At 50.5% G+C, this 71,622-nt stretch overlaps 2 protein-coding genes across 3 annotated transcripts; both read right to left on the bottom strand.

Annotated features, from left to right (window-relative positions):
* Window positions 1-28,390: 28,390 nt before the first annotated feature.
* On the bottom strand, window positions 28,391-30,320 carry LOC144612322 (putative G-protein coupled receptor 139). The gene is made up of 3 exons (XM_078431897.1): window positions 30,228-30,320; window positions 29,793-29,808; window positions 28,391-29,295 (listed from the first exon to the last, which is right to left on the bottom strand). The coding sequence occupies exons 1-3, from the start codon at window positions 30,318-30,320 to the stop codon at window positions 28,391-28,393; spliced, it is 1,014 nt and encodes a 337-aa protein (XP_078288023.1).
* An 11,431-nt stretch (window positions 30,321-41,751) lies between these two features.
* LOC144612292 (interferon-induced protein with tetratricopeptide repeats 5-like) lies at window positions 41,752-60,428 on the bottom strand. 2 transcript variants are annotated; one of them, XM_078431863.1, is made up of 2 exons: window positions 60,344-60,428; window positions 41,752-44,309 (listed from the first exon to the last, which is right to left on the bottom strand). In XM_078431863.1, exons 1-2 carry the CDS (start codon window positions 60,355-60,357, stop codon window positions 42,842-42,844), a joined length of 1,482 nt encoding a protein of 493 aa, XP_078287989.1. In that variant the 5' UTR covers window positions 60,358-60,428; the 3' UTR covers window positions 41,752-42,841. The 2 variants fall into 2 exon arrangements, with proteins under 2 accessions (XP_078287989.1, XP_078287990.1); XM_078431864.1 differs by lacking the exon at window positions 60,344-60,428 and adding an exon at window positions 54,289-54,403.
* Window positions 60,429-71,622: the final 11,194 nt, after the last annotated feature.

The raw sequence follows: 71,622 nt of genomic DNA, 5'->3' as shown, positions 1-71,622 counted from the left end.
CATATTTTTTAAGTTACAGAGGTTTAAAAGTGCTGCCCCCCCTGATTTATCGAAGTTTTGACAGAAGGGGGGCGCTGCGGTGCGGCAGTGCTCAGTACGCATGCGCGGAATCTCATCACTCTGTACTCAGCACGCATGCGCGGCATCTCCTCACTCGCACCAAAACAATGGACGCCGTTAGCGGCGCCAGCCCGCGATCACCGGCTCACCTCTCCTCTCTCCCCTTGCTTCTCTCCTCTCTCCCACACCCGGGAGAACATCTCCCCGCTATCCCACCCCCCCCCCCCGGGCCTTTGAATGATGCGATCTCCCGAAGCCACCACCCCCAACGGACTTTTCAAAGATCCGATCACCCGCACACCCCCCCCCCCGGGCCTTTAACTGATGCTAAGAGTGTGTCTGGGAGATAGAAAATGGGGGGGGGCTGAGAATGGGGAATGGGACAACAGGGGTAGTGCGGAGGGGACTTGGTGGTGGGGGAAAGAGGGGTAATGGGAAAAGGGGAGGTCCATATCCCTCCCCTCTCCCCCCCCTCCCTCCCCCATCTCTCCCCCCCCTCCCTCCCTCCACAAATACCACCCCATCTCTCATCACCATCCCTCCAACCTCCATCCTCAAAACATCCCTCCCTCCACCACTCTCTCAATTCACTCAACACCTCACTCCCCCAAACCTCACTCTCCAACACTCCCCCCTAAACTCCCTCACCCCCTCCCGGATACAATGGACGGGCCAAAGGGGAGAGTGTGGGGAGAGTAAGAGTGGGGATGGGGGACGAGAGAATGGGAGAGTGGGGAGTGGGCCCAACGGGCCCACTTGGTCTAGTATACTATTAAAACTCAGATCTTGTATGTATATATATATATTCCACTGATGTCGGATGAATACGGCAATTCCGGCAAAACGATGAACCGTAGCGCCACGATTTTTGTACCGCCTTAATCAGCACGCGGTTCGCTGCTGGAAAATGATATTTCCATTTAATTCGGACGCATATTTTTTAAGTTACAGAGGTTTAAAAGTGCTGCCCCCCCTCATTTATCGAAGTTGTGACAGAAGGGGGCGCTGCGGTGCGGCAGTGCTCAGTACGCATGCGCGGAATCTCCTCACTCTGTACTCAGCACGCATGCGCGGCATCTCCTCACTCGCACCAAAACAATGGACGCCGTTAGCGGCGCCAGCCTGCGATCACCGGCTCCCCTCTCCTCTCTCCCCTTGCTTCTCTCCTCTCTCCCATACCCGGGAGAACATCTCCCCGCTATCCCCCCCCCCCCCCCGGACCTTTGAATGATGAGATCTCCCGAAGCCCACACCCCACCGGACTTTTCACTGATCCGATCCCCCGCACCCCCCCCCCCCCGGGCCTTTAACTGATGCTAAGAGTGTGTCTGGGGGAGAGAAAATGGGGGGGGGGGGGCTGAGAATGGGGAATGGGACAACAGGGGTAGTGCGGAGGGGAATTGGTGGTGGGGGAAAGAGGGGTACTGGGAAAAGGGGAGGTCCATATCCCTCCCCTCTCCCCCATCCCTCCCTCCCCCCCCTCCCTCCCTCCACAAATACCACCCCATCTCTCATCACCCTCCCTCCACCCTCCATCCTCAACACATCCCTCCCTCCACCACTCCCTCCCCCTCGATCACTCCACACCTCCCTCCCCCAAACCTCCCTCTCCCTCCCTCCCCCCTTCACTCCCTCACCCCCTCCCGGATACAATGGACGGGCCAAAGGGGAGAGTGTGGGGAGAGTAAGAGTGGGGATGGGGGACGAGAGAATGGGGGAGTGGGGAATGGGCCCAACGGGCCCACTTTGTCTAGTATACTACTAAAACTCAGATCTTGTGTTATATATATATATATATATATATATGCGCGTAACAGCGGTTTCTCTGATTTCGTCAAAACGGTGAACCGTAGCGCCACGATTTTTGCACCGCCTTAATCACCACGCGGTGATCTGTTGCAAAATTGTTTTTTATTTAATTCGGTCGCATGTTTTTTAAGTTACAGAGGTTTTAAAGCGCTCCCCCCCCCCCTAAATTATAGGGGGCGCTGTGGTGCGGATTTATTGAAGGTCTTCAGATTATGATGTCACAATGCCCCTGTGAGATGGGGGATACATTGTTGCGAATACAGGCGCTGTGGTGCGGATTTATTGAAGGTCTTCAGCTTATGATGTCACAATGCCCCTGTGAGATGGGTGATACATTGTTGCGAATACAGATCGCCGTGAGAAGCACTTGGTCAAGTCAAGTCAAGTCAATTTTATTTGTATAGCACATTTAAAAACAACCCACGTTGACCAAAGTGCTGTACATCTGATTAGGTACTAAGGAAAAAAAAGAAAAGAAACATACAATGGCACGCAAACAGTTCACAGCACCTCCTCAATGAGCCTCAAACGCTAGGGAATAGAAATAGGTTTTGAGCCTGGTCTTAAAGGAGTGGATGGAGGGGGCAATTCTGATGGGGAGAGGGATGCTGTTCCACAGTCTAGGAGCTGCAACCGCAAAAGCTCGGTCACCCCTGAGCTTAAGACCGGAAACGATAGGGAATAGAAATAGGTTTTGAGCCTGGACTTAAAGGAGTGGATGGAGGGGGCAATTCTGATGGGGAGAGGGATGCTGTTCCACAGTCTAGGAGATGCAACCGCAAAAGCTCGGTCACCCCTGAGCTTAAGACCGGAAGCTTAGTGACCGGAAAGTGTGTCTGGGGGAGAGAGATCGTTGCGGAGGGGGCTTGGTGGTGGGGGAAAGAGGGGTAATGGGAAAAGGGGAGGTCCCCCTTCCCCCCTCAACCCCTTCCTGCCCCCTCCTTCCCACCTCCATCCCCACTCCCTCCTAAAACTCCTCCCCCTCCCTCCCCAACTCCCTCACCCCTAACTCCCCCCGTCCCCTCCATCCCTCCCTCTCCCATACCCCTCTCCCTCCCTTCCCTCTCCTCCCCCTCCACACCTCCCACCCTCCCCTTACCCCCCCCCCCCCCCCCACTCCCCTCCCGGTTACAATGGAAACCCTACGAAGACGGGCCCAACGGGGAAAGAGGGCTACTGGGAAAAGGGGAGGTCCCCTTCCCCTCTCCCTCCTTCCCCCCCTCCCCTCTTCCCCCCTCCCCTCCCTCCACCCCCCCTCCACCTCCCCTCCTCCCTCCACACCTCCCTCCCTCCCCTCCTCCCGGTTACAATGGAAACCCTACGAGGATGGGCCCAACGGGGAAAGAGGGGTACTGGAAAAGGGGAGGTCCCCCTCCCTCCTTCCCCCCTACCACCTCCCCCCTTCACTCCCCCTTCCCCCCTCCACTCCCCCCCTCCCTCCCCCTCCCCTCCTCCCTCCACACCTCCCTCCTCCCTCCATCCCCCCCTCCCGGTTACAATGGAAACCCTACGAGGACGGGCCCAACGGGGAAAGAGGTGTACTGGGAAAAGGGGAGGTCCCCCTTCCCCCCTCAACCCCTTCATCCCCCCTCCTTCCCACCTCCATCCCCACTCCCTCCCCCCCTCCTCCCCCTCCCACCCCAACTCCCTCCCCACTAACTCCCCCCCTCCCTCCTTCCCTCCATCCCTCCCGCCCCCAATCCCTCCCCTCCACCCTTCCATCCCTCTCCCCTCCCCCCTCCTTCCACCCTCCCTCCCCCCCTCCCCGTTACAATTGAAACCCTACGAGGACGGGCCCAACGGGGAAAGAGGGGTACTGGGAAAAGGGGAGGTCCCCCTCCCTCCCCCCTTCCCCCTCCCCTCCCCTCCCCCCTCCCCTCCCTCCCCCTCCCCCCTACCCCCCTCCCTCCCCTTCCCCCTCCTTCCCCTCCCCTCCTCCCTCCACACCTCTCTCCTCCCTCCCTCCCACTTCCCTCCCTCCCCTCCTCCCGGTTACAATGGAAACCCTACGAGGACGGGCCCAACGGGGAAATAGGGGTACTGGGAAAAGGGGAGGTCCCCCTCCCTCCTCCTCTCCCTCCTCCCTTCCCCCCTACCCACCTCCCTCCCCTCTCCCTCCCCCCTTCCCTCCTCCCTTCCCCCCTCCCCTCCCCCTTCCCCTCCCCTCCACACCTCCCTCCTCCCTCCCCCTTCCCTCCCCCCCACTCCCCTCCCGGTTACAATGGAAACCCTACGAGGACGGGCCCAACGGGCACACTTGTGCTAGTATACTACTAAAACTCAGATCTTGTATGTATATATATTTCACTGATGTCGGCTGAATACGGCAATTGCGGCAAAACGGTGAAATGTAGCGACACGGTTTTTGTACCGCCTTAATCACCATGCGGTTTGCTGCTGGAAAATGATGTTTTTGTTTAATTCGGTCGCATGTTTTTTAAGTTACAGAGGTTTAAAAGCGCTGCCCCCCTCATTTATCGAAGTTTTGACAGAAGGGGGGCGCTGCGGTGCGCCTGCGGTCAGTACGCATGCGCGGAATCTCCTCACTCCTCACTCGCACCAAAACAATGGACGCCGTTAGCGGCGCCGGCCCGCGATCACCGGCTCACCTCTCCTCTCTCCCCTTGCTTCTCTCCTCTCTCCCACACCCGGGAGAACATCTCCCCGCTATCCCCCCCTCCCCCGGGCCTTTGAATGATGCGATCTCCCGCACCCCCCCCCCGGACCTTTCACTGAAAGCCGTTTCTTCAATTGCCTTCAGCGTGTGACGTCAAAAAACTCGCACAAACCCCCTCCTACTGATTTATTGAAGGCTTTCAGCGTGGCACCTCTCCTCTCTCCCCTTGCTTCTCTCCACTCTCCCAAAATGATGCTAAGAGTGTGTCTGGGGGAGAGAAAATGGGGGGGGACTGAGAATGGGGACCGGGGAGTGGGACTCCGCCCAAGGGGAGAGTGTGGGGAGAGTAAGAGTGGGGCTGGGGGAGGAGAAAATGGGGGGTGTGGCGACGGGCCCAACGGGCCCGCTTTGAATGGGCACACTTGTTCTAGTATATTACTAAAACTCAGATCTTGTATGTATTTTTTTTTGGGGTTTGACCTGAATTATTTGATATATTTATTTGTTCGTATCAGCGATTGCGGCAAAACGGTGAAAAGTAGCGCGACGGTTTTCGAACCGACTTAATCGCCAACCTCCCAAACGACCGGCCGTGATATTTTCATTTGATTTAGTCGCATGTTTTTTAAGTTACAGAGGTTTTAAAGCGCTGCCCCCCCCCCCCCCCTTTTCCGGGGGGCGCTGCGGTGCGGATTTAGTCTTCAGCTTGTGATGTCACAATGCCCCTGTGAGATGAGCTCGAGCTGCCCCCCCTCCCCCCCCCCTTCAGCGTATGATGTCACAATGGACAAGCAGCTGCTATTGGGTGTCTACTCTTTACAAATTTACATCTTTTTATTTTTAACCTTTTTTTCCAAGGTCTGCAGCTTGTGACGTCACAATGCTTGTGTGAGATGGGTTCTACATTGTTGCGAAAAGCAGCTGATTGATTTTAAAGTTGTGTTTTTTATTGCAAGTCACTTAACATACACAGATCAGCATGGGGCCCCTGTGCTCGTGGGCCACCGGGGCAAGTGTTTCGAAAAAAGAAAGGGGAGGACCCCCTTCCCCCCTCAACCCCTTCCTCCCCACTCCTTCCCACCTCCATCCCCACTCCCTCCCCCCCTCCACCCCAACTCCTTCCCCATCCCTCCCCACCTCCCCCACCTCTCGGGGACGGGCCCAAAGGGGAAAGAGGGTTACTGGGAAAAGGGGAGGTCCCCTCCCTACCCCCTCCCTCCACTTCCCCCCTTCTCCCCTCCCCCCTTCCCCCCTCCCCTCCCACCCCTTCCCCCCTCCCCTCCCCCCTCCATCCCCTCCCCTCCTCCCTCCCTCCCCCCCTTCCTCCCCGCCTCCCGGTTAAAATGGAAACCCTACGAGGACGGGCCCAATGGTGAAAGAGGGGTACTGGGAAAAGGGGAGGTCCCCCTCCCTCCCCCCTTCCCCCCTCCCCCCCTTCCCTCCCCTCCACCCCCTTCACTCCCCTCCTCCCTCCACACCTCCCTCCTCCCTCACTCCCCCCTCCCTCCCCGCCTCACGGTTACAATGGAAACCCTACGAGGACGGGCCCAACGGGGAAAGAGGGGTACTGGGAAAACGGGTGGTCCCCCTCCCTCCCCCCTTCCCCCTCCCTCCCCCTCCCCCTACCCCCTCCCTCCCCTCTCCCTCCCCCATCCACACCTCCCTCCTCCCTTCCCTCCCCCCCACTCCCCTCCCGGTTACAATGGAAACCCTACAAGGACGGGCCCAACGGGGAAAGAGGGGTACTGGGAAAAGGGGAGGTCCCCCTCCTTCCCCCCTCCCCCTCCCTCCCCCTACCCCTTCCCTCCCCCCACTCCCCTCCCGGTTACAATGGAAACCCTACAAGGACGGGCCCAACGGGGAAAGAGGGGTACTGGGAAAAGGGGAGGTCCCCCTCCCTCCCCCTTCCCCCATCCCCTCCCCCTCCCTCCCCACTACACCCTCCCTCCCCCCTCTCCCCTCCCCCTCCCCTCCTCCCTCCTCCCTCCCACCCACTTCCCTCCCTCCCCTCCTCCCGGTTACAATGGAAACCCTACGAGGACGGGCCCAACGGGGAAAGAGGGGTACTGGGAAAAGGGGAGGTCCCCCTCCCTCCCCCTTCCCTCTCCCCTCCCTCCCCCTCCCCCCCTCCCTCCCCTCTGCCTCCCCTTCCCCCCTCCCCTCCCCCTCCCTCCCCCTCCCCCCTACCCCGCTCCCTCCCCTCTCCCCCTTCCCCCCTCCCCTCCCCTCCCCCTCCCTTCCCCCCCTCCCCTCCCCCCTCCACACCTCCCTCCCTTCCCTCCCCCCCACTCCCCTCCCGGTTACAATGGAAACCCTACGAGGACGGGCCTAACGGGCACACTTGTGCTAGTATACTATTAAAACTCAGATCTTGTGAATATATCAATATGTTTGTTACATGTTTATTTGTATCAGTGATTTCGGCAAAACGGTAAACAGTCGCGCCACGGTTTTTGCACCGACTTGATCACCAACCTCCCAGCTGACCGGCCGCGATATTGTCATTTAATTTGGTCGCATGTTTTTTAAGTTACAGAGGTTTTAAAGCGCTGCCCCCCTGATTTATCGAAATTTTTACACAAGGGGGGCGCTGCGGTGCGGATTAATCTTCATTGTGATGTCACAATGCCCCTGTGAGATGAACTCGAGCTGACCCCCCTTCCCCCACCCCGCGGTATTCAGCGTGTGATGTCACAATGGACAAGCAGCTGCTATTGGGTGTCTGCTCTTTACAAATTTACATTTTTTAATTTTTAACCTTTTTTTTCAAGGTCTTCAGCTTGTGACGTCACAATGCTTGTGTGAGATGGTTGCTACATTGTTGCGAAAGGCAACTGATTGTTTTTTAAAGTTGCGTTTTTTATTGCAAGTCACTTAACATACACAGATCAGCATGGGGCCCCGATGCTCGTGGGCCACCGGGTCAAGTGTTTCCCACCCCTTCCCCCCTCCCCTCCCCTGCCCCCCTCCATCCCCCTCCCCCCACTCCCTCCCCGCCTCCCAGTTACAATGGAAACCCTACGGGGACGGGCCCAATGGGGAAAGAGGGGTACTGGGAAAAGGGGAGGTCCCCCTCCCTCCCCCTTCCCCCATCCCCTCCCCTCCCTCCCCACTACACCCTCCCTCCCCCCTCTCCCCTCCCCCTCCCCTCCTCCCTCCTCCCTCCCTCCCACTTCCCTCCCTCCCCTCCTCCCGGTTACAATGGAAACCCTACGAGGACGGGCCCAACGGGGAAAGAGGGGTACTGGGAAAAGGGGAGGTCCCCCTCCCTCCCCCCTTCCCTCTCCCCTCCCTCCCCCTCCCTCCCCCTCCCTCCCCTCTGCCTCCCCTTCCTCCCTCCCCTCCCCCTCCCTCCCCCTCCCCCCTACCCCGCTCCCTCCCCTCTCCCCCTTCCCCCCTCCCCTCCCCCTCCCTTCCCCCCCTCCCCTCCCCCCTCCACACCTCCCTCCCTTCCCTCCCCCCCACTCCCCTCCCGGTTACAATGGAAACCCTACGAGGACGGGCCCAACGGGCACACTTGTGCTAGTATACTATTAAAACTCAGATCTTGTGAATATATCAATATGTTTGTTACATGTTTATTTGTATCAGTGATTTCGGCAAAACGGTAAACAGTCGCGCCACGGTTTTTGCACCGACTTGATCACCAACCTCCCAGCTGACCGGCCGCGATATTGTCATTTAATTTGGTCGCATGTTTTTTAAGTTACAGAGGTTTTAAAGCGCTGCCCCCCCTGATTTATCGAAGTTTTTACAGAAGGGGGGCGCTGCGGTGCGGATTAATCTTCATTGTGATGTCACAATGCCCCTGTGAGATGAACTCGAGCTGACCCCCCTTCCCCCACCCCGCGGTATTCAGCGTGTGATGTCACAATGGACAAGCAGCTGCTATTGGGTGTCTGCTCTTTACAAATTTACATTTTTTAATTTTTAACCTTTTTTTTCAAGGTCTTCAGCTTGTGACGTCACAATGCTTGTGTGAGATGGTTGCTACATTGTTGCGAAAGGCAACTGATTGTTTTTTAAAGTTGCGTTTTTTATTGCAAGTCACTTAACATACACAGATCAGCATGGGGCCCCTATGCTCGTGGGCCACCGGGTCAAGTGTTTCCCACCCCTTCCCCCCTCCCCTCCCCTCCCCCCCTCCATCCCCCTCCCCCCCCTCCCTCCCCGCCTCCCAGTTACAATGGAAACCCTACGGGGACGGGCCCAATGGGGAAAGAGGGGTACTGGGAAAAGGGGAGGTCCCCCTCCCTCCCTCCCCTCCCTCCCCTCCCCCTCCCTCCCCTCCCCCCTCCCCCCTCCCCCCTTCCCCCTCCCCCTTCCCCCCTCCCCCCCTTCCCCCCTCCCCTCCCCTCCTCCCTCCCCCTCCCCTCCCCCCTCCACACCTCACTCCTCCCTTCCCTCCCCCCCACTCCCCTCCCGGTTACAATGGAAACCCTACGAGGACGGGCCCAACGGGGAAAGAGGGCTACTGGGAAAAGGGGAGGTCCCCCTCCCTCCCCCTTCCCCCTCCCCTCTCCCCTCCCCCCTACCCCCCTCCCTCCCCTCTCCCTCCCCCTTCCCCCTCCCCCCCTCCCCTCCCCCTCCCCCTCCCCTCCTCCCTCCACACCTCCCTCCTCCCTCCCTCCCCCTTCCCTCCCTCCCCTCCTCCCGGTTACAATGGAAACCCTACGAGGACGGGCCCAACGGGGAAAGAGGGGTACTGGGAAAAGGGGAGGTCCCCCTCCCTCCCCCTTCCCCCTCCCTCCCCCCTCCTTCCCCCCTCCCTCCCCCTTCCTCACCTCTCCCTCCCCTTCCCCCCTCCCCTCCCCTCCCTCCCCTACCCCTCTCCCTCCCCCCTCCCCCCCTTCCCCCCTCCCCTCCCCCCCTCCCTCCCCCCTCCACACCTCCCTCCTCCCTCCCTCCCCTTCCCTCACCCCCACTGCCCTCCCGGTTACAATGGAAACCCTACGAGGACGGGCCCAACGGGGAAAGAGGGGTACTGGGAAAAGGGGAGGTCCCCCTCCCTCCCCCTTCCCCCTCCCTCCCCCCTACCCCCCTCCCTCCCCTCTCCCTCCCCCCTCCCCCCTCCCCTCCCCCTCCCCTCCTCCCTCCACATCTCCCTCCTCCCTCCCTCCCCCTTCCCTCCCTCCCCTCCTCCCGGTTACAATGGAAACCCTACGAGGACGGGCCCAACGGGGAAAGAGGGGTACTGGGAAAAGGGGAGGTCCCCCTCCCTCCCCCTTCCCCTCCCCCTCCCTTCCCCCTCCCCTCCCCCTCCCTCCCCATCCCTCCCCCTCCCCCCTCCCTCCCCTCTCCCTCCCCTTCCCCTCTCCCCTCCCCCCTCCCTCCCCCTCCCCCCTCCTTCCCCCTCCCTCCCCCTCCCTCCCCCCTCCCCCCCTTCCCCCTCCCCTCGCCCCTCCCTCCCCCTCCCCCTACCCCCTCCCTCCCCCCTCCCTCCCCCCCTTCCCCCCCTTCCCCCCTCCCTCCCCCCTCCACACCTCCCTCCTCCCTCCCTCCCCATTCCCTCCCCCCACTCCCCTCCCGGTTACAATGGAAACCCTACGAGGACGGGCCCAACGGGCACACTTGTGCTAGTCTATCTATATTTATCGAAGTTTTGACAGAAGGGGGGCGCTGCGGTGCGCCTGCGGTCAGTGCTCCTCACTCTGTGCTCAGCACGCATGCGCGGCATCTCCTCACTCGCACCAAAACAATGGACGCCGTTAGCGGCGCCAGCCCGCGATCACCGGCTCACCTCTCCTCTCTCCCCTTGCTTCTCTCCTCACTCCCACACCCGGGAGAACATCTCCCCGCTATCCCCCCCTCCCCCGGGCCTTTGAATGATGCGATCTCCCGCACCCCCCCCCCCCCCCGGACCTTTCACTGAAAGCCGTTTCTTCAATTGCCTTCAGCGTGTGACGTCAAAAAACTCGCACAAACCCCCTCCTACTGATTTATTGAAGGCTTTCAGCGTGGCACCTCTCCTCTCTCCCCTTGCTTCTCTCCTCTCTCCCAAAATGATGCTAAGAGTGTGTCTGGGGGAGAGAAAATGGGGGGGACTGAGAATGGGGACCGGGGAGTGGGACTCCGCCCAAGGGGAGAGTGTGGGGAGAGTAAGAGTGGGGCTGGGGGAGGAGAAAATGGGGGGTGTGGGGACGGGCCCAACGGGCCCGCTTTGAACGGGCACACTTGTTCTAGTATATTACTAAAACTCAGATCTTGTATATATATTTTTTTTGGGTTTGACCTGAATTATTTGATATATTTATTTGTTCGTATCAGCGATTGCGGCAAAACGGTGAAAAGTAGCGCGACGGTTTTCGCACCGACTTAATCGCCAACCTCCCAAACGACCGGCCGTGATATTTTCATTTGATTTAGTCGCATGTTTTTTAAGTTACAGAGGTTTTAAAGCGCTGCCCCACCCCCTTTTCAGGGGGGCGCTGCGGTGCGGATTTAGTCTTCAGCTTGTGATGTCACAATGCCCCTGTGAGATGAGCTCGAGCTGCCCCCCTCCCCCCCCCCCTTCAGCGTGTGATGTCACAATGGACAAGCAGCTGCTATTGGGTGTCTACTCTTTACAAATTTACATCTTTTTATTTTTAACCTTTTTTTCCAAGGTCTGCAGCTTGTGACGTCACAATGCTTGTGTGAGATGGGTTCTACATTGTTGCGAAAAGCAGCTGATTGTTTTTTAAAGTTGTGTTTTTTATTGCAAGTCACTTAACATACACACGGTACGGTAGCGCAGCGGTAGAGTTGCTGCTTTACAGCGAATGCAGCGCCGGAGACTCAGGTTCGATCCTGACTACGGGTGCTGCACTGTAAGGAGTTTGTACGTTCTCCCCGTGACCTGCGTGGGTTTTCTCCGAGATCTTCGGTTTCCTCCTACACTCCAAAGACGTACAGGTATGTAGGTTAATTGGCTGGGTAAAGGTAAAAATTGTCCCTAGTGGGTGTAGGATAGTGTTAATGTGCGGGGATCGCTGGGCGGCACGGACTTGGTGGGCCGAAAAGGCCTGTTTCCGGCTGTATATATATGATATGATATGATATGACAGATCAGCATGGGGCCCCTATGCTCGTGGGCCACCGGGGTAAGTGTTTCGAAAAAAGAAAGGGGAGGTCCCCCTTCCCCCCTCAACCCCTTCCTCCCCACTCCTTCCCACCTCCATCCCCACTCCCCCCCCCCTCCACCCCAACTCCTTTCCCATCCCTCCCCACCTCCCTCACCTCTCGGGGACGGGCCCAACGGGGAAAGAGGGGTACTGGGAAAAGGGGAGGTCCCCTCCCTCCCCCCTCCCTCCACCTCCCCCCCATCCCCCCTCCCCCCCTCCCCCCCTTCCCCCCTCCCCTCCCACCCCTTCCCCCTCCCCTCCCCCTCCATCCCCCTCCCCTCCTCCCTCCCTCCCCCCCTTCCTCCCCGCCTCCCGGTTAAAATGGAAACCCAATGGTGAAAGAGGGGTACTGGGAAAAGGGGAGGTCCCCCTCCCTCCCCCCTTCCCCCCTCCCCCCCTTCCCTCCCCTCCACCCCCTTCACTCCCCTCCTCCCTCCACACCTCCCTCCTCCCTCCCTCCCCCCTCCCTCCCCGCCTCCCGGTTACAATGGAAACCCTACGAGGACGGGCCCAACGGGGAAAGAGGGGTACTGGGAAAACGGGTGGTCCCCCTCCCTCCCCCCTTCCCCCTCCCTCCCCCCTTCCCCCTCCCTCCCCCTCCCCCTCCCCTCTCCCTCCCCACTTCCCCCCTCCCCCCTCCCCCCTCCCCCCCTCCGTCCCCTCCCCCATCCACACCTCCCTCCTCCCTTCCCTCCCCCCACTCCCCTCCCGGTTACAATGGAAACCCTACAAGGACGGGCCCAACGGGGAAAGAGGGGTACTGGGAAAAGGGGAGGTCCCCCTCCTTCCCCCCTCCCTCCCCCTCCCTCCCCCTACCCCCTCCCTCCCCCAACTCCCCTCCCGGTTACAATGGAAACCCTACAAGGACGGGCCCAACGGGGAAAGAGGGGTACTGGGAAAAGGGGAGGTCCCCCTCCCTCCCCCTTCGCCCCTCCCCTCCCCCCTCCCTCCCCACTACCCCCTCCCTCCCCCCTCTCCCCTCCCCCTCCCCTCCTCCCTCCTCCCTCCCTCCCACTTCCCTCCCTCCCCTCCTCCCGGTTACAATGGAAACCCTACGAGGACGGGCCCAACGGGGAAAGAGGGGTACTGGGAAAAGGGGAGGTCCCCCTCCCTCCCTCCTTCCCTCTCCCCTCCCTCCCCCTCCCCCCTCCCTCCCCTCTGCCTCCCCTTCCTCCCTCCCCTACCCCTCCCTCCCCCTCCCCCCTACCCCGCTCCCTCCCCTCTCCCCCCTTCCCCCCTCCCCTCCCCCCTCCCGTCCCCCCCTCCCCTCCCCCCTCCACACCTCCCTCCTCCCTCCCTTCCCTCCCCCCCACTCCCCTCCCGGTTACAATGGAAACCCTACGAGGACGGGCCCAACGGGCACACTTTTGCTAGTATACTATTAAAACTCAGATCTTGTGTATATATATTTTTTGGGTTTGACCTGAATTATTTGATATATTTATTTGTTCGTAACAGCGATTGCGGCAAAACGGTGAACAGTAGCGTGACGGTTTTCGCACCGCCTTAATCGCCAACCTCCCAAACGACCGGCCGTGATATTTTCATTTGATTTAGTCGCATGTTTTTTAAGTTACAGAGGTTTTAAAGCGCTGCCCCCCCCCCCCTTTTCAGGGGGGCGCTGCGGTGCGGATTTAGTCTTCAGCTTGTGATGTCACAATGCCCCTGTGAGATGAGCTCGAGCTGATCCCCCTCCCACCCCTTCAGCGTGTGATGTCACAATGGACAAGCAGCTGCTATTGGGTGTCTACTCTTTACAAATTTACATCTTTTTATTTTTATTTCAAGGTCTTCAGCTTGTGACGTCACAATGCTTGGGTGAGATGGGCTACATTGTTGCGAAAAGCAACTGATTGTTTTTTAAAGTTGTGTTTTTTATTGCAAGTCACTTAACATACACAGGTCAGCATGGGGCCCCTATGCTCGCGGACCAACGGGGCAAGTGTTTCGAAAAAAGAAAGGGGAGGACCCCCTTCCCCCCTCAACCCCTTCCTCCCCAATCCATCCCACCTCCATCCCCACTCCCTCCCCCCCTCCTCCCCAACTCCCTCCCCATCCCTCCCCGCCTCCCTCACCCCTCGGGGACGGGCCCAACGGGGAAAGAGGGGTACTGGGAAAAGGGGAGGTCCCCCTCCCTCCGCCCTTCCCCCCTCCCTCCCTCCACCTCCCACCTTCCCCCTCCCCCCTTCCCCCCTCCCCTCCCACCCCTTCCCCCTCCCCTCCCCCCTCCCTCTCCGCCTCCCGGTTACAGTGGAAACCCTACGAGGACGGGCCCAACGGGGAAAGAGGGGTACTGGGAAATCGGGTGGTCCCGTTTTATTTCTGACCTTTTTTTAAAAAGTCTTCCGGTTGTGACAAAACAATGCTTGTGTGAGATGGGTGCTACATTGTTTCGAAAAGCAATAAAAAGTTCGCCGTGAGTAGCACTTAGTCACCGGGAATGTTGCCAAAAAAGCACTAATTGTTTTAAAGTAGTGTTTTTTGTTATTGCAAGACACTTAACATACACAGATCAGCATGGGGCCCCTATGCTCGTGGGCCACCGGGGCAAGTGTTTCGAAAAAAGCACAGAGTGTGTCTGGGGGAGAGAGAGAATGGGGGGGGGGGTCTGAGAATGGGGACTGGGGAGGGGGACAACAGGGGTCGTTGCGGAGGGGGCTTGGTGGTGGGGGAAAGAGGGGTACTGGGAAAAGGGGAGGTCCCCCTTCCCCCCTCAACCCCTTCCTCCCCCCTCCTTCCCACCTCCATCCCCATTCCCTCCCCCCCTCCTCCCCAACTCCCTCCCCCCTCCGTCCCCACCTCCCTCACCCCTCCCCCCTAACTCCCCTCCCCCATAACTCCCCACCCTCCCTCCTTCCCTCCAACCCTAGCCCCCTCCCTCCACCCTTCCATCCCTCTCCCCCTCCCCCCTCCTTCCACCCTCCCTCCCCCCCTTCCGGTTAAAATGGAAACCCTACGGGGACGGGCCCAACGGGGAAAGAGGGGTACTGGGAAAAGGGGAGGTCCCCCTCCCTCCCCCCTTCCCCCTCCCCTCCCCCCTCCCTCCCCCTCCCTCCACCTCCACCCCCTTCCCCCCTCCTCCCCTTCCTCCCTCCCCTCCCCCCTTCCCCCTCCCCTCCCCCTCCCCCCCTCCCTCCCCCTCCCCTCCTCCATCCACGCCTCCCTCCTCCCTCCCTCCCCCCTCCGTCCCCGCCTCCCGGTTACAATGGAAACCCTACGAGGACGGGCCCAACGGGGAAAGAGGGGTACTGGGAAAAGGGGAGGTCCCCCTCCCTCCCCCTTCCCCCCTCCTTACAGAGGTTTAAAAGTGCTGCCCCCCCCTGATTTATCGAAGTTTTGACAGAAGGGGGGCGCTGCGGTCCGGCAGTGCTCAGTACGCATGCGCGGAATCTCCACACTCTGTACTCAGCACGCATGCGCGGCATCTCCTCACTCGCACCAAAACAATGGACGCCGTTAGCGGCGCCAGCCCGCGATCACAGGCTCACCTCTCCTCTCTCCACCTGGTTCTCTCCTCTCTCCCACACCCGGAAAAACATCTCCCCGCTATCCCCCCCCCCCCCGGACCTTTGAATGATGAGATCTCCCGAAGCCCACACCCCACCGGACTTTTCACAGATCCGATCACCCGCAACCCCCCCCCCCCCCGGGCCTTTAACTGATGCTAAGAGTGTGTCTGGGGGAGAGAGAATGGGGGGTGTGGGGACGGGCCCAACGGGCCCGCATAGAACGGGCACACTTGTTCTAGTATATACTACTAAAACTCAGATCTTGTAGCTTTGTATATATATTCCACTGATGTCGGCTGAATACGGCAATTCCGGCAAAACGGTTAACCGATTTTTGTACCGCATTAATCAGCATGCGGTTCGCTGCTGGAAAATGGTATTTATATTTATTTCGGACGCATATTTTTTAAGTTACAGAGGTCTAAAGGTGCTGCCCCCCTCATTTATCGAAGTTTTGACAGAAGGGGGGCGCTGCGGTCCGGCAGTGCACAGTACGCATGCGCGGAATCTCCTCACTCTGTACTCAGCACGCATGCGCGACATCTCCTCACTCGCACCAAAACAATGGACGCCGTTTGCGGCGCCAGCCCGCGATCACCGGCTCACCTCTCCTCTCTCCCCTTGCTTCTCTCCTCTCTCCCACACCCGGGAGAACATCTCCCCGCTATCTCCCCCCCCCCCGGGGGCCCCTCCCCCCTCACTCTCTCCCCCCTCCACAAATACCGCCACATCTCTCATCACCCTCCCCCCCTCCATCCTCAACACCTCCCTCCCTCCACCACTCCCTGGGTGTGGGCACGGGCCCAACGGGCCCGCTTTGAACGGGCACACTTGTTCTAGTATAATATTAAAACTCAGATCTTGTGAATATATATATGTATTTTTTTGGGGTTTGACCTGTATCGTATGTATATTTATTCGTAACAGCGATTGCAGCAAAACGGCGGACCGTAGCACGACGGTTTTCGCACCGCCTCAATCGCCAATCTCGCGCTCGCTCGGCCGTGATATTTTCATTTAATTTGGTCGCGTGTTTTTTAAGTTACAGAGGTTTTAAAGCGCTGCCCCCCCTTTTTCAGGGGGGCGCTGCGGTGCAGATTTAGTTTTCAGCTTGTGGCTTGTGACGGCTACATTGTTTCGAAAAGTTTCCAGAAAAGGGATTTAGTTTTCAGCTTGTGACGGCTACATTGTTTCGAAAAGTTTCCAGAAAAGCACTGAAGGGGGACTCCTTCCCCATCCCTCCCCACCTCCCTCACCTCTCGGGGACGGGCCCAACGGGGAAAGAGGGGTACTGGGAAAAGGGGAGGTCCCCTCCCTCCCCCCTCCCTCCACCTCCCCCACTTCCCCCTCACCCCTGCCCCCCTCTCCTCCCACCCCTTCCCCCCTCCCCTCCCCCTCCATCCCCCTCCCCTCCTCCCTCCCTCCCCCCCCTTCCTCCCCGCCTCCCGGTTAAAATGGAAACCCTACGAGGACGGGCCCAATGGTGAAAGAGGGGTACTGGGAAAAGGGGAGGTCCCCCTCCCTCCCCCCTTCCCCCCTCCCTCCCCCTCCCTCCACCTCCCCCCTTACCCCCTCCCCCCCTTCCCTCCCCTCCAACCCTTCCCTCCCCTCCTCCCTCCACACCTCCCTCCTCCCTCCCTCCCCCCTCCCTCCCCGCCTCCCGGTTACAATGGAAACCCTACGAGGACGGGCCCAACGGGGAAAGAGGGGTACTGGGAAAACGGGTGGTCCCCCTCCCTCCCCCCTTCCCCACTCCCTCCCCCTCCCCCTACCCCCTCCCTCCCCTCTCCCTCCCCCCTTCCCCCCTCCCCCCTCCCCCCCTCCGTCCCCTCCCCCATCCACACCTCCCTCCTCCCGTCCCTCCCCCCCACTCCCCTCCCGGTTACAATGGAAACCCTACAAGGACGGGCCCAACGGGGAAAGAGGTGTACTGGGAAATGGGGAGGTCCCCCTCCTTCCCCCCTCCCTCCCCCTCCCTCCCCCTACCCCCTCCCTCCCCCCACTCCCCTCCCGGTTACAATGGAAACCCTACAAGGACGGGCCCAACGGGGAAAGAGGGGTACTGGGAAAAGGGGAGGTCCCCCTCCCTCCCCCTTCCCCCCTCCCTCCCCACTACCCCCTCCCTCCCCCCTCTCCCCTCCCCCTCACCTCCTCCCTCCTCCCTCCCTCCCACTTCCCTCCCTCCCCTCCTCCCGGTTACAATGGAAACCCTACGAGGACGGGCCCAACGGGGAAAGAGGGGTACTGGGAAAAGGGGAGGTCCCCCTCCCTCCCCCCTTCCCTCTCCCCTCCCTTCCCCCCTCCCCTCCCCCCTCCCATCCCCCCCTCCCCTCCCCCTCCACACCTCCCTCCTCCCTCCCTTCCCTCCCCCCCACTCCCCTCCCGGTTACAATGGAAAACCTACGAGGACGGGCCCAACGGGCACACTTGTGCTAGTATACTACTGAAACTCAGATCTTGTATATATATTTTTTTGGGGTTTGACCTGAATTATTTGATCTATTGATTTGTTCGTAACAGCGATTGCGGCAAAACGGTAAACAGTAGCGTGACGGTTTTCGCACCGCCTTAATCGCCAAACTCCCAAACGACCGGCCGTGATATTTTCATTTGATTTAGTCGCATGTTTTTTAAGTTACAGAGGTTTTAAAGCACTGCCCCCCCCTTTTCAGGGGGGCGCTGCGGTGCGGATTTAGTCTTCAGCTTGTGATGTCACAATGCCCCTGTGAGATGAGCTCGAGCTGACCCTCCTCCCCCCCCCCTTCAGCGAGTGATGTCACAATGGACAAGCAGCTGCTATTGGGTGTCTACTCTTTACAAATTTACATTTTTTTATGAGAAGCACTTGGTCAAGTCAAGTCAATTATATTTGTATAGCACATTTAAAAACAACCCACATTGACCAAAGTGCTGTACATCTGATAAGGTACTAAGGAAAAAATGAAACATACAGTGGCACGCAAACAGTTCACAGCACCTCCTCAACGAGCCTCAAACGCTAGGGAGTAGAAATAGGTTTTGAGCCTGGACTTAAAGGAGTGGATGGAGGGGGCAGTTCTGATGGGGAGAGGGATGCTGTTCCACAGTCTAGGAGCTGCAACCGCAAAAGCTCGGTCACCCCTGAGCTTAAGACTGGAAGCTTAGTGCCCGGAAATTTTGTGAAAAGACACTGAGAGTGTGTCTGGGGAGAGAGATCGTTGCGGAGGGGGCTTGGTGGTGGGGGGAAAGAGGGGTACTGGGAAAAGGGGAGGTCCCCCTTCCCCCCTCAACCCCTTCCTCCCCCCTCCTTCCCACCTCCATCCCCACTCCCTCCTAAAACCCCTCCCCTCCCTCCCCAACTCCCTCCACCCTCCCTCACCCCTCCCCCCTAACTCCCCCCCGGCCCCTCCATCCCTCCCTCCCCCCCTCCCTTCCCCCTCCCCTCCCCCCTCCCGCCCCCCTCCCTCCCCCTCCCCCCTACCCCTCTCCCTCCCCTCCCCCCTTCCCCCCTCCCCTCCCCCTCCCTCCCCCCTCCCCCTCCATACCTCCCTCCTCCCTCCCTCCCCTTACCCCCCCCCCCCCAATCCCCTACCGGTTACAATGGAAACCCTACGAAGACGGGCCCAACGGGGAAAGAGGGGTTCTGGGAAAAGGGGAGGTCCCCCTCCCCCCCTCACTCCCCCTCCCCCCTACCCCCTCACTCCCCTCTCCCTCCCCCTTCCCCCCTTCCCCTCCACCCTCCCCTACCCCCCTCCCCTCCCTCCCCCTCCCCTCCTCCCTCCCTGCCTCCCCTCCTCACGGTTACAATGGAAACCCTACGAGGACGGGCCCAACGGGGAAAGAGGGCTACTGGGAAAAGGGGAGGTCCCCCTCCCTCCCCACTTCCCCCCTCCCCCCTACCCCCCTCCCTCCCCTCTCCCTCCCCCCTCCCCCCCCTTCCTCCCCTCCTCCCTCCACACCTCCCTCCTTCCCTCCCTCCCCTCTTGCCGGTTACAATGGAAACCCTACGAGGACGGGCCCAACGGGGAAAGAGGGGTACTGCGAAAAGGGGAGGTCACCCTCCCTCCCCCTTCCCCCCTCCCTCCCCCTCCCCCTAACCACAGTTCACAGCACCTCCTCAATGAGTCTCAAACGCTAGGGAGTAGAAATAGGTTTTGAGCCTGGACTTAAAGGAGTGGATGGAGGGGGCAGTTCTGATGGGGAGAGGGATGCTGTTCCACAGTCTAGGAGCTGCAACCTCAAAAGCTCGGTCACCCCTGAGGTTAAGACCGGAAGCTTAGTGACCGGACATTTTGTGAAAAGACACTGAGAGTGTGTCTGGGGGAAGAGAGATCGTTGCGGAGGGGGCTTGGTGGTGGGGGGAAAGAGGGGTACTGGGAAAAGGGGAGGTCCCCCTTCCCCCCTCAACCCCTTCCTCCCCCCTCCTTCCCACCTCCATCCCCACTCCCTCCTAAAACTCCTCCCCCTCCCTCCCCAACTCCCTCCACCCTCCCTCACCCCTCCCCCTAACTCCCCCATCCCCTCCATCCCTCCCTCCCCCCCTCCCTTCCCCTCTCCCCTCCCCCCTCCCTCCCTCCTCCCTCCCCCTCCCCCCTACCCCTCTCCCCCCCTTCCCCCTCCCCTCCCTCCCCCTCCCCTCCCCCTCCACACCTCCCTCCTCCCTCCCTCCCCTTACCCCCCCCCACTCCCCTCCCAGTTACTGGGAAAAGGGGAGGTCCCCCTACCCCCTACCCCTCTCCCTCCCCCCTCCCCCCTTCCCCCCTCCCCTCCCCCCTCCCTCCCCCTCCCCTCCTCCCTCCCTTCCCTGCCTCCCCTCCTCCCGGTTACAATGGAAACCCTACAAGGACGGGCCCAACGGGGAAAGAGAGCTACTGGGAAAAGGGGAGGTCCCCCTCCCTCCCCACTTCACCCCTCCCCTCCCCCCTCCCTCCCCCTCCCCCCCCTACCCCCCTCCCTCCCCTCTCCCTCCCCCCTCCACCCCTTCCCCCCTCCCCTACCCACCCTCCCCCTCCCCTCCTCCCTCCACACCTCCCTCCCTCCCCCTTCCCTCCCTCCCCTCCTCCCGGTTACAATGGAAACCCTACGAGGATGGGCCCAACGGGGAAAGAGGGGTGCTGGGGAAAGTGGAGGTCCCCCTCCCTACCTACCTCTCTCCCTCCCCCGCCCCCTCCCCCCTCCCCTCCCCTCTCCCCTCCCTCCCCCTCCCCTCCTCCCTCCACACCTCCCTCCTCCCTCCCTCCCCCTTCCCTCCCTCCCCTCCTCCCTGTTACAATGGAAACCCTACGAGGACGGGCCCAACGGGGAAAGAGGGGTACTGGGAAAAGGGGAGGTCCCCCTCCCTCCCCCTTCCCCCCTCCCCTCCCCTCCCTCCCCCCTACCCCTACCCCTTCCCCCCTCCCCTCCCCATCCCTCCCCCTCCCCCCCTACCCCTCTCCCTCCCCCCTCCCCCACTTCTCCCCTCCCCCTCCCTTCCCCTCCCCTCCTCCCTCCACACCTCCCTCCTCCCTCCCTCCCCCTTTCTTCCCTCCCCTCCTCCCGGTTACAATTAAACCCTACGAGGACGGGCCCAACGGGGAAAGAGGGGTACTGGGAAAAGGGGAGGTCCCCCTCCCTCCCCCCTCCCCTCCCCCTCCCTCCCCCCTCCCCCCTACCCCCCTCCCTCCCCTCTCCCTCCCCCCTCCCCTCCCCCTCCCTCCCCCTCCCCCTCTTACCCCCTCCATCCCCTCTCCCTCCCCCCTCTCCCCCCTTCCCCCCTCCCCTCCCCCGCTCCCCCCCCTCCCCTCCTCCCCTTCCCTCCCACTACTCCCCTCCCGGTTACAATGGAAACCCTACGAGGGCGGGCCCAACGGGGAAAGAGGGGTACTGGGAAAAGGGGAGGTCCCTCTCCCTCCCCCCTTCCCCCCTCCCCTCCCCCTCCCTCCCCCCTCCACCCCTACCCCCCTCCCTCCCCTCTCCCTCCCCTTTCCCCCCTCCCCTCCCTCCCCCTCCCCTCCTCCCTCCACTCCTCCCTCCCTCCCCCCTCCCTCCCCGCCTCCCGGTTACAATGGAAACCCTACGAGGACGGGCACAAAGGAGAAAGAGGGGTACTGGGAAAAGGGGAGGTCCTACTCCCTCCCCCTCTTCCCACCCCCCCCCTCCCCATCCCCCCTCCCCTCCCTCCCTCCTCCCTCCTCCCTACCCCCTCCCTCCCCTCTCCCTCCCCCTCCCCTCCCCCCTCCCATCCCCCCTCTCTCCCCCCTCCCTCCCCCTCTCTCCCCCTCCCTCCCCTCTCCCTCCCCCCTCCCCTCCCCCTTCCCTCCCCCTCCCCTCCTCCCAACCCCTTCCCTCCCCCCAACCCTCCCCCTTTCCTCCCCCCCACTCCCCTCCCGGTTACAATGGAAACCCTACGAGGACGGGCCCAACGGGCACACTTGTGCTAGTATATATATAAAATTATTTCGACATTATCTGCAATTGTTTGTAACTTGCAGATGTTGTCCATATATGTATATATTTTTTTAATGCATATATACAGTACATATATTTTCAAATACATATATATGGTCAATATCGATATCTGCAATTTTTTTAAAATGCAGATAATGTCCAAATTGATAGCCAGATTTATATTATGAAACGAATGACACGTACAGATGCTAACAACGTATTGGACAAATGGGAATGTTGACAGTTGAATTGAATTGCACAAATCTGCGTTAATCGACCTGGGCCGAAGGAACATGCAGGAACTATCCGAATATGGTAGTGTGCAACAGAGACAAGTTGATATTACGTGTCACCTTACCCCAATGGTAGCAGGACAATTGGTAAAACGCTTAATGATGCATTAGTTTCGTCAGTCCTAATAGAATACCTTTGATGAAAGCGGTCGAATGGAGTGTGTATCATTCTGGTCATTGCACTACAGGTGGATATTTGAGGGAAGGAGGTCAGGAGAAGTGACCGACTGGCCAGAGTTGTTTGGCTATGAGCTGAAGTGCCGAGGGAACATATTAGTGAAGTACAATGAATAACGATAGTTTGGAGATACAACGCGGAAACAGGCCCTTTCGGCCGACCGGGTCCGCGCCGACCAGCGATCCCTGCACATTAACACTATCTTATACCCACTAGGGACATTTTTAACATTTACCGAGCCAATTAACCTACATACCTGTACGTCTTTGGACGATAGGAGCATAGAGAAAAAGAGATATGCCCGCCTTAAGATTATTGAATAATTAGAGGGCATGAAGTCGAATCAAATAAATAAAGGACAATTGCCAAAAATCGTTTTCACTGTATATATCCTGCCATGAATTTGATTAGAACTGTTAGTGGAGGGAGGATAATTACCCTATTTTCAAATATATAAGGGAGGACGCGGTGAGGCGCAAGTTTGCGAGTCCACACCTGGAGAGGATTGGTTAAATTGATTCCCGTTGGTCACTAACATCCAGAGTTAAAGGATTCACACATTCAATATTAGCCCATTTAATGCACTTTTGAGATGTGTGTTGTGTGATAATTGAAGGTTTTAGGGAAACACATGTTCAAAGTGAAAGAGTAATGGCTTCATCCAGCAATGCTCAGGGTTAATATCGCCATCAATACGCAGTGAGATTATTAGCTGATTAGATATTACTCCGCTGTACATACAATATTCCTTTATCCCTTGTTGAGAATGTCCCGGGTGGACATTCGCATTTGTTCCTCGACACCACTTAGGCTTCATGGTGAAAGGACATATTTATAACTGACTTGGATTGTTACCTGTTGCAATCCAATGCCATTCTAGTGAAGCGGGGTTTAAAAACAACAGTGTGGGAGTGGACAAAACGACGAAATAGAGTGGGAGGCAACGAGGACAAAATTGAAAATTATGCAAATCAAACGATGACGCTTGACGAATACGCCAAATCTGCTGCCAGATTGAGAGCATTCAATGCGCAGGTTTGTTTATCGTTATCCGAACTTTCATCGGCTTCGATAAAATATCTTTTAATTAGTTCTCTGGATGAAATACATTTGTAAGATCAATAGAAACGATTGTTGACGATAGAGTGATATCATTCATAGTTCGTCAGCTAAATTTAACGAATAGCGAGAGTGCATTGATATTTTTTCCGATATAATAGTAATCGAACGTATCAATTTCAGTGTAACGAAAACGATTCACCTATCCCGGTGAATGCCGACATCTCCTGCACGGCTTTCAAATGACTTTTGATTTTTTTCATGTCTTGGTTCATCCGGGCTCCTTGTTCAGGACTGCCCCAATCCCAAAATTACGGTTCATGCCCGAAACACTCAGTCGGTTCCGATCGGTTGTCCCGGTCTTGAAGCAGTAACTGTTTCCCATTCCACCTATGCACCCAGATCTGAAAGTTCTCATGTTTTATTTGCAGATTTCCAACACTCGCGGTTTTAGTGCATTCTCTCTAGTTTCCTCTTTTTCTCTTTCCCTCTTTTCCCCATAATTCGCTCTGGACATCACATGTTTATTAAAACCAGGCCGAATTTTAGGGAAGCCCTTTCATGCTTGTTTTGACTTAAGGGAGGAATGAGTCTTCTGCAGCTCGTTTTCTGAACGTTCAGGATCTGAATAGAGATTCCGATTTGAAGCAGCGTGTTCCCACTCTGAGACGATTTATTAAATTCATACGCCCCTGGGCCCTTGTCGGCCTTCGGAGAACGCAGAGGAAGAACGTTCACATATGAGTGATTTTCCCAATTCTCACCGGTTGCCCTTATGAAAACGTTGCGCTCCACTAAATCACCCGACCTGTTCCCTCCCATAAATCACCTCTCTCCTTCAAAGACCAACGTATCAATATTCCCGGGATGCCACATTCCCTGGATCTCATATTTCACCTCCAGGTCTGATCAGTATCTTTTCTGTTTTGTTTCTCTCTTTTACAGTTAACTTGGTGGCGATTATGATCCTGTCCCGAGGGAGGTGTGGTCTCTCCAAATGTTTCACTCGCTACCTGGTGGGAATGGCAGCGGCCGATCTCCTGGTCGTTATCTCTAATCCTTTATTGAGGAGGGTTGGTCAGAGTTACTTCCCGCGATCATTCCTGTACATTACACCCGTGTGCAGACTCACCATCGTCTTACTTTCGACAGCCACGCATGTTTCTGTCTGGCTGACAGTCGTCTTCACCTTTGATCGGTTTGTGGCCATTTGTTGTGAGCAGCTGAAAACAAAATATTGCACCGAGAGAACGGCGTGTGTGGTTATCGCGACAGTGAGTGTGATGAGCTGTTTAGTCTCCATCCCTTTGTACTTTATTTACAGACCAGGAGAGGTTATTGATGGTGTCCCGTGGCGTTGTGTCGTCACGCAGGAGTTCTATACTTCCGGTGCTTGGGGGGCATTTGAGGTAACTGGCCGCATTTTAACTCCATGCATCCCGATTTTCCTGATTTTGCTGTTCAATGTTCTGATGGCCGCACGTATTTTAGTGGCCAGTAGAGTCCGCAGGGAGCACAGGGGCTGCAGCAATGGAGAGAATGGCAAGGACCCAGAGATGGAGAAACGCAGCAAATCTATCGTTTTACTTTTCAGTATAACCGGCAGTTTTATATTGTTGTGGATAACACAATTTGTGTACATGGTTTACAGGAAGATTGCAAACATTCAGCTTTATACCTCTTACTCTGATCCTAACCTTATCACAGAGCGAATATCATTTATATTGCAAGTCCTCAGTTCCTGCACCAATACATGTATTTATGTCCTGACACAGTCCCAGTTCAGAGAGGAGCTGAAGAACGCGGTGACATATCCACTGAATGCAGTTCTCAAAATATTAAAAACATATTAAGCACATGATTCGGAAAGGAGCCTTAGATGCGATTTTGCAATCCTTGACGCTTTTCGTGGGATTGAAAGTATATTTTACTTCAGGAACAGGCGCGTATAAAACACTCGCAACTCTAAATGGATAATTATTTACTATTGCTGATCACACCTGTTGAGACTTGATTTGTTCTGTGATCTTTAGATCAGTTTTAGTTTAGTTTGGAGATACAGCGCGGAAACAGGCCCTTCTGCCCACCGATACCGCACCGACCAGCGATCTCCGCATACTTACACTATCCTACACAATAGACAATAGACAATAGGTGCAGGAGTAGGCCATTCAGCCCTTCGAGCCAGGAACACTTCGAGCCAGGAGTAGGCCATTCAGCCCTTCGAGCCCTTACTGGGAACACTTTTACATTTACACAACGCCAGTTAAACTACAAACATATACGTCTTTGGAGTGTGGGATGAAACCGAAGTTCTCGGAGAAAACCAACTCAGGTCACGGGGGTAACTTGCAAACTCTGCACAGGCAAGCACCCGTAGTCAGGATCGAACCCAGGTCTCTGGTGCGGTGAGGCAGCAGCTCTACCGCTACGCCGTCGTAACGCCGGATTGGAGAAATATCTTTGAAAATATGTCATCGATGTTTTCAACTGGGTTTAAAATATATTTTCCTTTCTCAACTATTCTTTTTTTTGGGTTGACGTTATTTTCGGTTCATAGTCTGAGCACGGTTAATATTTAAGACTATAAATGATGTCCAGGCACGGAGGTACCGATTGCCTGCTGTCAGCAAGTAAGGTATTAGAATTGTCTAAGTATTCTCGTCAGTGTTACCGTCTCGCTGAGAAGGAATGGCCTTGAACTGAGCCTGAAGCCGAACACATCCTCACTCCGCGTGAGGCTCGTTCGTGCAGCCTTTTTTCCGTAAAAGATTTTATATCAGGCACTGTGGAGGGTGCAACGATTAGCAAGTTTGCAGATGATACAAAAGTGAGTAGTTTTGCAGATTGTGATGATGCCTGTGAAAAATTGCAGAAGAAACATGATCGATTGGCCAGGTGGGCTGAGGAATGGTGGTGGAATTAAATACAGAGAAATGTGAGTTCATAAGTTCATAAACGGTAGGAGTAGAATTAGGCCATTCGGCCCATGAAGTCTACTCCGCCATTCAATCATGGCTGATCTATCTCTCCCTCCTAATCCCATTCTCCTGCCTTCTCCCCATAACCTCGGACACCTGAGGTATTGCATTTTTGTGATGTGTAAAGCGGACAGTGAATGGTAGGGCTCTGAGGAGTGTTGTCGAGCAGAGGAATCTAGGAGTGCATGTGCATGGTGTGTTGAAAGTGGAGTCGCAGGTAGATAGAGTGGCCAAAAAGGCGTTTGGCATATTGGCCGTTATCAGACAGAGTTTTGAGTAGAGAAATTGGGAGGTGAAGATGCGGTTGTATAAGACGTTGGCGAGGTCGCGCTCAGAGTATTGTGTTTAGTTCAAGGCTCCATGATATAGGAAAGATGTTGTCAAGTGGGAAAAGGTACAGAGGAGGTTTATAAGGATGTTGCTCTGGCTAGAGGGTTTGAGAAATAGGGAGAGGTTGGGTAGGCTGGGACTCTATTCCTTAGAGCGCAGGAGGACGAGGAGTGATCTTATGGAGGGTTATAACACAATGAGAGGAATAGGTCGGGTAGATGCACAGAGTCTCTTGCCCAGAGTAGGTGAAACGAGGGCCAGAGGACATAAGTTTAAGGTGAAGGGGGAAGATTTAATAGGAATCCCAGAGGTAACTTTTTCCGCAGAAAAGGTGGTGGTTGTACGTACAAGCTGTTAGAGCAGGTAGTGGAGGCAGGGACTATCCCAACATTTAAGAAAAAGTTAGACAGGTACATGGATAGGACAGGTTTAGAGGGATAAGGATCAAACGCGGGCAGGTGGGACTAGTATAGCTGGAACATGCGGCTGTGTGCAGGTTGCGCCAAAACGTATGTTTCCACACTGTATTATTCTATGACTTTGTAATATAGCTACTGCTGAAGAAAGTTGCACGCGATTTCCTCCTCTCCGTATAACCACAAGGCCCGGTCTTTTGAGTTTCTCAGTCAATTCCCTGAACTAATCGCACGTTCTAACAGCAGGGACGTCACTTGGCTGATGTAATCGGTTTGTGAATAATTTTAAGATCTTTATTTGTAAGTCAGTGCCCTCTCATTGTCTCCATGGAGATTGTAAATATTAAAGTGTCTCTGTAATGTTGCGACCAGGCGTTTCACTGGGGGCAGGTGCAAGCCAACACGTCCGGGGTGGCAGTTCAGGGGAGATAGAGTGGTAAGAAGCATGTAGGGGAGCGATGGGTGAAGGGAGGGGGGGGGGGGAGGGCGTGGAGAGAGAGTGAACGCTGACGGATGCGGGTGGAGGGGCTGAGGATAACGTTAATCAAAGGGGGAATATATATACAGAGAGGATAATGAACACGGAATGCCGAGAGGACAATGAGTACAGCGAGGGTGGGAGAGGAAGATACGTGTAAACGGGGAAGTGAGGGCGAGAGATGAGACGGAAGAGATAATGGGGCATATAAAGGAGAAAGACAGGATGGGGCAGAGAGACCCGCTCCTATATTCCGCATGTTGCCCAGTTATCTGATCTGGAACAACAATCCTATTTCATTATCACGTGTCCCATATCCTGAAACTTCCTCCTCAGTGAAGCAGCAGTGATATATTCACAATAAAGTTTACAGCCATCAAAACTGTTCGCCACCTCCGTGCCTGGGGGTCATTTATAGTCCTTAAATATTAACCGTGCTCAGGCTATCAACCGAAAATAACGATATGTCAACCCAAAGGAAACTTGACCAACGAGAATAATTGAGAAAGGAAAATACATGTTAAACCCAGTAATTTTTGCTTTGCATCGAAGTGAGCGATGTGGGGAATCCGCTGTGGTGGATGTTTATGTTAACTTTTATGTAGTTGTGTGTCTTGTTGCTTTTTTTTCCTATGGCTGTATGATAGTTCGTATATCACTGTACTTTAATTGGTACAAGTGACAATAAAAGACCTTTGAAACTTCCATGACATGTTTTCAATGATATTTCTCCTGTCGGGCGACACGGTGACGTAGCGGTAGAGCTGCTGTCTTATAGCGCCAGAGACCTGTGTTCGATCCAAACTACGGGTGCTTGTCTGTACGGAGTTTGTAAGTTCTCCCCGTGACCCGAGTGAGTTTTGTCCGAGAACTTCCGTTTCGTCCCACAGTTTGTTAGCAGCGATAGTAAATTATTACACATTAATTGTTTCACGCGAGCCTGTTCCTGAAATAAAACATACCTTTAATCCCACGGAAGTAGACACAAAATGCTGGAGTAACTCAGCGGGTCAGGCAGCATTTCGGGAAAGAAGGAACGGGTGACGTTTCGGGTCGACACCCTTCTTCAGACTGATCCCACGAAGTTTAATCCCACGAAGAGAGTCTAGGGTTACAAAATCGCACATAGAGCTCCTGTGAATACTGTGCTTTCTATGTTTTTGTTATTTTAACAAATGCATTCAGTGGATATTTCGCCGCTTTCTTCAGCTCCTCTCTGAACTGGGACTGTGTCAGGACATAAATACACGTGTTGGTGCAGGAACTGAGAACTTGCAACATAAATGATATTTGCTCTGTGATAGGGTTAGGATCTGAGTAAGAGCTATGAATTTGAACGTTTGCAATCCTCCTGTAAACCATGTACACAAACTGTGTTATCCACAACAATATAAAACTGCCGGTTATACTGAATAGTAAAACGATAGATTTGCTGCGTTTCTCCATCTCTGGGTCCTTACCATTCTCTCCATTGCTGCAGCCCCGGAGCTCCCTGCGGGCTCTACTGGCCACTAAAATACGTGCGGCCGTCAGAACATTGAACAGCAAAATCAGGAAAATCGGGATGCACGGAGTTAAAATGCGATCAGTTACGTCAAATGCAGCCCAGGCGACGGAAGTACTGAACTCCCGCGTGACGACACAACGCCACGGGACACCATCAATAACCTCTCCTGGTCTGTAAATAAAGTACAAAGGGATGGAGACTAAACAGCTCATCACACTCACTGTCGTGACAACCACACCCGCCGTTCTCTCGGTGCAATATTTTGTTTTCAGCTGCTCACAACAAATGGCCACAAACCGATCAAAGGTGAAGGCGACTGTCAGCCAGACGGAAACATGCGTGGCTGTCGAAAGTAAGACGATGGTGAGACGGCACACGGGTGTAATGTACAGGAATGATAGCGGAAAGTAACTCTGACCAACCCTCCTCAATAAAGGGTTAGAGATAACGACCAGGAGATCGGCCGCTGCCATTCCCACCAGGTAGCGAGTGATACATTTGGACAGACCACACCTCCCTCGGGACAGGATCACAATCGCCACCAAGTTAACTGTAAAAGAGAGAAACAAAACAGAAAAGATACTGATCAGACCTGGAGGTGAAATATGAGATCCAGGGAATGTGGCATCCCGGGAATATTGATACGTTGGTCTTTGCAGGAGAGAGGTGATTTATGGAGGGAACAGGTCGCGTGATTTAGTGGAGCGCAACGTTTTCATAAGGGCCACCGGTGAGAATTGGGAAAATCACTCATATGTGAACGTTCTTCCTCTGCGTTCTCCGAAGGCCGACAAGGGCCCAGGGGCGTATGAATTTAATAAATCGTCTCAGAGTGGGAACACGCTGCTTCAAATCGGAATCTCTATTCAGATCCTGAACGTTCAGAAAACGGGCTGCAGAAGACTCATTCCTCCCTTAAGTCAAAACAAGCATGAAAGGGCTTCTCTAAAATTGGGCCTGGTTTCAATAAACATGTGATGTCCAGTGCGAATTATGGGGAAAAGAGGGAAAGAGAAAAAGAGGAAACTAGAGAGAATGCACTAAAACCGCGAGTGTTGGAAATCTGCAAATAAAACATGAGAACTTTCAGATCTGGGTGCATATGTGGAATGGGAAACAGTTACTGCTTCAAGACCGGGACAACCGATCGGAACCGACTGAGTGTTTCGGGCATGAACCGTAATTTTGGGATTGGGGCAGTCCTGAACAAGGAGCCCGGATGAACCAAGACATGAAAAAAATCAAAAGTCAGTTGAAAGCCGTGCAGGAGATGTCGGCATTCACCGGGATAGGTGAATCGTTTTCGTTACACTGAAATTGATACGTTCGATTACTATTATATCGGAAAAATTATCAATGCACTCTCGCTATTTGTTAAATTCAGCTGACGAACTATGAATGATATCACTCTGTCGTCAAAAATCGTTTCTATTGACCTTGCAAATATATTTCATGCAGAGAATTAATTAAAAGATATTTTACCGAAGACGATGAAAGTTCGGATAACGATAAACAAACCTGCGCAATGAATGCTCTCAATCTGGCAGCAGATTTGTCATACTCGTCAGGCGACATCGTTTGATTTCCATAATTTTCAATTTTGTCTGCGTTGCCTCCCACTCTATTTCGCCGTTCTGTCCACTCTCCCACACTGTTGTTTTTAAACCCCGCTTCACAAGAATGACATTGGATTGCAACAGGTGACAATCCAAGTCAGGTACAAATATGTCCTTTCACCATGAATCCTCAGTGGTGTCGAGGAACAAATGCGAATGTCAATAGACAATAGACAATAGACAATAGGTGCAGGAGTAGGCCATTCAGCCCTTCGAGCCAGCACCGCCATTCAATGCGATCATGGCTGATCACTCTCAATCAGTACCCCGTTCCTGCCTTCTCCCCATACCCCCTCACTCCGCTATCCTTAAGAGCTCTATCCAGCTCTCTCTTGAAAGCATCCAACGAACTGGCCTCCACTGCCTTCTGAGGCAGAGAATTCCACACCTTCACCACCCTCTGACTGAAAAAGTTCTTCCTCATCTCCCCTAATAAGATCCCCCCTCATCCTTCTAAATTCCAGTGTATACAAGCCTAATTGCTCCAGTCTCTCAACATACGACAGTCCCGCCATTCCGGGAATTAACCTGGTGAACCTACGCTGCACGCCCTCAATAGCAATAACGATTTGCAAATTTCAGAAATAACAACAATTTTTATAATTAGCTTGCAGTTTTCACTTGAGATTTTAAAATATCTGCTTTATGTTACTAGCTTTACTTCTTTGGTTTAGAGATACAGCGCGGAAACAGGCCCTTCGGCCCACCGGGTCTGCGCCGACCAGCGAACGCCGCACGTTAACACTATTCTACACCCTCTAGGGACAATTTTACGTCTGTGCATCTTTAGAATGTGGGAGGAAACCGAAGATCTCAGAGAGAACACACGCAGGTCCAGGGTGAACACACAAACTCCGTACAGACAGCACCCATAGTCCAGCAGTTCGCCTACCAGACTCGCGTCGGGTGGAGAACGACATCATCTACCTGCGGAACAGAGCTCTTCAACACCTGGAGAAGCCGGATAGCACTGTGAGAATCATGTTCTTTGATTTCTCCAGTGAATTCAACACCATCCAGCCAGGGCTTCTGGGTGGCAAGCTGGAGCGCACGGGAGTGGATCACCACCTCACATCCTGGATTTTGGACCAACCGACAATAGTATGTGAGGACAAAGGACCTGGTCTTGGACAGGGTGGTCTGCAGCACTGTAGTTCCGCAGGGAACAGTGCTACTAGCGCCATTCTATTTCACCCTGTATACTGCGGACTTTAGGCACAGCTCTGCAGACTCCTATCTACAGAAGTTCTCTGATGACTCTTCCATCGCCGGCCTCATCACGGGCGACGAAGACAGGGTGTTAAGATAACTGATCAAGGAGTTTGTGGACTGGTGCCAGCGGAACCGCCTCCGGATCAACGCGGGGAACACCAGGGAGATGGTGGTAGATTTCCGCAGGCGCAGCCATGTCCCCCCGACGCCGGTGAACATCCAGGGAATAGACATCGAGAGGGTGGATTCTTATATGTACCTTGGTGTCTACCTCAACAATAAACTGGACTGGACTGAAAACACCGATGCACAATACTGAAAGGGCCAGAGCAGACTTCATCTGCTAAGGAGACTCAAGTGCTTTGGAGTGCAGGTGGCACTCCTAAGGAACAGCATAAGGAACAACATCGGCCATTTTCTATGGAGTGGTCTGCTGGAGCAGCAGCATCTCAGCGGCGGAAGGGAAGAGACTCGACAAGCTGGTCAGGAAGTCCAGCTCTGTCTTGGGTTTTCCCCTCGACTCAGTGCAGGTGGTGGGAGAGAGGATGATAATGGCAAAACTAACATCGCTGCTGGACAACAACTCCCACCCCATGCAGGACACTGTCACTGCACTGAGTAGCTCATTCAGTGACAGACTCCTTCACCTCAAGTGCGCGAAGGAGAGATATAGGAGGTCCTTTCTTCCCGCTGCTGTGAGACTGCACAACCAGCACTGATCCCAGCAGACGAGTCAACAACAACAGCAAAGAACACACAGAAAACTGATGACAATTTATGTATCTTTTATTCATAATGAATGATCTCTTGCACTCTTGCTATCCACGTTGCTGCTGTAACACTGTAAATTTCCCCGGTGTGGGACGAATAAAGGAATATGTTATAGTCGGGATCGAACCTGGGTCTCCGGCGCTGCATTCGTTGTAAGGCAGCAACTCTACCGCTGCGCCACCGTGACCGAACATTTGATTTTGTCCCTCAATCGAAAAATATAAAAAATTGTTCGATAATAATAATGACTGTCTTCATAAGCACACATGCCTGATTAAAAAGAACAATTAGAACGTGGAAAGAAAGCGAGGAAATATATTCCTCTTTGAAAGTGTACGTACGTGTGCGCTCGTTCAAAGAGGAAAGAGTTGGACTTTTGACACAGGAACGTAGGTTTCATTATTGTACTGTTCACAGAAACATAGAATAAAAACCACTGAAAATTACGCAATTTGATCCATCGAGTTTGCGGCTTCTCGATAAAAGAGGTGCTCATTCATTCTCACCCCGGCATGGTTTTATAGATTTGCATTATTTCTACTGTATTTCTGTTATTCGATGATGTTACCGAGGTATAAAGGATTATAGATAAATAGGATGTTCACGGTCCTTTTCACAGAGTAGGGATACTAAAACTTAATGGGGATACCATTGTTTTAAGCCAGAGCTGGTTATAGGCACAAGGTGATGGCGGAAAAGTTGGTGCGGTGTGTTTCCTGCAGGATGTGGGAAGACAGGGACGTCGCGGGAGCTTCTGGGAGCTACACCTGCAAGAACTGTGTCCAGGTGCAGCTCCTGAAGGGACGTGTGGTGGAGTTGGAGAGGCAGTTGGATGACCTCAGGGCCATCCGGGAATGCGAGAGTTTCCTCGACAGGACCTATTGTGAGGCTGTCACGCCAAGGGTCCAGGTCGAGCGAAGGTGGGAGACTGTTTCCGGGGGGAGTGGACGTGGACTACAGGACACCCCAGTGGCTGTGCCTATTGCAAATAGGTATACCCTCTTGGGAACTGTCGGGGCAGAAGACGTTTCCAGTCCGAGTGGCGGACCTGTTGGCAAGGATACACGACAGGGGAGACCGAAGTCTGGAAGAGCCGTAGTGGTCGGTGACTCCATAGTCCGAGGGACGGACAGAAGATTCTGTGGCAGCAGGAGGGACTTGAGGATGGTCTGTTGCCTCCCTGGTGCCAGGGTTCAACACATCACAGACCGGCTTCAGAAAATCCTAGTGAGGGAAGGCGATCAACCTGAAGTCGTTGTGCACGTGGGCACGAATGACGTCGGGCGGAAGAGGAAGGAGGTGCTACAGCGGGAGTTTAGAGAGTTGGGAAAAGCGCTGAGAAGTAGGACGTCGAAGGTGGTTATCTCTGGACTGCTACCGGTACCTCGTGCTGGTGAGGCCAGGAACAGAGAGATAGAGGGTATGAATTTATGGCTGAGGGGCTGGTGCAGAGAGCAGGGATTTAGATTTCTGGACCACTGGGATCTCTTCTGGGCTAGGGGTGACTTGTACAAAAGGGACGGGTTGCATCTTAACAGCAGGGGGACAAACATTCTGGCAGGCAGGTTTGCTAGTGTGACACCTGTGGCTTTAAACTAAGTAGTGGGGGGGAGGGGTTAACAAATTGTGAATATGAAGATGAGGTCAAAGGGAATACAGGAGATATTGCAAAAGACTCTCGGAAGAATGGGAACAGAAGTTCTAGAGCGGAAAAGAAATTAAGGGCAGGGCCAATTGTGAACGATGTGAGAGAGGAGGTAAATACAGAAGTTAAAGTGTTGTACTTAAATGCGCGTAGTATAAAAAATAAAGTGGATGAGCTTGAGGCTCAGTTAGTCATGGGCAAGTATGATGTTGTAGGGATCACTGAGACATGGTTACAAGAGGACCAGGGCTGGGAACTGAATATTCAGGGGTACACAACGTATAGAAAAGACAGACAGGTGGGCAGAGGGGGTGGGGTTGCTCTGATGGTAAGGAATGATATTAATTCCCTTGCAAGGGGTGACATAGAATCAGGAGATGTTGAATCAGTATGGATAGAAATGAGAAATTGTAAGGGTAAAAAGACCCTAATGGGAGTTATCTATAGGCCCCCAAACAGTAGCCTCGACATAGGGTGCAAGTTGAATCAGGAGATTAAATTGGCGTGTCAAAAATGTAATGCTACGGTGGTTATGGGAGATTTCAACATGCAGGTAGACTGGGAAAATCAGGTTGGAAATGGACCCCAGGAAAGAGAGTTTGTAGAGTGCCTTCGAGATGGATTCTTAGAACAGCTTGTACTGGAGCCTACCAGGGAGAAGGCAATTCTGGATTTAGTGTTGTGTAATGATCCTGATCTGATAAGGGGACTAGAGGTAAAAGAGCCATTAGGAGGCAGTGATCACAACATGATAAGTTTTACTCTGCAAATGGAAAGGCAGAAGGGAAAATCGGAAGTGTCGGTATTACAGTATAGCAAAGGGGATTACAGAGGCATGAGGCGGGAGCTGGCCAAAATTGATTGGAAGGAGGCCCTAGCAGGGAAGACGGTAGAACAGCAATGGCAGGTATTCCTGGGAATAATGCAGAGGTTGCAGGATCAATTTATTCCAAAGAGGTGGAAAGACTCTAAGGGGAGTAAGAGACACCTGTGGCTGACGAGGGAAGTCAGGGACAGCATAAAAATTAAGGAGAGGAAGTATAACATAGCAAAGAAGAGTGGGAAGACAGAGGATTGGGACTCTTTTAAAGAGCAACAAAAGTTAACTAAAAAGGCAATACGGGGAGAAAAGATGAGGTACGAGGGTAAACTAGCCAATAATATAAAGGAGGATAGCAAAAGTTTTTTTAGGTACGTGAAGAGGAAAAAAATAGTCAAGGCAAATGTGGGTCCCTTGAAGACAGAAGCAGGGGAATTTATTATGGGGAACAAAGAAATGGCAGACGAGTTAAACCGTTACTTTGGATCTGTCTTCACTGAGGAAGATACACACAATCTCCCAAATGTTCTAGGGGCCGGAGAACCTAGGGTGATGGAGGAACTGAAGGAAATCCACATTAGGCAGGAAATGGTTTTGGGTAGACTGATGGGACTGAAGGCTGATAAATCCCCAGGGCCTGATGGTCTGCATCCCAGAGTACTTAAGGAGGTGGCTCTAGAAATAGTGGAAGCATTGGAGATCATTTTTCAATGTTCTATAGATTCGGGATCAGTTCCTGTGGATTGGAGGATAGCAAATGTTATCCCACTTTTTAAGAAAGGAGGGAGAGAGAAAACGGGTAATTATAGACCAGTTAGTCTGACATCAGTGGTGGGGAAGATGCTGGAGTCAATTATAAAAGACGAAATTGCTGAGCATTTGGATAGCAGTAACGGGATCATTCCGAGTCAGCATGGATTTACGAAGGGGAAATCATGCTTGACAAATCTACTGGAATTTTTTGAGGATGTAACTAGGAAAATTGACAAGGGAGAGTCAGTGGATGTGGTGTACCTCGACTTTCAGAAAGCCTTCGACAAGGTCCCACATAGGAGATTAGTGGGCAAAATTAGGGCACATGGTATTGGGGGTAGGGTACTGACATGGATAGAAAATTGGTTGACAGACAGAAAGCAAAGAGTGGGGATAAATGGGTCCCTTTCGGAATGGCAGGCAGTGACCAGTGGGGTACCGCAAGGTTCGGTGCTGGGACCCCAGCTATTTACGATATACATTAATGACTTAGACGAAGGGATTAAAAGTACCATTAGCAAATTTGCAGATGATACTAAGTTGGGGGGTAGTGTGAATTGTGAGGAAGATGCAATAACGCTGCAGGGTGACTTGGACAGGTTGTGTGAGTGGGCGGATACATGGCAGATGCAGTTTAATGTAGGTAAGTGTGAGGTTATTCACTTTGGAAGTAAGAATAGAAAGGCAGATTATTATCTGAATGGTGTCAAGTTAGGAGGAGGGGGAGTTCAACGAGATCTGGGTGTCCTAGTGCATCAGTCAATGAAAGGAAGCATGCAGGTTCAGCAGGCAGTGAAGAAAGCCAATGGAATGTTGGCCTTCGTAACAAGAGGAGTTGAGTATAGGAGCAAAGAGGTCCTTCTACAGTTGTACCGGGCCCTGGTGAGACCGCACCTGGAGTACTGTGTGCAGTTTTGGTCTCCAAATTTGAGGAAGGATATTCTTGCTATGGAGGGCGTGCAGCGTAGGTTCACTAGGTTAATTCCCGGAATGGCGGGACTGTCGTATGTTGAAAGGCTGGAGCGATTGGGCTTGTATACACTGGAATTTAGAAGGATGAGGGGGGATCTTATTGAAACATATAAGATCATTAGGGGATTGGACACATTAGAGGCAGATAACATGTTCCCAATGTTGGGGGAGTCCAGAACAAGGGGCCACAGTTTGAGAATAAGGGGTAGGCCATTTAGAACGGAGATGAGGAAGAACTTTTTCAGTCAGAGGGTGGTGAAGGTGTGGAATTCTCTGCCTCAGAAGGCAGTGGAGGCCAGTTCGTTGGATGCTTTCAAGAGAGAGCTGGATAGAGCTCTTAAGGATAGCGGAGTGAGGGGGTATGGGGAGAAGGCAGGAACGGGGTACTGATTGAGAGTGATCAGCCATGATCGCATTGAATGGCGGTGCTGGCTCGAAGGGCTGAATGGCCTACTCCTGCACCTATTGTCTATTGTCTATTGTCTATTGGCATAGGGTTAGGTTGAGAGGGGACAGATTTGGGAGGCAGTTCGGGCGCAAACCATTCACTCATATGATAGTTCTTATCTGTAATGTATTGCCAGAGGACGCAATGGAAGCGAAAACAATAAAACGTTCAAAATACATCTGTACGGATGAGGATTGGAAGGGGTTACAAATAAATAGACGAAATACCTTAAAATTGGTCTAACCCAGAACGACAAGTTTGTCGGCATGGACAAGACGGGATGAAAGGTTTTCTATACAGTGTCACTCTGCGACACGATGACTTTGTTCGCCTCTTGTAGTCCAAAGCAGAACTTATCTGTTACGTATCTGCATTGAGGTCATTCCAGAATACAACCATGCGTAGATGAAGGGATTAAAAGTAACATTAGCAAAGTTGCAGATGACGCAAAGCTGGATGGCAGATTGAACAGTGAGGAGGATGCTATGAGGATGCAAGGTGACTTGGACAGGTTGGGTGAGTGGACAGGTGCCTGGCAGATGTAGTTTATTGTGGATGAATGTGAGGTCATCCACTTTGGCGGCAAGGACAAGAAGGCTGATTATTATTAGAATGGGATCAAGTTAGGAAAAGGAGAAGTACAACGAGATCTGGGTGGACTTGTTCATTAGTCACGGAAAATAAACATGCAGGTACAGCAGGCAGTGAAGAAATCCAATGGCATGTTGGCTTTCATTGCGAGGGGATTTGAGTTTGGGAGCAAGGAGTTCTACTGCTGTTGTACAGGGTCCAGGTGAGACCACACCTGGAGTATTGTGTGCAATTTTGGTCTCCAAATTTCAGGAAGTACACTCTTGCCATTGAGGGAGTGCAACGTAGGTTCACGAGGTTAATTCCTGGGACGGCGGGACTGTCATATGTTGAAAGAATGGAGCGACTGGGCTTGTGGACAATGGAATTTAGAAGGATGAGCAGGAATCTTATTGAAACATATAAGATTATTAAGGGATTGGACACGCTGGAGGCAGGAAATATGTTCCCGATGTTGGGGAATCCAGAACGAGGGTCCACGGTTGAAGAATAAGGGATAGGCCATTTAGAACGGAGATGAGGAAGAACTTTTTCACCCAGAGAGTTGTGAACCTGTGGAATTCTCTGCCTGAGAAGGCAGTGGAGGCCAATATTCTGGATGCTTTCAAGAGAGAGTTAGATTGAGCTCTTAAAGATAGTAGAGTCAATGGATGTGGGGAGAAGGCAGGAACGGGGTACCGATTGTGGATGATCAGCCATGATCACAGTGAATGGCGGTGCTGGCGCGAAGGGCAGAATGGCCTACTCCTGCACCTATTGTCTGTTGTCTGTTGTTGCCTTGTGATATTTTTTCACATCGCTCTTAATACCCTTCTCCTTTGTTGTATCCTTATGACCGAAGCGCTGATACTTTCATGTGTAAGTCTCTATTAATAGAACACAGAATTGTAGACCAACTTCGCAACGTGGTCTCACAGTTTTGGTGACGCTTGCTCCCACGTTTACAGTTCCCTCTTCCTCTGCAGCCATTTATTGTAAGTTGACTCTCTGCATTATTGCTGCCCATACGCAACTCCGCATTTTTTTCACTTCACCTGCTTTTCGTCTGCCTCCTAATGGCTCTTTTGGCTCTTTTACATCTAGTCCCCTCATCAGATCAGGATCATTACACAACACTAAATCCAGAATTGCCTTCTCCCTGGGAGGCTCCAGTACAAGCTGTTCTAAGAATCCATCTCGAAGACACTCTACAAACTTTCTTTCCTGGGGTCCATTTCCAACCTGATTTTCCCAGTCTACCTGCATGTTGAAATCTCCCATAACCACCGTAGCATTACATTTGTGACACGCCAATTTTATCTCCTGATTCAACTTGCACCCTATGTCGAGGCTACTGTTTGGGGGCCTATAGATAACTCCCATTAGGGTCTTTTTACCCTTACAATTCCTCATTTCTATCCATACTGATTCAACATCTCCTGATTCTATGTCACCCCTTGCAAGGGAATGAATATCAGTCAATAGACAATAGACAATAGACAATAGGTGCAGGAGTAGGCCATTCAGCCCTTCGAGCCAGCACCGCCATTCAATGCGATCATGGCTGATCACTCAATCAGTACCCCGTTCCTGCCTTCTCCCCATACCCCCTCACTCCGCTATCCTCAAGAGCTCTATCCAGCTCTCTCTTGAAAGCATCCAACGAACTGGCCTCCACTGCCTTCTGAGGCAGAGAATTCCACACCTTCACCACCCTCTGACTGAAAAAGTTCTTCCTCATCTCCGTTCTAAATGGCCTACCCCTTATTCTCAAACTGTGGCCCCTTGTTCTGGACTCCCCTAACATTGGGAACATGTTATCTGCCTCTAATGTGTCCAATCCCCTAATTATCTTATATGTTTCAATAAGATCCCCCCTCATCCTTCTAAATTCCAGTGTATACAAGCCCAATCGCTCCAGCCTTTCAACATATGACAGTCCCGCCATTCCGGGAATTAACCTAGTGAACCTACGCTGCACGCCCTCCATAGCAAGAATATCCTTCCTCAAATTTGGAGACCAAAACTGCACACAGTACTCCAGGTGCGGTCTCACCAGGGCCCGGTACAACTGTAGAAGGACCTCTTTGCTCCTATACTCAACTCCTCTTGTTACGAAGGCCAACATTCCATTGGCTTTCTTCACTGCCTGCTGTACCTGCATGCTTCCTTTCATTGACTGATGCACTAGGACACCCAGATCTCGTTGAACTCCCCCTCCTCCTAACTTGACACCATTCAGATAATAATCTGCCTTTCTATTCTTACCAGCAGAGCAACCCCACCCCCTCTGCCCACCTGTCTGTCTTTTCTATACGTTGTGTACCCCTGAATATTCAGTTCCCAGCCCTGGTCCTTCCTGCCTTCCACGACAGATCGTAGGTAATATTAACATCAGGGGGATCAAGGTCCCAACTATGTCCACGTGCACCATTGATGCTGTTTAGGCTTCGTACTCCACCTTGTTTCCTAAAGTCAATAACGAGCTCATTTGTCCACCTTCCCTTGAGCGAGATGATATTGTCCTGGCACATTCTTTCCCTCCTCTACTCCGTCTCGTCGTTTTTGATGACTCGGCCCACCTCAGAGGTGTCGTCGCGATCACCACATCATGCACTTAATTAGCATGCCCCTTAACAAATCATTTGTATGATTTCTCTACTTCACCATCTAAATCACTCGTTTCCTTTTCCCCTGACTCTGTCTGAAGAAGGTTCTTGACGAGAACGCCACCTGTTCTTTTTCTCCACAGATGCTGAGTTATTCCAGGTTTTGGGGTCGATAACAGTTTTGTTCGTTGATGTCGGTGTATCCAATTTTGTTTTGTCTTTATCTGTAATATGGATCACAGCACCTGTCTGGTGTTTTTTTTGTATCATATAACCATATAACAACTACAGCACGGAAACAGGCCCGTTCGGCCCTACCAGTCCATGCCGACCACTCTCTGACCTAGTCTCATCTACCTGCTCTCAGACCATAACCCTCTAATCCCCTCTTATCCATATACCTATCCAATTTACTCTTAAATAATAAAATCGAGCCTGCCTCCACCACTTCCACCGGAAGCCCATTCCATACAGCCACCCCCCTCTGCGTAAAGAAGTTACCCCTCATGTTACCCCTAAACTTTTGTCCCTCAATTCTGAAGCTATGTCCCCTTATTGGAATCTTCCCCACTCTTAAAGGGAAAAGCCTACCCTTTTCTGTCTCTTGTTGATTTGATGTCATCTCTATGTTCTGCATCTTTTAACTCATTTGGCTTGACATCTGGTGGCATTACAGACTGTGTGTATTGTGGTAGTGTTGGTGTTGTACTCCACGTTGTCGATGTGGTTGCAGGTGTGGTGGGGGTTGATGGTGGTGATGACAAACTTCTCTGGTTCACCAGGTTGGTTGGATGTGACCCTTGTTTCTTCTTAACTGCGTCCCAGTCTCCGTCTCAACGATGTACGATCTGGGAGTCTCAGCTCTTCCCATAACATTTGCAGGGGTCCGTATTTTCAGAACAGAATCCTGGACATGAACATGCTGTCCTCTCAGCAGTTCTGGCAATGCTTTAGCATGTCTGTTGAAAGACTGACTTCCTTCCACTTGAGCATCCACCAGTCCGCCTGGTCTTGTGGAGGGTGTATTGGTTGTTTTGTACTTTTTGCCATTCAGTAGCTCTGCTGGTGACTCCACGTCAGCTCTCAGTGGTGTTGCTCTAAGTGACGACAAGGCGTGGTTTGGATCTTCCCTTGTCTCTCGGCATTTGATGAGCATTATCTTCACTGTCTTTCTAAAAACCCGCGTCCCCTCGGATAGCGCAGTGAAACTGTGGTGATGATGAACCCATATACTTCTGCAACTCCTTGAATTCTTTCGCAGCAAACAGGGTCCTATTATCACAAATCACCTTCTGACATATCCCTTGATCAGCAAACAGTATCCGTACAGCTGTAGACATTGTTGATGCCCTCAGGTCTTTCATGTTTCTGACGAATGGAATCTTTGAGTAGTAGCAGGCTACAATCAAGTACCATTCTTGGATGGAGGTGAACAAATCTATATCCATAGCATTGGTGGAGTTTAATTGGGTATCATTTCTTCTTTTGATGGTGTGTTCCTTTATTTCTGGCGTAGAGCACATTCAGACACCATCCGTTCTATTTCTTTTGTATTAAAACACAACACAAAGATCGGGAAAGACAATCGACTTTATTTAAGAGCGCCAAATACAGTGATCACTGGGAGCAATTTATGAGATTGCTCAACGAACAAAGATTCATCGACTTATGTACAGAATTTTCCTTTGATGTTTTGTTTATTCCAGAAGGCACCAGGACTTTTCCTTCTTCCAAACAAATATACATCATGCACCTCTGAAAGACACAGCAGAGTAAACGCAGCCCAATTCCACCCCATTACAGGTAATCAAACGACCTGTTATTCTATTGACCTTATTTTATTGTTTTACGATTGCCATTTGTCCTGTGGCAACAGAGAACAGAATTGCACGTGACAAGTTAATAACAGATTGAATCAGTTATAAATATTTAAGTTTGCAGTGTGTTTACTGGCATCGAGTGACATACAAAGTAATCTTTTGTTGAACATTTGAGTCTTCGGTAACTGATTAAAGCATATTTAACACTCGTGGGTCGTATTCAGACTCAGCCCTGTACACCACTACAACCATGTTATATTTTGTATTGCCTTGAAGTCTATCTTCAAGATAAAGAACTTTGTGGCGGAGTTCTCTTTTAATAATTCTATCTATTGAAATGGCTTCCACAGGCTTCTCATTCTGTAACTGTTCACGCTATCTAGATCGCATGATTTAACTATGTCATGCACTAAGTTAGCATGTTACAACCCAGTTTCAATTGTAGCGATAACGGTCATGTTAATAAAGATGGATGTAATATGAATATTGCATGATTTGAAGGTGACAATGTCCAAGTTGAACATCAGAACACAACATGTGTTGTGTTCCTCATTGTACCTTGGACAGAGGTAAAAGTCTCCATTGTTTTATAGTGTCACAAGCAAGCACTTTGGATTAGTCAGTGTGCTGTGTGCCATGCACTTTCTATCTCTCTATGTCTCTCTCCCTCTCTATGTAGCAAAAGTGTCACTATTCTTGAAAGATCCACATAGGTTGGATTGTATTAACACAAGGTTATCTTAAAAAATTGCACATTCATGAGTGCAGTTCCAATTTGGAGAAGGTGAGAACAGAATATAATTAGTTAAACAAACACCCCACTCATGCTTTTCTTGTTTTAGGTGAAATTGTTGCATCTTTTAATGTTCATGATGCTCTTCAAACGAAAGGCGTAATTTACAAAGAGCACTGAGATATTCTTCATTGCTGGAATCGAATTCCAAGGCCTTTTCAAAGTATTCAATAGCTTTAGACTTGTCCCCATCCATCTGATGCAGTAACCCTTTGACACCAAATGCCTTGCTGTCATGTGGATCCCTGCAAAGTATTCTGTCTGCCAACTTTTCCAAATTTTCATAACACATTTTCCACTCTTTGGAGTTATTTTTAATCTCCAGTCCTTTCTGGAACAATTTGATAGCATTTGAATCAGACCTTCTTTTGTGCAGTTGAAATAAGCCAGCCCGTAACCATATTCTCTGCATATTATCTGGACGAATACCCTCTAATTCCAGCAGTTTGCTGTAGACCTCCCCTGCTTTGGAATTCTCTCCATTTCTTAGACAGATGTCCGCATAATCTAGTTGTGATTTAATAGCTGTCCTTGGACGGTGTTCAAATGCCTTTCCAAAGTGATGCTTGCAATGATCAATCAAAACCTTTTTCTGTTGAAATTCAGGGTATTGTGGATCAGAGCTCAATCTATTTTTCAACAGTTCAAGCAGTTGCACTCTATAGCACATACCTATTTGGTCGTGTAGGACACTGCTGTGTGGAGTGATTCCTAATGCTTTTTTCAGCAGCTCAATTGCCTTTTCCACAGCTTTTTCTAGTCTGTAAAATTTTGCCGCATTGCGAAGCACCTTTGGAACATCAGGGCTTTTCTGTACGGCTTGTTCAACTAATTCATTTGCTTCCTCCTTTTGCTTGATCTCTTGCAATTTTAGGGCCAACATCACCATGGCCAAAGATTCATCTGGATCAAGCTCCAGCACACGTCTCAGATGCTTCACGCACTGTCTGCTTTTGCATTTCTCTGGGGTTCCAGGAATTGGTTCCAGACGATACAGAGCAGTTGCGTAGCCCATGATCCATTCCGTGTTATTGGGATCTTCCTCCAGAGCTTTCTCAAAACATTCCATAGCCTCCTCATAGTATTGAGCTGCCGATCTCAACAATGACCATCCCTTCTCCCCATACACTTCAGGTATCATTGCTGTGTAGCGGGGGCCATCAGTGAGCGGTTTACAGATCATCTCCAGCTTGTCGAGGTAGGACTGGGCCTCGGTCAGTTGTCCCATGTGGTAATGCACCCAGGCATAGTTTCCATAGGTGATGATGCTTCTTCTTTCAAATGCATCTTCGTGGTTCTCTCTCAGAATCTTTTCAGCTTCCTTTAAATTTTCAAGAGCTTGTTCATAGTTGCCCTGCAGGGAGTTTACAAAAGCAAATTGGTTGCAGGACCTGGCCTTATACTTCAAATTCAGATCTATAGAATCTTGTAATCTATACATCATATCATCCAGGTCAATGGTCTCCTTCTGTGGGCCCCACGTGAAGTGACACTGAAGCTGATCGAGCTTCTCCTTTAAATCCCTCACTGTTTTGCTGTAAGAGAAGAAAACACATGAAAGTCGGTCGCAGCCAACCTCCAAAGCTTCAGAAATAGTCAGCAGATCAGACATGCTAGAGACGCTTTTCTCATATGCCTCTCCCTTAACTGCCTCTATCATATCTGCTTCAACCACCAACCCTGGAAGTACATTTCAATCTCTCATCACCCTCAATATAAAAATAATTGGCCAACACATCTCCTTCAAATCTTGCCCCTTGCACATTAAACCTATGCTCTTTAGTATTTGATTTTTCCATCCCGAGAAAAAGGTACTGACTGTCTTTCCTGTATACGCCTCTCATAAATTTATATAATTATATTTGGACTCCCCAAAGCTTCTGTCATTCCAGAGAAAACAATCCAAGTCTGTCCAAATGCTCCTTATAGTTAATATCCCCTGATCCGTTCAACATTCTGGGACACCTCATCTGCACATTTTTAAAGCCTCCATATCCTTCCTGTAATGGGGTGACGAGAATTGTATGCAAAATTTCAAATAAAAATTCCAATAAACCTGCAACATCCTCGTAAATATTTTCTGAACCCTTTCAAGCTTGAAAATATCTTTCCTATAACATGGTGCCCAGAACTGAACGCAATTTTCTAAATGCGGACAGGACTAGAGGGTCTGAGCTAAAGGGACTGTTTGAGTCGGCTGGGACTCTATTCCTTGGAGAGCAGGAGGATGAGGCGTGATATCACAGAGGTGTATAAAATCATGAGAGGAATAGATCGAGTAGATGCACAGAGTCTTTTGCCTAGGGTAGGTGTATCGAGAACCAGAGAACATAGGTTTAAGGTGGAGGGGGAAAGATTTAATAGGAATCTCAGTGGTGACATTCACACATATGGAGGTGGGTGTGTGGAACAAACTGCCAGAGGACGTAGTTGTGGCAGGGACTATCCCAACTGTTAAGAAACAGTCAGACAGGTACATGGATAGGACAGGTTTGGAGGCATATGGGCCAAACACGGGCAGGTTCGATTAGTGTGGCTGGGATATGTTGGACAGTGTGGGCAAGTTGGGCAGATGGGCCTGTTTCCACGCTGTATCACTCGATGAGATTCAACAAAGGAAATATGTCCTTAAACATTATAACATCCAATTCTTACCAGCCATGGAGAATGAAGAACCATTTACTCCATGGCCGAAGGAGACACAATGTTCTTTAAACCACTACTTTGAAATATTGTTCTGTGATGCAGTGAGATTCTAGAAAGGTGAATCCAGCAGAGTAGTAGCAGGAGCACGGATTCTAAAAGGAAATTTTTAAATCTAAAACAGAATTTGAACCTTGAGTTGCAACCTCATCTTTAAGGGTCCATGCTGCACAATTTACTGATGCTAATGTTGAACACTGGTGAATGCAGTTGAACCACTTCTGATCAGTACTAACTTCAATTACGTCACAAATGCAGTTCAAAGGCATCTCCGCATCTAGTCAACCACTGCAGGGTAAACACACAGAGGGAAACTACTTCTGCACTTGTCCACGGGGAAAGTTACACATGAATTACTATTGAAACAGTGTGTGGTGTGGTTGGAGCACTGTGACAGTCCAGTCTATCTCAGTGTGACTCTTGATCGATCTCTGCACAAAGCACATATCACCAAGTACCTCAAAATGGGGAACAAATTCTAGAAATTATTTGATCAACACCTCTGGCTCTCTGTTTCTCCACTGTCGAGTATGCGTGCGCAGTATGGGAGCGCTCAGCTCATGCAAGGAAGATTGATCCTGTGCTAAACACAAGCTGTCGCTGCATCAGTGGATGCATGAAACCTACCAAGACGGACAGCATCTACCTACTCTCTGGCATTGCACCTCCTGGAATCAGAAGAGCTACAGCCAGTCAAAGAAGAACGCCTCAGACAATCAGAGGATGAAAGACGCCCCCGACATGACCACCCTTTGCTACCTCAGCGTTTGAAATCACGCAGAAGTTTCCTCTCATCTGTCCATCCCCTGGACTGTGGTGCATCGTCCAGAAGGCTCAACGTCTGGGAGGAGAGAGTCAAAAATCCCCGGAAGACATTCATACGGCAATCGATCCCTCTGAGAAACACCCACCAGGTTCCGACCAACTGTGGATAACCTGGTGCAGTCTCAACAGACAGCGGACAGGCATGGGGAGGAGCTAATTGAACATGCTGAAGTGGGGATATACTGAAGATACGGCAGACTGCGAATGCGGACAGGGCCTCCAGACCATGGAACATCTCCTGAGCTGTGACATGCTGCATGACACATGCACTGTGAAGGATGTTGCAGAGGCCAACGACATGGCACTAAAATTTGCTCATTATTGGCAAACAGTTGTGTGATGACACAAATAAAAAAAACTATTGAAACGGCTATTAGTACAGGTGTTACACTTCTCTGGACATACTGCAAGGCACTTACACAGCTGTGGCAAGAAATTAGCTGATGAACAGGTGGAACAAACTGTCAGGATGGATATTGTCACATCGGACAGTATAGCATAAGAACAGGTCCTTCAGTCCACAATTTTTGTTTTGAACATAATGCCAAGCCAAACACTTGTCTGTCTGCAAATGATCCATATCCCTCCCTATGCTACAAATCTTTAAAGCATGTAAACTTCCCAAAATCAGTGGTGGGATTTGAACTCTTGCATCAATAGTCCGGTAATACTCCCAGCTTCTTACACCATAACATGAATGACTGAATGAATGAATAAGTTTATTGGCCAAGTATGCAAGGAATGTGCCTTGGTGCTCCGCTCACAAATGACAACACAAACATACAGTTAACAATTAACAATTAACAGACCCTCAATAAAGACATAAGCAAACCTCTCTCAGTCCTTTTACGAGGGTGAGGAATGCTGTCAAAAGATACAACAGGATATAAATCAGCTGCATAAATGGGCAAAGAAATGGCAGGAAGGAACTGCAGGTGCTGGTTTATACCAAAGATAAATACAAAGTGCCAGAGTAACTCAGTGGGACAGGCAACATCTCTGGAAAGAAGGAATGGGTGACGTGCAGGCTCGACGATTGTTTCGCTGAACGCCTCTGCTCAGTCTGTCTAAATGTACCTGATATTTAGGTTTCAAAAGACAATTTAACTCCCCTCCCATTCCCACACTGACCTTTCTGTCCTGGGCCTCCTCCACTGTCAGAGTGAAGCCCAGCGCAAATTGGAGGAACAGCACCTCAATATTTCGCTTGGGCAGCTTACACCCCAGTGGTATGAATGTTAACCTCTCTAACTTCAAGTCCATCTACCATTTCTTTGAAGATAGACACAAAACGCTGGAGTAACTCAGCAGGACTGGCAGCATCTCTGCATAGAAGGCATAGGTGACTTTTCAGGTCGAGACCTCTTCATCCCTCGCTTTCCCTCTCTCTGCATCCCTCTCCATCCCTCTCCCTTCCTACTTCTCTGACCAGACTGTCCCCGATTAAATGGTTTCTCGGTATACTTCGTTGTGACCTTCTCCTGGCCAACAATGATCTATTCTACATTTTCCTTTACCTTCATCTCCTTTGATGTCTTGTTTACACACCTTACCCTTCCTTATCTCTGTGTCTCCCTCTCCCCTAACTCTCAGTCTGAAGAGGTGTCTCAACCTGAAACGTCGCTCATGCCTTCTATCCAGAGATGCTGCCAGTCCTGCTGAGTTACTCCAGCATTTTGTGTCTATCTTCAAAGAAATGGTAGATGGACTTTAACACAGGTAATGGCTAGACCCTGAACAGCATTGATGCAGACGGATGTTGGAGTCCAAGTTCAAAGCTCATTGAAGGTGGCAGCACAAGTGAATATGATGGTAAAGTAGGAGTATGGTATGCTTGCCTTCATTGATAGGGGCATTGAATATAAGAGTCAGGAAGTCATGATGCAGCTCTATAGGACATTTGTTAGGCTGCATTTGGAGAATTGCGTGCAGATCTGGTCGCTCCATTACAGGAAAGATGTACAGGTTTTGGAGAGGGTGCAGAGGTTTAACAGAATGCTGCCTGCATTACACAGTTTCAGATGCAGTGAGAAGTTGGATAAACTTGGATTGCATTTTCGGGAACGCCAGTAGTTGAGGGGAGACTTGATAGAAATATATCAAGCTAGGAGAGCCATAGATAGGGTAGAACCTTTTCCACAGGGTGAAAATGTCCAAACCTACAGGACATAACTATAAGGTCAGAAGGAGAAAATTTAATGCAGATGTGCGAGGAAAGTTTTTTTTTACATTGAGATGAGTGGGGGTGTGGAACGCATTTCCAGGGGTGATGGTTGAGCCAGTTATGATAGTGGTGTTGAAGATGTTTTTAGACAGGCATAAGTCCAGGTAATAATGGGATATAGATCATGTGCAGGCAGATGAGATCAGTTCATTGTGGGCTGAAGGGCTTGCTCCTATGCTGTACTGTCCTATGTTCTGTGGCATCAGTCATGATGCCAGATCATTACAGAATACATTGGCACACACTGCAAGGTGAACTCACCCGAGAAGCTTTATTTCCAGAAACAAAACAAAAGGGTATAGAACCAACCCCACAGTTTCCTCATCTCCTTCCCCTCTGCACTCCAGGGTTAATACAGATACAGATACAGAGCCTTTATTTGTCATTCGGTACCGAGGTACCAAATGAAATTACGTTACCAGCAGTCACACAAAAAAAAAGAAACACACGACACATAACCCCAACACAAACATCCATCACAGTGACTCCAAACACCCCCTCACTGTGATGGAGGCAACAAAACTTCCGCTCTCTTCCCCGCGCCCAAGTCTCCGCGGCCGAGCCGCACCGGGCGCTGAAACATCCCGCGGCCGTGCCGGGCGCAGCCAAGTCCCGCGGCCGTGCCGCACCAGCGATGGAAGGCCCCGTGGCCGTGCCGCACCAGCGATGTAAAGCCCCGCAGCCGAGCCGCGCCGGGCGATGTTAGGTCCCGCGGCCGAGCCGCACCTGGCGATGGAAGGCCCCGCGGCCAAGCCGCACCGGGTGATGGAAGGCCCCGCGGCCGAGCCGCACCGGGCGATGGAAGGCCCCGCGGCCGAGCCGCACCTGGCGCTGAACCGTCCCGCAGCCGTACCGGGCGATGGAAGGCCCCGCGGCCGAGCCGCACCAGCGATGTAAAGCCCCGCGGCCGAGCCGCACCGGGCACTGTTAAGTCCAGAGGCCGTGCCGTACCGGGCGATGGAAGGCCCCGCGTTTTAAAATTATTATTTTTTTGAGCGCAAACGGAGATACGACTTGGAAAGGGTCGCATCTCCGTTGAGGAAGAGATTTTTAAATGTTTCCCCCACCCCTCCACCACCCCCCCCCACATATACACAGCTAAAGATAGGTTATTTCATACATATAACACTAACAAATAGACAAAGAAAGAAGAAACACAAACAGACTGCCGGCGAGCCGCAGCTGCAGGGCAGCGCCGCCACTTCCCTAAACCCCTAAGGGGTTGGTCAGTAGGATGGGGGTAGTTGGTCCAATGACACTTAATTGGACTTCACTTTTTCTCATTCGCCTGTGGCCGGGAGATGAGGGGAATTTAATGGGGACATGAAATCCCATTCCCCCTCCTTAGCGATAATCCCAAGATTTGTAGCAGGTCCTCCCAAAGGGCGGGAGAGGATAACAACATTCTCAAGATGTGCTTCCACCATTGCCCTGCATTTTCACTCTTCTGTCTAGCGCTGTGCTCACTACAAGCTCTGAGTTTCAACCTGCATTGTTGTCCCTCAAACCCTTAGGGGTTCAGGGCTCCTGGGGTTCCATGCGTCTTTCTCCGAAGCAGCACGTTCATCATGAAGCTGCAAGATTTCTGCCTCGAGATTCTCCAGCTTCTTTTCATTCTTCTTAGAGTGAAGATCTCCTCTCTGGAAATACAAGCCTCTCCCAGCTCAAAGGTAGACAACAAATGCTGGTGTAACTCAGTGGGATAGGCAGCATCTCTGGAGAGAAGGAATGAGTGACTTTTCAGGACCCTTCTTCAGTCACACCTCTCCCAGCTCACATTGGTGGTCTTTCATCTGTGCCTGAAGAATACAAAGTTGTTTAAATGTCTTATCACAACTTTTATTCACAGCCTCAATTTGTGCTTCCAGACCTTTGAGGTCCATCTCCAGCTTCTTCCTTGTACACACTGCTTCCATTCATCCTCCAGCTCTGCTTCAAACTCACAAACCTGTCTAACCAACATTCTCTTCTCTTCATTCTGCTTATCTCTGGCCTGTGGGTCCCACAGATAAACTGGGTGCAAACCAGGCTCCCAGGGTTTCTACTCGAAGAACGTGAGGTTTGGACCTTCCTGTGGCTGTTGAACAGGTGATCCAATCCTGAGTCACATAACAAGGAGTGGAACCAGGAGTCTTTAACCACCCCTACAGTGAGTGACCAGCTGTGGTGCTTCATGGCAAAACATATACAGGCAGCTGGAACTTGGCGTATATCACCATGCACATGTCAGTGGGAGAATCTCAGATACCTATTTGCCTGTAGGTAACAGTTCTAGCCGGACCAGAGTAATGTAACTGGTCAAGTCTAATAAAGCTAATGTAGGTTGGCCATTAGAGGGTGTACATTCAGGGTGGTTGTCCTTTCTTCTGGCCCCCATGGATGGTGCAACCTGCCAGCCATAATTTGGATTGGGTCAAGGGGTGTCCTGGGTCTGCAGACTTTGGCTCGTCTTCAAGGTCTGGTTATGAGAGGCACTTCTGCCATCTCCTCCTTCCTGAGCCAGTCAGCGCCCCACCTCCCTCCAGGGTGGAGTCAGGGTTTTCCTCATGCAGGGACCCGAAGACAGGGCTCATAGAGTTTGGACTCATTCAACACAGACAATAATCTCCTCATAGGTTTGGGAGGCCTGCTGTGCCACTGAACACCAGCTGGCCCTAGATAATGATCCATTACCACACAATCCACAGATCTGTCCCTGCATTGTGTGAGGAGGCAGTGCACTCTTGCCCACATTCTCCAGTAGTGTGGTTTCTGTCATGACTCCGGATCAATAATGAACGCACACGCATAGGCACAGACATACGAAAAGGCACAGAGACATGCGCACCACGGGCACACGCACACCACAGCACACAGGTGAACTCATCCAATGGGCTTTATTTCTAGAGACAAAGCGAGATGATATCTAGAACCATTCCTGTGGCTTCATCCCCTCGGAGCTGCGTGGTTTGTAAGGGGAAGTTCAGCAGGACTGGGTTAATTGGACAAATGATCCTAAATTGGACATGGATGTGGCTCATTTGCTCGTGGCTCGGAGAGTAGCCGACCTTAAAGGGGACGTGTTATTACAGTTCTAAGTGGGTGGTGGAGAGAAAGAATTAGGGGATTAAAAGAGACCTGGAAAAACTGGTTTACTCCAGAGGACAAAAGTGGTTACACTTGCCCTGAAGTGCAACCATCCATAAACAACATACCATTAGCAAAAATAAGGGTAATAAACAATGTTACACCTTACTTTTTAATGTACAATTTGTATACATATAAATTTCCCCAGGTCGCAATGGAAACCCTACGAGGACGGGCCCAAACTGTCCTATCCTCTAAAACTGTCCTATCCATGTACCTGTCTAAATGTTTCTTAAACTATGTGATAGTACTAGCCTCAACTTCCTCCTGTGGCAGCTCGTCCCATCCCCCACCTCCCTTTGCATAAACAGTTACGCCTCAGGTTCCTCTTAAATATTTCCCCCCTTCACTTTAAACCTATGTCCTCTGCTGCTCGATTCTGCTAATCCAGGCAAGAGACTCTGTGCATTTACCTGAACTATTCCTCTCATGATTTTGTACACCTCTATAAGACCATCCTCATCCACCTGTGCTTCAAGGAATAGAAGCCTCGCCTGCTCAACCTATCCCTGTAGCTTAGGTCCTCAATTCCGAGCAACATCCTTGTATATCTTCTCTGCACCCTTTCCAGCTTGAAACCATTTTTTCTAGAACATGGAGCCCAAAACTGAACACATACTCTGTGCCTGTCTTTGGTGTAAACCAGCCTCTGTCGTTCCTTCCTCCACTCTAAATGTGGCCTCACCTACGTCTTATATAAATGTAACATGACCTCACAACATCTGTACTCAATACTCTGATGAAGGCCTTTCTGACACCCCATCTATCTGTGATGCCATTTTCAACTAACTATGTACCTGCACTCCGAGATCCATGTTCATGACAACACTTCCCAGAGCCCTACTATTCACTGTGTAGGTCCTGCCCTTATTAGTCTTTCCAAAATGCAACATCTCACACTTCTCTGTTTCAAATTCCATCAAACATTCCTCAGCTCACCCGCCCAAAAGATCAAGATCTTGCTGCAAATTTTGACAACCATCTTCACTTTCTTCAATACGACCCACCTTAGTGTCATCTGAAAACTTGCTAATCATGCTTTGCACGTTCTTATCAAAATCATTGATGGAAATGACAAACGAAAAATGGGCTCAACAACGAACCTTGAGGCACACCACTAGTCACAAGACTGGTCTCTGGCCTTGTTCTTGTTATATTTCTCTTTTGATATTATGTTATGGTTCAGTGTTGTTTTACACACCAAATGTTTTAAGCAGAGACAGCTGCATTTACCACAGAAATTGCATTATCTGCACAAATGCCCTCACGCTTAACATCTTAGAAGAAACTCGATCCAGAGGTGTGCAAACAATGTTAATTTAAATGGCACCAAATGACCTCTAACTCTTGGTCATATTGGGACTAATATACTTGAACTCTGAATCCTTGCTCTGGCAAGGATTATTCCCATCCCTTCCACCCCATCAGCCAGCATATCCAACAAATCATCCTCCAACATTTCGGTCACCTCCAACGGCACCCCACTACTGGCCACATCTTCCCATCCCCTTCCCTTTCTGCTTTCCGCAGAGACCGTTCCCTCCGTAACTCCCTGGTCCACTCGTCCCTTCCTACCCAAACCACCTCATCCCCGGGAACTTTCCCCTGCAACCGGAAGAGATGCAACACCTGTCCCTTTACCTCCCCCCTCAACTCCATCCAAGGAACCAAACAGTCTTTCCAGGTGAGACAGAAGTTCATCTACACCTCCTCCAACCTCATCTATTGTATCCACTGCTCTAGGTGCCAACTTCTTTACATCGGCGAAACCAAACGCAGGCTCGGCGATCGTTTCGCTCAACACCTTCGCTCAGTCCGCCTTAACCAACCTGATCTCCCGGTGGCTGAGCACTTCAACTCCCCATCCCACTCCCAGTCTGATCTTTCTGTCATGGGCCTCCTCTAATGCCATAGTGGGGCCCACCGGAAATTGGAGGAACAGCACCTCATATTTCGCTTGGGCAGCTTGCAGCCCAGCGGTATGAACATTGACTTCTCCAACTTTAGATAGTTCCTCTGTCCCTCTCTTCCCCTCCCCCTTCCCAGTTCTCCCTCTATCTTCCTGCCTCCACCTATATCCTTCCTTTGTTCTGCCCCCCTGACATCAGTCTGAAGAAGGGTCTCGCCCCGAAACGTCACCCATTCCTTCTCTTCTGAGATGCTGCCTGACCTGCTGAGTTACTCCAGCATTTTGTGACACCTTGGACAGGATAGTTTAGAGGGATATGGGCCAAATGCAGGCAAGTGGGACTAGTGTAGATGGGACATATTGGTCGGCGGGGGTAAGATAGGCCAAGAGCCCGTTTTCACGCTGTATACCTCCATGACTCTATGACACCTGGGGAAAACCCAAGCTGTCACAGGGAGAACATAGAAACACTGTATAGACAGCACCCATGGTCAAGAATGAACCCTTGTCTCCCGCGCTGTGAAGCAGCAACACTACCACTGCGCTACTGTGCTGCTCTAAATTGTGACGTTGAATTTGCACTCTCTTTCCTTTCACCTTCTGCACTCCCTGTTGTAGTCGGGAATGGTAGACACAAAATGCTGGCCTAACTCAGCAGGACAGGCAGCATCTCTGGAGAGAAGGAATGGTTTGATTGTCTTAGAAGTAGAAGTAGAAGTAGATATACTTGATGGTCAGCATGAAGATGGAGGATCGAAAGGCGTACTTTTGGTGGGACGGCACATGATGACGTAGGCACAGGTCGTGGTCTTCCAGCTCCTCCGAACAAAACTTAGAAAAGTACCGAGTAAAATTGAACAAAAGTTTCTTAGAAAGTCTATAATTCTCTATAAAGACTGGGGGATTATTTAGACAAGTCTCCTAAACAAAAACTGAAGAAACCCACCGGGTTAAAGAGATCGGATGAGAAGAGGGAAGGAGGCCCTGTTGAGTTGGAGAATCCTCGTGCTCAAGTTGAGAGGACTGGTCCCGAAGAATGGCAAGTAGCGGCGGCACCCGGGAGGAAGAAGCATGCCTCGCGTGAATACGGGGAACCGCGCATGCGCGAACAAGCGGAACCGCGCATGCGCAAAATGTCACAAGGGAAGTTAAAGAAACTACAATCCCAGGAGGCCTCTGCCACAGATAGTGACATCGACCAGGACCAGGACCAAGAACATACAGACGATCAAGAAGATTCATCAGAAGGTGAACCTTGCCTACCAGATAGACCTAAAGGTAAAATTGAAAGTAAAAAATATAGGGGAAGTATGGAAGAGATCTTACAAGAAGTATGTGAACAATTAAAAAATAATACCATCGCTATTAACAGACGTTTTAAAAAAATGGATAAATTGGATAAAAAAGTTTAAAAACTGGAAGTTAAGACCGAAGATACTATTGAAAGAGTGAATAAGATCGAAGACAACATAACTGCTTGGATAACAGAAAGGAAACAGATATTTGAAAAACTGGACTTGTTGGAGAATACTAGTAGACGAAACAATATAAAGATTGTTGGTCTTGAAGAGCACGCAGAGGGAGAAGACTCAATAGAATTCTTTCGAAAGTGGATTCCGAATATTTTGGGAATGGAAAAAAGTGAAATTGAAATTGAAAGGGCACATAGGGCATTAAGACCAAGTCCAAAACAGGGGCAGTTTCCGAGATCAATTCTCATAAAATTATTGAGATATCAAGATAAAGAAAGAATTTTGAAGGCGGCTGTACAATGCAAAAAGAATTCTACTCCTTTGAAAAGTGGAGAGAATAAACTTTTTTTCTATCCTGATATAAGTTATGAGCTTTTGAAGAGAAGGAAGGAATTCAACCCTGCGAAAAAAGCCCTGTGGCAAAAAGGTTATCGATTTTACCTGCGATACCCTGCAACATTGAAAATTTTTATGGAAAAAGAAGGAAACAAATTTTTTACTGATCACCAGGAAGCTGAGGAATTTGCTTTAAAACTTCCAAAGGCTCAACAGTTACAAGAAGAACGACAAGGAGAAATGGATTGAAACGGATATGAACGGAGAGAAGATATAGGATATGAAATGTAAAGATTTAATGAATAATGATTGGGAGAAAAGCTTATGCTAGTTCGGGAGGGGGTGGAGAACCAATTGATGACTGCGGGATTCATGTGTGTATTCATGGCGTGTGCCATGACCCGTAAAATGGAGGGAGGTAATGCTGTTTTCTTTTTTATAAACAGCATTAGTAGGGGGTTATTTTGGGTTTCTTTAACTATTTCTTTTTCCTCTTTTTCTTCTTTTTCTTCTTTTAGCCTGGATGTTGGGGGGGGGGGGGGGGGAGGTACAGCAACAGGGTGAATTTTAATAATGGTTAAATTACTGAACTTTTTTAGTTTTAATGTTAATGGGTTAAATGGACCGATAAAAAGGAAGAGAATTTTAACACAGATGAAAAAATTGGAAGTGGATATAGCTTTCTTACAAGAAACACATCTAATGGAAAAAGAACATCAAAAGTTAAAGAGAGACTGGGTAGGAAGTATGGTAGCATCTTCTTTTAATTCAAAAGCAAGAGGGGTTGCTATCCTATTTAAGAAAACGCTACCAATTAAGATACAAAATATTGTAAGTGACCCAGTAGGTAGATTTATAATTGTACATTGTCAAATTTTCTCAGAATTGTGGACTTTAATGAATATATATGCACCAAATACAGATGATGAGAAGTTTGTGCAGGATACTTTTCTAAATCTAGCGGAAGCACATGAAAATATATTGATAGGGGGAGATTTCAATTTTTGTTTAGATCCAGAAATGGATAGATCATCAAGGACAATGACAAGGACAAGAGCAGCGAAGACAACCTTGAATTTAATGGAAAATTAAAATTTAATAGATGTTTGGAGGAAAGGCCATCCCAAGGAAAGAGATTACTCTTTTTATTCCAATGGACATGATACATATTCTAGAATAGATCTATTTTTGATTTCAGCTCAATTAAGGGGTAGAATAATACAAATAGATTACAAGGCTAGATTGTTATCGGATCACTCACCATTATTAATGAAAATTACGATGCCAGATAAAGAACAGTCAGTGTATAGATGGAGACTTAACTCTTTACTATTGAAAAGGCAAGATTTTTGTGATTTTATGCTAGGACAAATTGAATTATATTTGGAAACAAATTTAAATTCAGTTGATGATAAATTTATTGTATGGGATGCAATGAAGGCTTATTTGAGAGGCCAAATTATAAGCTACTCATCTAAGATAAAGAAAGACTATAGGAAGGAATCTGAAAGACTAGAAAAAGAAATCACCGTATTAGAAAAAGACTTACAGAAAACTTCTTCAGATACGAAAAAAACACAACTTGCAAATAAAAAATTTCAATACAATACTTTACATACTTACAGAACAGAAAAACTAATACTACGAACTAACCAAAGATATTATAAATTAGGAGAAAGAGCGCACAAGGTATTGGCATGGCAACTGAAAGAAGAACAAATATCAAGAACAATAACTTCAATTAGAACAGATGGAAACATTATTACTTATAAACCTAGAGAAATCAATGAGGTATTTAAGCAATTCTACACTAATCTGTACCATTCTGAATCTGAAAAGGATGAAATTAAGATAAATAATTTTTTATCCAAGATACAATTACCAACAATATCTAATGAGGAGCAGATGGGACTAAATCCCTCCTTTACTTTGAGAGAGGTGGAGGAAGTATTATATTCTTTACCAAGTAATAAATCTCCAGGGGAAGATGGTTTCCCGCCTGAGTTCTATAAAAAATTTAAAGATTTGTTGTTACCACTATTTATGGAAGTGATACATCAAGCGGAAAAAACTTCTACATTACCAGAATCCTTTTCACTGGCAATTATAACAGTAATTTTTAAAAAAGGGAAAGACCCTTTAAATGCATCTTCTTATAGACCAATATCATTGTTGAATGCAGATTATAAAATAGTTGCTAAACTTTTGGCAAGGAGATTGGCAGAATATTTACCGAAGCTGGTTAAAGAGGACCAAACTTGATTTGTCAAAAAAAGGAAAATATCTGATAATGTAGCAAGATTTATAAGTATTTTACATTTAGCACAGAAAAGAAAGGAATTGAGCGTAGCAGTTGCTTTAGATGCTGAAAAGGCGTTTGACAGGTTAGAATGGGATTTTTTATTTAAAGTATTAGAGAAGTACGGATTAGGAAATGGTTTCATTAACTAGGTAAAAGCTCTTTATAAACAACCTAAAGCCAAAGTGGTGACAAATGGCCAATCTTCTCAATCATTTAATTTGGAAAGATCTAGTAGACAGGGATGTCCCTTGTCACCGGCTTTATTTGTATTGGCCATTGAACCTCTGGCAGAGCTAATAAGATCAGATTTAGACATTAAAGGATTTAAAGTTAATCAGGAAGATCACAAAATTACTTTATTTGCAGATGATGTCTTAATTTGTCTTACTAGACCATTGGAATCCTTAAGAAAATTATATTTCAGATTGGAAGAATATGGGAAAGTATCAGGATATAAAATTAATAAAGATAAAACTGAAATAATGCCTCTTTTTGAAGGCAATTATGATCAATGTAAAAAAGAAAGTCAGTTTAAATGGCAAAAAGAAGGCATTAAGTTCTTAGGAGTTAAAGTAGATAATAAGTTAAATAATTTGTATAACTTAAATTATAAACCACTAATAAAAAAAAAAGATGAGGACCTGAAGAAATGGATGAATCTTCCAATTACATTGATAGGGAGAGTGAATTGTATTAAGATGAATATTTTTCCGAAGATACAGTATTTATTTTCAACACTGCCTATACCTTTGCCAAATAAATTTTTTCAAGAATTGAACAAAATTGTGAGGAATTTCCTTTGGAAAGGTAAAATGCCAAGTGTCTCTGGAAAAATTAACATGGAAATTTGAATTAGGTGGATTGCAATTACCACATTTTAAAAATTACTATCTGGCAGCACGAATTAGTTGTATTTCATCCTTTTATCAAGAGGGTGGAAAAACAGCATGGGTTAAAATTGAAATGGATAAAATAAAAGAGTTATGTCCTGAAGAATTTATATATAAATGGGAAGCGAAGCTATTAGTTAAGGATAAAGAGTCACCTTTGCTAAAACATTTAATTAATACATTGTTGAAAACAGTTAAAGTTAATGATAAAAGATTTTTTTTAACAGCTAAAACTCCATTAGTAAAAAATGGATTATTGCCGTTTGCTTGGAATAATCAAATACTACAACTCTGGGAACAGAAGGGTATTAAAAATATAGGAGATTGCTATGAAGGAAATAATTTTTTGACATTTTCCCAATTGAGAAATAAATATCAAATTCCAGTGAATAGTATTTTTTTCTATTATCAATTACAATCCTTTTTAAGGGAACAGTTAGGTAATTCAATGTCTCTATTTCAGATTAAAGGAATGGAATCCTTGTTTTAGGGCAAGGGAATAAAAAAAATTATATCATCAATGTATAAATTATTACAAAAATCTAGTCCAAACATAGGAATTCAAAAATCAAGACAAAGGTGGGAAACAGATCTTAATATTATTATTGATGAACCAAGTTGGGAAAGACTGTGTTTAGATAGTATGAAAAATACTATTAATGTGAGATACAGTTTAGTACAATATAATTTCCTACATCAACTATACTTAACCCTGAAAAAACTAAACAATTTTAAACCAAACTCATCTGAAAGTTGTTTTAGATGCAATCAAGACGTGGGTATTTTTTTACACTCTACATGGGCATGTCAGAAGGTAACTCCTTTTTGGAAAGACCTAAAAAAAATTTTGGAACAATTGATGAACAAGATTATACCAATGGATTCAAGGTTGTTTTTATTGGGAGACACAAAAGGAATAGTACCAAAGCTAATTTTAGATAAACATCAGGAAAGATTTCTCAAAATGTCAATAGCAGTAGCAAAAAAATGTGTAGCGGTCACTTGGAAAGATCAAAATGAAATAAGATTTGAAAGATGGCAAGCAGAAATGCGTAGTTGTATCCCATTAGAAAAAGCAACGTATAATCTGAGGAATAGATATGACTTCTTCTTGAAGGTGTGGAACCCATTCATTTTAAAGATAGGATTAAGAATTGGGAATATTTAAACTCAGGATTGTTTTGTTACCTTTAATAAGAATTCAATAAGAAAGTACTCGGAAGTGACTCCCTCGGGACTCCAGGTTTCTCTCATTCTCTCTTTCTTTTGCTTTTTCTTTCTTTTTAACTGGGGGGTGGGGGGAAGGGGGGGTGGGGGAGGGGAGAAAATACAGAACAATACGTGTATAATCGAATTTATAATGTAGTTATTATTGTTTATTATGGAATTTAAAATGTATGAGTTCTGTTAAAACTTAAATAAAATATTTTTTTTTTTTTTAAATAAAAAAAATAAAAAAAGAAAGGCGTACTTTGTCCATATGACAACTGGTACACATATGTAACCACAATGACAGAGAAAGTATTACACTTGCAAGAAGTCTGAATAACAAAAACATTTGCTTTCTGAAGACTGGCTGCAATTTCGTCAGATAGGAGATAAGATACTTTTCTATAATGAAAGTTCATCAGCTTAAAATAACCTTCTTTCTACACGTACAGCCACTTAATGATATATCTCTAAACATTTAGTACCAATTACATGTAATACATTACACATACTTTCAAACAAACAATGATTAACACATAAACTTTATACAGAAGGAATTACAGAGTTCTGTACCTCATTGTGTTCATTAGATACAAAGCTCTTTGAATTTCTTTTCACAGCTTTAGCAGCACTTTTGATGTGGAGTCGATTGAGAATGGTGTTGCAGGCAATGATTTACTGAAAGTCATTTCCTGATGATGAATAGAAAATTAACCTCGAAAGTGAAACTAGCTTCCCCAAGAAATGATGACGATGATATTTCAGTGTGCCGGAGGCGGAAATGCCTGGATCCAATTACAAGCCCAGAGCAGGTTAGCAACTGTCACTGCATTCATCAGACCCGGCCTGATTGGGTGATCTTTTCTCTGCCTACTTATCATGTCTGGTAGGCATAACATTGAAAATAGGTGCAGAAGGAGGCCATTCGGCCCTTCGATCCAGCACCGCCATTCATTGTGATCATGGTTGTTCATCCAGATTCAGTAACCCGTGCCTGCCTTCTCCCCATATCCATTGAGTCCGCTAGCCCCAAGAGGTCTCTCATTTAAATTCATCCAGTGGATACACCTGGAGCTCTATATATAGGATTTGAACCGCTATGTAAGAAAGCACATTTCCATTAGAGTCGAAGAGATTCACTTGCCAAATTCCTGGGCATTTCTCATACAATTATGTTCAGAAGGAGGAGCCAGCGCTGCCCTCGCAGCTGCGGATTGCCTGCAGTCCGTTTGTCTTTTGTGTTTTATGTTGTTTTTGTCTTAATTGTAGTTTAGATATGATGTAGTGTTTGTGGTTGTGTGTTATGTGGAGGGGGGAGGGGGGAACTGTAAAAGTGTCTCTCCCGAACGGAGACCCGACCTTTGTTTTCTGTGTAGTGTCTCCGTTCCCGCTGCGGCCTACCACCGGCCATGCACCTGGAGCTGGCAGCCACCGGCTGGGACCACCTGGGCTCTGGTTCACAGAGCCCGCGGCCTGGACTCACCACCTGCGGGATGGCGGGACTGGCGTATGTTGAAAGGCTGGAGCAATTAGGCTTGTATACACTGGAATATAGAAGGATGAGGGGGGATCTTATTGAAACATATAAGATAATTAGGGGATTGGACACATTAGAGGCAAGAAACATGTTCCCAATGTTGGGGAGTCCAGAACAAGGGGCCACAGTTTAAGAATAAGGGGTAGGCCATTTAGTACGGAGATGAGGAAGAACTTTTTCAGTCAGAGAGTGGTGAAGGTGTGGAATTCTCTGCCTCAGAAGGCAGTGGAGGCCAGTTCGTTGGTTGCTTTCAAGAGAGAGCTGGATAAAGCTCTTAAGGATAGCGGAGTGAGGGGGTATGGGGAGAAGGCAGGAACGGGGTACTGATTGAGAGTGATCAGCCATGATCGCATTGAATGGCGGTGCTGGCTCGAAGGGCTGAATGGCCTACTCCTGCACCTATTGTCTATTGTCTAACTTGTCAATGCTGACTAGGATGCGATTTTGGGCTAGGCCCATTTCCCTACATTTGGCCTATTGCCTTCTGAACCCTTCCTATACATGTATCTCATGAACTCCTATAGTGTCGTAAACAGGTGCTTTGGCCCGAACCTTGCGGTACCCCACTGGTCACTGCCTGCCATTCTGAAAGGGACCCATTTATCCCCACAAGTTGGCCCAGAGGACCTGTTTCCATGCTGTATCGGATTATAAATCTACGGTTACAGAGTTACACCATAATGGGGTAGCCATTGAAAGCTTTTTGTGTTGTGCATGAAGCTCTTCAGAGAGAGCATGGTGAATTATCCACCATGGAGGGTGGTAGAGGTGAAATCAGTGGAGGCAAGGAAGCAGAATATTGATTTTTCAAAGATTGGGGAATTGAGAGCTACGAGCAGTACACACAGGAAAGGAATTGAGGCCAGCGGCAGATTAGTCATGATCATATGAAGGAGAAAGATAACCTACTCCTGCCTTTTTGGTGTTTTTACATGAAAGGATAGAGTGGCTTGATGATTCCAGAGCAAAGCGTATCAGAGTATTGTAGACAGGACTGGAGGATTTAAAATCAGACAGTTAAAGTGGATGATGATATCTCACTGGGAACCAAGGCCAGAGGGAACACATACACTCTCCGAGTCCCAGCTCCCTCTCACCTCAGCTTTGCTTGCATCTGTTGCTCAATGTTCCCTGTGGTTCTTCACCAGATGTTCTGTCTCTGACACAGAGAGTCTCAGTCCGTTAGCTTTCTGTAACAAATGCAACATCAATCAAAGACTGATTGGGCAACTAGATCTAAATGCCAAAAATAGACATATTGTTCTGGAATCTGGAGTACAGAAACAGGCATTTTGGGCCAACTCATCCATTCTGACCAACTTGCCTGATCTAACTGCTCACACTTGCCTGCACCTGCCCAATACTCCTCCAAATCTTTCCACTCCATGTCCCCATCCAAATAGGTTTTCAATTTTGTAATCGTACTCACCTCTGCCATGTTCCTCTGGCAACTCGTTCCCTCAAAACCCTGGGGAAAAGCATGTGCAGTTCACCTTATCGATGCCTCTTCTGATTTAATAAACCAGTACAACATCACCTCTTGGACCTTACTCTCCACAGAAAGCAGTCACCGCCTCTCCATATTCCATATTCCTCAAACCCTCCAGTCCTGGTAACATCTCATCAATCTATTTCCACCTTTTCCAGTTTACTGACACCCTTCCCTTAGCAGGGCAAGCAGAACTGAACATTTCTCCAGGTGTGGTCTTATGGCGAGTCGTAGGCGAAGTACGTTGAGGTAGACGTTTATTGTAACATTAACAACCGTGACAATCAACGCATCAAACGACAGACAACCACAAATCTTACTGTCTCCTTCGGAGGACTAAACGAGAGTGAACTGTTCCTTTACCTGCGCACCACCTCACCCCTTCTACCAATCAGAGGGTTCGATGGTCTGGACCAATCCCTGTGTCCCTACATGACCCCCCCCCCAGAACCCTCGGTGCGGTACCGGGCAGGTGCCCGGACCACCCGACCGGAGCGGGTGCGGAGAGGAGAGGGGGGCCCTGCCGGGGGTGTGGACGGGGAAACCGGCACCGCGGGAGGAGGGGAAACTGCCGGAGCCGGAGGGGGCAGTGGCAAGGAGACCGGAGGAAGCGGGGTCCCGAACGGGGGCAGCGAGGGGGAAAACTGCTGTACGGGAGCCACGGCCGGAGGGCGGCCTCGGCGAGGAGGTTGAGCCGCTGTGACGGGCTGGTCTGGGTCCAAATAGGCAGGCTTGAGGCGGGACACCGAGACGACCTCTTGTCTTGTACCCACTTCTAACGTGAAGGTGACTGTGCCTCTCTTCACTACCCTGAACGGACCCTGGTAAACTGGTCGGAAAGGGGGGCGGTGGGCATCGATGCGCCGGAAAACGAACTCGCAGTCGCTCAAAGCCGGCGGGACGTGTGAAGGGGGATCCCCGTGACGAGAAGCAGGGACCGGGGCCAGGGACCCCACCCGCGCTCGGAGTGCAGCTAAGAGTGCTGGCATGGAGGGAGGGGGGGGGTGGAACATTGGGGGAGAACGTCGCCTGGTACTCGCAGGGGCGAGCCATAGACCAGGTCTGCCGAGGAAGCTCCGAGATCGTGCTTTGGAGCCGTGCGGATACCCAGGAGAACCCGTGGGAGCTGGTCGGCCCAGTCGGGGCCGGACAGGCGGGCAGTGAGTGAGGCTTTAAGCTGCCTGTGGAACCGTTCCACCATCCCGTTGGCCTGGGGATGATAGGCGGTGGTTTGTTGTAATCGGGACCCGCACAGCTGAGTCAGAGCCACCCACAGGGATGAGGTGAATTGGGCGCCCCGGTCGGTAGTGATGAAGTACGGGACGCCGAAACGGGCAATCCAATTTAGCGCCAGAGCCCGCGCGCAGGAGGCTGCTGAGATGTTGGACAACGGGAACGCCTCTGGCCACCGGTTGAACCGCTCGACTACCGTGAGGAGGTGGGTGTAGCCCCTGGAGTGGGGTAACGGGCCGACGAGATCCACATGGATATGGAGGAATCGGACTGCGGGGACCGTGAACTGCTGGACGGGGGGCCGAGTGCGTCGGTGGACCTTGGAGGTTTGGCACGGAATGCAGGAACGGGCCCAGGAGGCCACCTGCCTCCACAGCCCGTGCCAGACAAATCGAGCGCAATCAGAGCCGAAGTGGCGCCGTATGGAAGTGGGTACTACCGGGCGGGTGCGCGGCAGGGAAACGTCGCACCAGAGTTTAGTACGCGTGGGACCACAGGCTACCTGTGCCAACCGCAACCCCGAGGTGGTGTGGGGGTACAGGGAGGGGGTGTCTTCCAGGCGCTGAGCCTCCGCGAGCTCCTGGAAATCCACCCCGGAACTTACCTCGGCAACCGGGGAAACCGCCGGTCTGGACAGGGCATCCGCGACGGCGTTTAGTTTTCCCGCAATGTGCCGAACGTCGGTGGTAAATTCCGAAACGTAAGTGAGATGTCGCTGCTGGCGGGCCGACCACGGATCGGAAACCTTCGAAAAAGCAAAAGTCGGTGGCTTGTGGTCAGTGAAAGCCACGAAAAAGCGACCCTCTAAAAAATAGCGAAAATGACGGATCGCCAGGTAGAGGGCCAGGAGTTCCCGATCAAAGGCACTGTAAGCTATCTCGGGGCGAGTAAGCTGGCGGCTGAAAAAGGCCAAAGGGTGCCAGAGGCCGTTAACCTGCTGTTCTAAGACGACCCCCACCGCCACGCCGGAGGCATCGACGGTGAGGGCAGTGGGGGCAGAGGAGCGCGGGTGGACGAGCATGGTGGCGTTCGCGAGGGCCAGCTTGGCTGCTGCGAAAGCCGCGTCGGCAGCAGGGGACCACACGAGCTTGGTGGGGTTACCCGCGAGGCATTGGAAAAGGGGGCGCATGATCCGGGCTGCCGCCGGGACGAAGCGGTGGTAAAAGTTTACCATCCCTACAAACTCTTGTAACCCTTTGATAGTGTCGGGGCGGGGGAAAGAGCGGATAGCAGCCACCTTCTCGGGCAAGGGAACGGCACCTGCCTGTGTGATCCGATGGCCCAGGAAATCTACTGAGGATAGTCCGAATTGGCATTTGGACGGGTGTAGGATCAGACCGTGGTCCTGCAACCTTTGGAATATGGATTGCAGGTGGGACCGGTGTTCGTGAGCCGACCGACTTGCCACGAGAATATCGTCCAGATATATGAATACAAAAGGCATACCCCGACCCACATGATCCATAAGGCGTTGGAACGCCTGGGCGGCGTTTTTGAGGCCGAAAGGCATCCGCAGCCAATCGAAAAGCCCGAACGGGGTGATTGTGGCGGTCTTAAGAATGTCTGCGGGGCGAACCGGGATCTGGTGATACCCTCGGATTAAGTCCAGTTTTGAGAAAACCGTGGCACCCTCTAGGCTGGCAGAAAAATCCTGAATATGCGGGATCGGGTATTGGTCAGCCGTGGTGATGGCGTTCAGACGTCGGTAATCGCCACATGGTCTCCACCCCCCAGATGCTTTAGGGACCATGTGTAACGGTGAGGCCCACGGGCTGTCTGACGGGCGCACGATCCCCAGTCGTTACAAAGTGAGGAACTCTTCGCAAGCGACTGCCAGCTTATCAGGGGGTAGGCGTCGGGCTCGGGCGAAAACAGGCGGTCCCTCCATAGGGATGAATTGCACGACTCCGTGCTTGGCGGCAGTTGTGTCGAATCGCTGGACTAGGAGCTCCGGGAAATCAGCGAGTATCGCAGCAAACGGGTCGGAGGTCGTAGTGACTGCCTGGACGGTCGGGCTGGATGACACAGAAACCGAAGGAGCGGGGGGGTCAACGCTACTGGACGACGGTTGCAGGCTCTTCCCGCGGACGTCAGGGATTAATGAAAAAGCCCAAAGGAAATCCGCGCCCAGGATTGCCTGGCCTACTTCTGCGATGATGAAAGTCCAGTTGTAGGTCCTGGAACCAAAGGACAGGGACATGTCCCGTGTTCCGTAGGTACGGACAGGGCTGCCGTTGACCGCAATGAGTGGGGGGACGGTCTTACCTGATCGCGCTTCTTGGCAGGATGGAGGCACAATGCTGACGATCGTCCCGGTGTCCACGAGGAAAACGGTACCCGTATGTTGCTCCGCCAGGTAGAGGCGATGATTCTGGCCGATCGAGATTGCCTCTACATTTGATCGGCCGAGGCATTTCCGGAGAATGTGCAGGGGCTTCTACAGTTGCGCGCTGCTGCTCCCCACCTTCTGAGAAAGAAACACCAGCCGCGCGGGCCTGTTTGTCGCGGGCCTGTTTCAAAATGGCCGCCGTCGACGTAGCAGCTTGGCGGGTTTTTTGAAAAGTGGCGGGCGGATGGGCGCCATCTTGGCCGCGCGGTCGGTCGCTCACCTGTGTTGAAACCCGATTTACTGACCCGGGGCGCCTCGCCTTTGCCGCGACCAGTGCGTCCGCCTTTTCTGCGAAATCCATCGGGTCCCCGAAAGTAACGTCTGCTAGGACTACGCGGACGTCCTCTGGCATCTTTTCGCGGAATGCCTCCTCGAACATGAGGCATTTGATGTGTTCTCCCGCTAGAGTCATCATCTCCGTCATGAGGACCGACGGCGGTCGGTCCCCGAGCTCAGGTAAGTGCAGGAGCGTGCTGGCCCGCTGTTGTTGGCTGCGCTCGAAGGTTTTCAGCAGCAGCGACTTGAGGCCCGCATACTTGTCGGTTTCTGGTGGGTCGGTGACGTACTGTGCGACCCGTGCGGACGTTTCCGACGGCAGGACGCTCAGGAGGTGGTAGAACCTGGTCGCGTCCTCCTGTATTCCCCGGAGGTGGAACTGTGCCTCCACTTGGGCGAACCACAGGCGTGGTTGGTGGGCCCAGAACAGGGGCAGATGAACGCCGACTGCGTTTGGCGTCGATGCCTCCCGATGGGACATCTTGGTGATCTGTGATCACGTCGGGGTCACCACTATGGCGAGTCGTAGGCGAAGTACGTTGAGGTAGACGTTTATTGTAACATTAACAACCGTGACAATCAACGCATCAAACGACAGACAACCATAAATCTTACTGTCTCCTTCGGAGGACTAAACGAGAGTGAACTGTTCCTTTATCTGCGCACCACCTCACCCCTTCTACCAATCAGAGGGTTTGATGGTCTGGACCAATCCCTGTGTCCCTACAGTCTCCCCAATGTCATACATTAGAACAAGATGTCTTGGAGCAGAGCAGACCCAGATCACCTCAGGCAGTGTAGCATCTCCTGGAGCTTTAATAGGCAAGGAGTATACCGTGAATGACCCAGAGCTGGACATAAAAAGAGCCCATTCACACTCAATGTGGACCTATTGGGTTGTCCGTGCTCCCTCCCCGCCCCAGACTCGTATCCCCGCTCTGTCTTGCCCTCCCCAGTTCCAAACACACTCCAATTTACCTTCCTCATGCACTCCTTCCCATCTATCCTCCCCATGCCCTCTCGCCTTCTACTTCCACATGTCCCTCTCCAGTACTCTTCCCCTCCACACTCCCCGTGCACCCCGTCCCCCAACTCTTCCATGCCATGCCCTCTTCCCCAACTAATCTGCCCATGCACTCCATCATCCCCTTCCCCATCTACTCTCCCGCACGCCTTCACCGATTCCCATCCACCTCTCCCCACTGCACTTCCCCTCCCCAACTGCCCTTCCCCATACTCGTCTCCAATGCCCCCTCACCATCTACCTTCCCCACTACCCCCTCCCCTCACTGCCGACGCTCCCCTCTACCCCTCTCCCCATCTATCCCATGCACCCCACCCTCCCCGTGCCCTCCTTCCATCTCCCCCTCCCCCTCTCCGCCTCCCCTGTCCATCCACCGTCTACCCTCCCGCCGGGGCCCCGCAACCCCGTCTCCCCCACACCCCGCGCTCCCTCTGTCTCCCCCACACCCCGCGCTCCCTCTGTCTCCCCCACACCCCGCGCTCCCTCTGTCCCCCCACACCCCGCGCTCCCTCTGTCTCCCCCACACTCCGCGCTCCCTCTGTCTTCCCCACACCCCGCGCTCCCTCTGTCCCCCCCCACACCCCGCGCTCCCTCTGTCTCCCCCACACCCCGCGCTCCCTCTGTCTCCCCCACACCCCGCGCTCCCTCTGTCTCCCCCACACCCCGCGCTCCCTCTGTCCCCCCCCACACCCCGCGCTCCCTCTGTCTCCCCCACACCCCGCGCTCCCTCTGTCTCCTCCTTGTGCGGCGGCGACGCTCCCTCCCTCGGGCGCTCCCTCCCTCGGCGACCGTTAAACCCAAAGGTACTAGAGGAACAAGATGGACCACTCCGCAGAAATCGCCTCCACTGAAGTGAAGTTCTCAATGGAACGTAACGTCCGCCATTTTAGTAAGCAAACCCGGCCGTTCGGTCTGCCTCTCGCAGTGTAATCAGTATTTTGGGGAACAGTATGTGTGATGATACCATTAAAATGCAGAATATATCTCATATATAATTTCACAGATTTTTGTTATTTTTCTTTTTAAACGTTTCTGCAGGTTTCTGCCTACTAAAATGGCGCCATGAAATTCTACTGTTCTCAGGGTCGAGTGGTCCATCTTGTTCCTCTAGTATCTTTGGTTAAACAGTCTCCGCGCGTGGCCACCTGATCCATGACGTTTCCACGGGAGCAGCAGAGGCTGGCCAGCGATTGGCCTGTCTGAACGTCAATCAAGGAGGGGCGGGTTCTATCCGGGAGTCTCCGCCCTCGGGGGCGGGTCTGGAGTGAGGAGAGGCCAAAGATAACAGAGCGGAGCGAGGTGGACCACCGCTTCTGAAGTGTTTTACGCCACGGAGCGGAACGTCCGCCATTTTAGTAAGCAAAAGGTGCCGCCCGTTCTGCCTCTCGCAGTGTAATCAATGTTGTGGGGGAACAGTATGTGTGATGATACCATTAAAATGCAGAATATATCTCATCTATTAATTCACATTTTTTTGTTATTTTTCTTTTTAAATGATTTCCCCCTGGTTAGTTTCTCTGATTTTATTCTTTCTTACTATTTCTGCCTATTTCCCACCGATCCTTCCTCCCCAACCCCCTCTTTTGTGCAGTTTCCCTTGTATTGCTCTAACACACTCTCTGCACAAATAATTTAAAGTTTGTGGGTGAGAGGCAAGATAGAGATAAATAGATCTCAAAGTGCCTTCTCATGGATCAGAAGCAACTTTGATTTAAAGCAACACTAATTTCTCTCTTCATCTTATTATTCACATGATGTACATAAACCATAATGTGAGATGTAAAATGTGAGTGCTCACAATCACGATGCCAGAGACAAAGTCGTGGAAACAAGAAATTTATTCACGAGTCTGCAGAACCGGGTGCCTCCCTAAACTGAGACACACCGAGACAAAGACAGTGCCTTCTCTTTATACAGTACAACTTCGTTGAATTTCCCTCCCTTCTGTTGAATCCTCCTCCCCTTCGGGCTCCTTCCAATCAGAGCGCTGAGGTGCACAATCTTCTGTACCGCCCCCAGGTACCCCCCCCCCCCCCCCCCCCCCAGATCATACATTGTATGTGCATTGCAATTGGCAGTTCCCCACTCAGGGGCGTATTTGCAATATTCATTTATCTAGTTGAGCAAGCGCAGTAGTTATCCACATGACCCTTAGTTACCTTCACAACCCATTTCAACCCACCCCTGCTACTTTGACACTCTCCTAAATTTATGGCCCTTTGTCCAGTCTGCCTCTCTCCCCGTACCACACTCTCAGTGCTCCAACGAACATGTGGTAGTTCAATCATCCAATCTGTCTCTACCCCCTGACGGTTTAATAGCCCTGTCCCCGGCATCGTGGTAGTTCATCATCCAGCCTGTCTCTGTCTCTGACGGTTTAATAGCCCTGTCCCCGGCATCGTGGTAGTCCCAGTATCCTGTTTCTGGTGGTTTAATCATCCTGTTTCTCACAATCCATCCTTTTTCTTTTGCTACGCATTCCCTGATTAAACCCAATTTTTAAACTCCTTCGTCTCCAACTGATGTAGCATTCTCCTAATTTCCTTACTCTGGGCATCCAGAACCTCCTCTGGCCGCATTATCATGATTCTCTGCACCTCCCCTCTCGTCCCCATTGGTATTGCTACAGCCTGCATCTGACTTATGCTCCTAACACAAGGTATACAACAGGGGATAAAGATCAGCCCAGCCAGTGCATATAAGATCACCAGTGCCACCGTTCTCCACCATGATCCTCCCAGGAGGGAATCCCACCATCCAATGCCCATAATTGAGTTCCATTTTTGTATCGGAACATGCGCCAATTTCCGGATTCCTTCGGATATGTCCATTACTGCCTGTCCGTTATCGTCAATATTCAGGCAACAATTAGAGAGGTTGAATTTCCCACATACCCCTCCTTCTTCGGCTAGGAGGTAGTCCAAGGCTAATCGATTTTGGTATATTGCTGTTCTCATCTGCGTTTGCTGCTTTGCCAACATTTCTAGAGCGGCAGCCGTTCGATTAGTGATCACCTCTAATACAGCCTGTAAGCGTATTAGCCGGTTTAGCATGTACACTGGGGTACGATATCCCCAGGAACCATCCTGAGCCCAGGTGGCTGGCCCATAATATGAAATGAGCAGTCCTTGACATCCAGCGTCTGAGCAATCCTGGTAGCCAGGTCCACAAAGAGATTCCCTCCCAATTCAGGAATTTACTTGAGGTCTCTTAGTTGGGGCTGGTGGGGCTGGTGGGACTAGTCGGGTTATCCCTTTTGCTCGTAGCCAGTTTATTAGGATTTCTTTTTGCCTGTCTAGATGTTCCTTCCCCAACCGGGTCCCCATCCCCCACTGCCCGGCTTTCCATAAGCAAAACCATCTCTCCCCTCTGGGGCAGGTGCCATACATCCTCATTCCTGTGTATCCCAAATTCTGCACTAAGTAGTATTCTACCCCCACCTCCTTACAGCTGGTTCTGGTCCTATGGGTATAACATGAGTCATGCGCATAAGAATGATAGGTAAAAGACCTTCTGGTTTGTCCACCATACCTGATGGGGTGGTAACATTTATCACAGCCGTCCATGCATTTACTTACAGTGGCAACCATCATGAACACCAATGCCACGCACTGCATTGTAATCTTTTAGTTCAATTGTCCTTTCTCAAAGATCAGAGTCAGTGGTTTCCTCCCTTGCCTTACTGTCCAGTCCTCCTCAGCCGGAGGTTCCACTGATCCCTTTATTCGCACTGCGTGTGTCCACCCTTTCTCTTTCGTCCGCACTGCCGTCTCCGTGGTCAACAATACCAAATACGGACCAGTCCAACGGGGTTGCGATTTTTCCTCCTTCCACAATTTCACAAGAACCCAGTCTCCCGCCTTCACAGAATGGATTGCAAAGTCGAGAGGGGGACTCTGTGCCA

The sequence above is a fragment of the Rhinoraja longicauda genome, chromosome 44, assembly GCF_053455715.1.
Source record: "Rhinoraja longicauda isolate Sanriku21f chromosome 44, sRhiLon1.1, whole genome shotgun sequence".
NCBI classification, from domain to species: Eukaryota; Metazoa; Chordata; class Chondrichthyes; order Rajiformes; family Arhynchobatidae; genus Rhinoraja; species Rhinoraja longicauda.
Note: the sequence above shows the minus strand (reverse complement) of the source record. Positions and strands in the feature narration are given on the sequence as shown.

Excerpts from the sequence above, each read along its gene's own strand:
- LOC144612322 (XM_078431897.1), bottom strand. The coding sequence starts at position 30,320 with ATGTCGCCTGACGAGTATGACAAATCTGCTGCCAGATTGAGAGCATTC.